Source organism: Chaetodon trifascialis, chromosome 21 (assembly GCF_039877785.1).
Source record: "Chaetodon trifascialis isolate fChaTrf1 chromosome 21, fChaTrf1.hap1, whole genome shotgun sequence".
NCBI lineage: Eukaryota > Metazoa > Chordata > Actinopteri > Chaetodontiformes > Chaetodontidae > Chaetodon > Chaetodon trifascialis.
Genome location: NC_092076.1, coordinates 17,372,900 through 17,444,988, shown reverse-complemented (window position 1 = coordinate 17,444,988; position 72,089 = coordinate 17,372,900).

The following is a 72,089-nucleotide window of genomic DNA, read 5'->3' as shown; positions in this document are numbered from 1 at the left end:
TGACAAGCCTTCAAGCTCATGAATCAATTACTCAAACATGGCTTTCTGGATTGTATTTCACTGTCTTGTTGGTGGGCTGCACGGTGGAGCAGCAGGTAGTGCGCGTGCCTCACAGCAAGAAGGTCGCTGGGTCGATTCCCGGGTCGGGCCTTTCTGTGTGAAGTTTGCATGTTCTTCCCGTGCATGTGTGGGTTCTCTTCGGGTTCTCCGGCTTCCTCCCACAGACCAAAAACATGCTCATTAGGTTAATTGGTGACTAGGTGTGAGTGTGAGCGTGAATGGTTGTCTGTTTGTGTGTTGCCCTGCGATCGGCTGGCGACCGGTCCAGGTAGTGCGCGTGCCTCACAGCAAGAAGGTCGCTGGGTCGATTCCCGGGTCGGGCCTTTCTGTGTGAAGTTTGCATGTTCTTCCCGTGCATGTGTGGGTTCTCTTCGGGTTCTCCGGCTTCCTCCCACAGACCAAAAACATGCTCATTAGGTTAATTGGTGACTAGGTGTGAGTGTGAGCGTGAATGGTTGTCTGTTTGTGTGTTGCCCTGCGATCGGCTGGCGACCGGTCCAGGGTGTACCCCGCCTCTCGCCCGTTGACAGCTGGGATAGGCCTCCCCGCAACCCCGAAAGGGGTAAGCGGTATAGAAAATGGATGGATGGATGGATGGATGTCTTGTTGGTAACCAAAAGAAAAAGCCACCACCAATGGAACCCAATGTTTTTTTAAAGCAGGGGCTGTCTTTGGTCCTAATGCCCTCATCAATCGACACTTCAACTCCTTTCAGTGCTTACACCTCACCTAGCAAGTCAGCTGCTTTCAGTGCTTACATATCAAGTGACAGCCAACATCCTTCAGTGTTCACATTTTACTGAAAATTGAATACACTTAAGCTAGGATTGATGCGCTAAACCTCCACTAACTTGCAACCCTCCTTCTGAATGGCTTTAGGTTCATCAAGAACAGTACATGCAGTTGTAATTTTTATGTCAGTGATGAACTGAAACTGTTAAGGTTAGCCATTTTTATACCACATTCCACACTCACAGAGAAATTCAGGAGACACTATAAATACGCCCTGAAAGTAGGACTCCAAATCATATTTTTTGTGCATGTATTTCACTTCACTGTGTGTCTATATCACAGTGCTCCAGGACTCCACCTGACCAAGAAACTGATGTCACCCTCTTAAAACCAGATGCGTGGTGTACCCAAGGCCACATGACAGCTTTATATGTCAGCTCTACCTACATGACATCTTCATGGGTTTGGCCAAAAGAATTATTGCTTTAGCACAGGGTGTATACAGTTCATATCAAATTCCCTCTCTGAGCTTTGAGTTATACTGTCAAAGGAAGCCAAAATAATTCAAAGAAATCTATAAAAGAAGTTTATTTTGACAAATGACGCAACACAATATCCTCAGGCCTTCCAGACAATAGTGCAGTCTGAGCATTTGATATCTGAAATATACAATTCCAGAGAGGCTTTTGGCAAATGGGCTGCATATTATTGGGTGAATGTAGTGGATAAGAGTTTTTTGGTGGCAACCAACTGGCAGGTTTACTAGGTGCGATGTAATCTGATAGTCAAAGTGTCCCGGGAACTGATGTGGCTTGTGTCAGGGTCCTGTTTGATTCATTGAGAACCCATAAAAGCCGAGAAAGAATCAACCTCCTCCTAACCTGATGCCTTCAGCCTCCTGTCACCACAAAGTCTCAGGCCAAAAACAGTGATATGAGAGAGGAACATCAACGTTTACCCTGATATCACATGTCAAATTAAAGAGGACATTAAGTAGATGTACCAGCAGAATCTATTGTAATGCCGTCATCTTCAAGACATATAACATTTGAGCACAGTTATCATTTTAAGGTTTAGTTTTTGGAACAACAGTGATGGCTTTAGTGGCTTTATTCCTCTTCCTTCACAACCATAGAGTGTTGTTTCTTGCCATCCATAGGTTTCTTAAGGATTGTGCTCAAGCTTTAATTTAAATTTCCATGCAAAGTCCTGCAACTTCATTAGAAACCTCAGGGTTCACAGATCAGCTAGCATAATTTCCTTCTTGGAAAACCAACTCTCTTTTTTTATTGTATTTTTCCCTGGAAAAATGTCAGAATATCTCTCTTTCCAAACATCGTTGGAATGTAACCAATAACAGAGGTGAAAAATACCCATTGCCTAAAATCCTGCAACTACAGGAGGATTAGTTGAACAGTAACAGTGTAAGCGAGAGCGACAGCATCTATTGACCCTGCTGCTATTGTACAGTACTTAAATCAGTCCACAAAAGCAGAAATAACAAGAATTTCAACAAAACGTTTGGCAGCAAATGAAAGTTTTCAGAGGAACAAGCCAATCTGTTTCAGAAATATTGACAAAGGAATTAAAGATTGGGAAATTTGGTAGAGTGAAACGATCAGAGATCATTTAAGTATGTACGGATGAGATTCTAGGGAAAAAGTCAAAAACATGGAGGGGGGTAGTAAAAGGTTTCTCTTTCTGTGACCCAAATCTGCCTTGCTCAGGTAAATTTCATCTCCAGGAAAGAGAATCCCACAAATCTTTGCCAACAGTCAGACAGACACGGACAGAATGGCCTCATCAATGGGCCGTGACGGCTGAATTTAAAGTATCTCTTTTACAGCAACGAGAAAGCATAAACATTGTTCTTGAAGAAGCCTGGACACTTGTCTATTTCAATCGAAGTATTTTTTAAGGTCTCTAATGTTGCGGAAATGAACTCATATGTCCAGGAGTTCTGCAGAATGATTTGTCCCAAGTCCCAAGAGAACATTTTTGTTGTATTTTGCAGCTGAAATGTCTTTTAGCTCCTAACCATCACACAATACACTATGAATTCACTTGCCGTTTCAGTTGGCAAGTATTAGTAACTCAAACTTTTATAACTTTACAAGACCTTTGGGGCAGAACAGAGTTGTTTGGGCCATAAAGTTTAATCATAATGTAGCATATGATCTTTCAGTCCTTATTTAAAAAGCTAAATAGTTAGTGTTCCGTAATAAGAAGACAATCTGTGATGAAAATTAGGTGCTTCTAATAATTCAGTTGTTGAAGAGTTGAGACTCAAATTAGGTGATTTGCATCATCCGGATAGTCTGTGCAGAGAAGCGTTCCAGTTAAATGTGTTTATTCAGAAATATGACAGGAGTATGATTGATGGATGTGTCTTGTAGGGCTAATGCTGTGTTTGTGTCAGACTCAAGGGAAAGCATTTGTCAGAAGTAGGTATTGGATGTTTGACAGGTGAGGATTGCTTGCAAGTGTGAAACTGACTGATGTTGACAATCCAAGACAATGAAACAGAGTTCAATGGTTGCGTTCTAAGTAACTCAGTCAGCTTGACTTCTATCCCCATCCTCTTCCTCAGCATAAGATGTGAGACTTAAAGTGAAATGATAGAAACAGTACATGATAAGAGTTATTGGAATGCACCGTACACTGACATGATTTAGTATAACTAAGGTGTCTACAATGCTGCTACAGTCTTGGAAAAAACAAACATTCCTAGTTTAGTATCACAAGGAGTTCTCCATGTCTGCATCCATTTCTCTCTCACACTTCTCTTGCTTTCCCTCTCCATCCGTTTCCCCAGCATCATTTGTCAGTGTGACAAATGTGACTTTTAGCTAAATGTGTCCTGTTGTCCCCAGACTGCACTAAACACCAGTCATGAAAAAGTCATTGCTAACAGCCAGACATCCTGATCCAACTCCTGTCATGGTAGATGCATTAAGTGTCTCTGGGCTGCCTCCCCCCCTGTGGAGGGAGTAGGAGGGAGATGGGGAGCATAAGCAGCAGGAGGAGGTATGGTCAAAAGGGAGACCAAGGAGGTGGATGGATGGGGGTAAAAAGAAGAGTGAGTGAAAGAGGTGGGCAGAATTCTCGAAAGGAGGGATGGATGCAGGAAAGGAAGAGAAAAACTGGCAAAAGATGACAAATACAGTGAGAAAGAGGGCTGGAAGACGAGGAAAGTAAAGCAGACCATTTGGATTGGTTATAAACTAAAGTGGGGTAGCGCACTGGGGGGTTGTATTTTAGGGCACCTGAGGGACGACCTCACAAAGCAGCCCCTCAAGCATCCACAACTCCTGATGCGTCCAGCAGCCGTTCCAGTGAAGCACTCCACATGTCTCGTTTCTGGGAAAAGCATTTTCCTTCCAATTGTGGGGTCTCTCTCCCATCGTGGGGAAAACATATCAAAGCAGTGTACCGGTAGATCAAGAACACATTGGTCCACTGGGGTCATTTTGAGAAGTGATTTTAACAATTTTTTTTCCACCTCTATCCTAATTTTCCTACATCTGTCTCACGCACTCACTTTGTCATCCAAAGCTGCTGTTAATGTTGACCAGGGGGCTTATTAAAGGAAAGTGTTAATGGACGAGCAGTTGTCACATTTCAGGAGCAAAGAATGGTGGTCTCATTGTGACTCACTGTGCGAGGAATTATCAGTATTCTTCTTGCATCGATGGGAGTTGCAGTGTTCTTCCACAATTTGTCTGGTTTCCCTTGCTCACACGGTCAGCTGAGTTCAGGTGCTACTTGATGTGTGATACAGCTTGACTGCTATGGGTTGTTAAAGACCAAAACAGATATTTTTTAGCCACCTGTTCCTTAATCCCCTAACGAAGTACTGAACTGAAACATTCAGTGTGCCCCCATACATTCCTGCGCATCTCAAGCCTTTTTAGCTTGGCACTCCTTAAAATTAAACTATGTTTACATGTTTACTCGTCATCACAGCTGATGGCCTTAGTGTGGACAAGAGTGATTTTTCCTTCTTGGATTTTTCTCATCTGAATTTTTTTTTTAGAGACTTAGAGAGGCAATATGTAGTGTCCAGTACATCACAAGAACAATCAGAAAAAGAAACTCTTATTTTCCAGTCTTGTCTCCCTTTTTGTGGTTCAGTGGTTAGCACCTCACAGCAAGAAGGTCCTGGGTTTGATTCCCAGGGCAGGGGCTCTCTGTGTGGAGCTTGCATGTTCTCCCCGTGTTTGTGTGGGTATCCTCTGGGTGCTCTAGTTTCCCCCGCCATTAAAAACATGTATTAATTCTCTTGTTAGTGTCCTTGACTGAGAATGTGGGTAAGAACTGGATTTGGTTGCCAGACACCACTCAGTAGCTGCCCACTGCTCCTAACACTTAGGATCATTTAAATGCAGCGAATGCATTCCCCTATGGATATTGATAAAGGATAATTGAGCATCATTTGACGGTTTATTCATTCAATTTATTTAGCAATTTTTTCATTATTTAGCCCTTTGGGATACCAACTCGCAGATAGGGAACCACTGATTTCGACCATAAAGGGCCACTCAAGTTTGTGAATGTGCGCAAAAGACTTAATATCAACAGTAATGATGGTAAGACTTTTTTCTTTCTTTTTTGAATATTTGAGTACAGATTCAAAGCAGAAGATTTTGTGTGAAACACAGCAGTCAAAGTTCCCACACTGTGTGTGGCACTGAAGTTACTCATTCACACACACATTAAGTTACAAGTTAGACTTTCGTCCCATCCTACTCGAGCCAAAATTTGTACTTGTAACTTATATGATGTCATAAGCCCAGAATAGTTTATTTGAACCCATACCGTTTCATTTTCAAATATAATGTGAGTGATAATGACATAGATTGTTGCAAAAAATGATAGAGGCTTATATTAAGTTAAATAAAAAACAAAACAAAGACATATTCCCAGAATACAAAAAGGAAAGAATGTGTGAAGGGTCAAGACTGTCCTGTTTAAAAAGAACAATGAATGTGAAAGCGCCTGGGATAATAGGGGAAATACTAAACTTAACCAAACAAAGCTGCAAAAACACCACTACCAGTAAGTCTTACCTCAAGAGAAAAAAAGGAAAAACATAGAAAGTCTTAAAGGCACAATCATCAGTTGGTGTTAGCAGTCTTTCCACCTCTACTGTCCACATGATCTGCAGTTATTTGGCATATTTAATGTAGTAAAGTTCACAACTGCAACATGGAAGTACAATGTAACAACTGGGGCATAAACTAGTGAAGGACTAGAGAGAAAACGGTAAATATGAAGCTCTCAGTGAGTACATAATCAGTGTTTAGTATGTCTGACATGTAGCTGCTCTCCTCAGAGTGACTTAGTTCTGGATAATAAGCCAAAATCCCTGAACACTAATATCACAGGCAGCAGCACTGAAAAAAGGGGTCTGAGCCACGTACCTGGACTACACATGAAAGAACATACTGTTTCTGTGACTCAACAAAGCTGGGAAAGAGCTAGGAAAAGGAATAATGCACAAGTGGACCAGAACACTGCTGTCTTCATGAAAAGGTCAAATGATGGCTTGCAAAAACTATGTAACATGTAAAAAAAAAAAAAAAATGTTGTAGAGCTTTAGGAAAGATTAAGTATTAAAGAATAAAGATGCCAGATATCAATTCAAGGTAGGATGCACTTCAGTTTCAACAAACCTTAAGGTGTGTGCCTTACAGTAACATCTTGATTCTACGGAGCACGGCCAAGTCCAGGTTTGTTGACTTGTTCAGATTTTGTTGTGGTCATTTGTGCTTCTACCTGGGTAAGCACAAGTTATTCTTATTATGGTGTTTATAGCAGTTATCAAACTGATTTAAGTGCATTACCACCCTACTCTGAGCTGGAGAGGAGACCACCCCAATTCAAATTCAACCTGGGAAAAGCAAGACAAATGTGACCAGATTTGTGATCATACGAACAATGATGCATTTATGCAGTGAAGTGCAAACAAAGGTGTATTAAATCACATCTATTTTTTTGAAATAACAAGTGTAAATGAGGCTACAGGTAGAATACTTACCCAAAATCACTGACTGAAAAGATGACAGTGCAACTTTTGTATGGGGAAGCAATGAATATGCAGCATGGACGAGAACAAAGTGAAAGTGTTGTGCATGAAGGCCAGGGAGGTCGTGCAGCACGGAGAGTGAATCAAACTGTTGACATGCCAAAGACAGAACACAGTAATTGGGGAGTTAGTAATTGGATGCATTCAATTTTCCTTCAAGGGTGAAATGAGTTTCGAAGAGTGGTGAGTAATAGAGGTGCACCACTGTGGGGAAAGTAGATCAATAAAATTTGAGAATGTTTCCTCCGAAGCTTTTGCCACACACTTTAATTAAGCCATGCTGGCATTGCTAACAACAACACGTCGTCAAACTGCTACCTCAGAGATTATTGTTCTTTCCAAGGTCTCCAAATATTATGGCAGAAAAAGCTAACTCTGGTAAATTACAAGCATTTTCATAACAAAACCATGGATACTGTCATACCTTTGGCTAGTCAGCACTAGATATGACTCATAACTCATCCAGAGGGCTAATAGCTAATGACCTGTCATGGCATAATGCAAAAGATACACTGAATTCATGTTTTCCCAGACTTGTAGTCTCATAGTTGAGCATTGAGACCAATTTAGGTTAGGATTATATGTCAGAAGCCGTGACTCTGCAACCCTTATGGGCAGTGGTGCTGGCAGCCAACCAGCCAACCTGACAAAAGCAGTGGTCAAGCTGTTTCATGATTTCCCTGTCAGCAAGGTGAGTCAGGCCGTGACTAACCAGCGAGACTAAACCACTATCGAGCGTCTACATCTATGGCACGAGGGCCAGCAGGCATGATGTGTAGCACAGGAGTAATTCTATCTATTCCCTTCTATTCTCTGCTGTCTCAGAAACATAAACCACCCTTTTCGGTCTGAGAGACGGAGGGCGGGGTAGTTTTGTTCCTTTGCTGGATCCTGACACGAATCTGGAAGCCTTGGAGCCACAGGGGCCAAATGTCTGGGAGCTACCCAGTCCTCGAGGCACCCAAACTGGGGAGTGAGTGCCAAGAGGCTGCCTCGTCTGTGTCAGGGTGTCTCCCCAGGGCTTGGACTCACACGATTAGAGGTGAAGGGTAGGGAGGCTAAACACAGACATTTAGCAGGAGCATGTACTATAATTTCAGGTAAACATGTGCAGACAGATATAATGTACTCATGAGGTCTACCAAAATCATCAAAACATTGTGGATACTGATCCACTGGCATAAATAAATTGACAAACCTCATGTACAGTAGAAATGTGGAAAAATCTTCCTGAAGTGTTAACAGCAGCCTGTCGTCAGTCAGACTGAGGAGTCGGCTGTTGACTAGACCTTTTTTTTCATGAGGAGACAACAGTTCAACTCCCTAATGTGACTGAGATGAGGAATTGTACTTGTAGCCATGTTAATACCATTTGCCTGGCATTCGATGTTTAAAAGGAGCATGGGGTTTGGAGCAGTCACTCGTTCTCAGTTTGGCTTTACTTTTTCTGAAAGGCTGTTTCATTCCCTCATGAGTCTCTCTGATACATAGCTGATAGGAAAAGGAGGCATTTTCACACTGACTTTAAAGGTGCAAAGAGTTATAGTTTATGACTACTTCTAATGTAAAATGTGTTATCATGACAGACTCACAGAGAATTAAAGAGGGGCAGAGTGAAGTTTTCTTATCTGCTACATGGAGTTCGTCTTTGTAGCATGCAGTTGCGTGCCTGCTTCACTGGCATTCTTCCCCTTTTGGTTTTACCACATGAACAGCTGAGTTACAATAAAGATGAACAACTTGATGCGCGTGCAGGTGCAAGGTGCACTGTAAACTGTGACATTGTCACATCACGGCATATTGAGCCTGAACACATCTGTGCCTGGGCTCTCTGGGACTTCCCACTGTTGGAAACAGCTCTTCAGCGAGAAGCCTATCATTTATTAGTCTGATCTGTTTGATGACTGTGACCATGGCATCAAGTTTTGTTCTCAAAATCCAAATGCAAGGACTTTTCTCTAGTCTCTCGTCTTACACTGACTTTCAACCAACAGACAAGGAGAAGGCACATGTGGAAGACACCATGAGGCCAATTTTTACATCCCGAGTAAACATAGCAGGTTGTGCTTTCAGTAAGGGCAACCAACACACAGCTAAAGGCCACATGTTCGCTGTTTGGGGAAGTCATTTTATCAGTGCATTGAGTATTAGAGATGTATGACATCTGGCAATGTAAAGGAACTTCCTGTAGAAACTCAGTCCCTTCATAGGAAATTGGGTACTTTTTGTTCAAAGCTAGGCAGTTTGTACTTAAAGCCTGTGTTAGTGTGTTTGTTTGTTGTTTCTAATGCCTACACTGCCCACCACATGACAGGGAGCGGCAAGCGCCGGGCTAACCACCCAGACATGATGTGGAATTTAGCAGCTTAACCGCACCAAGCCAGCCAATCAGAAAGAGACTAATGGGAGCACACGGACCTGGGTATTTAGCTGTCACAGGGCCGTCAGCAGGAGATGGAGAGGCGACCGCGATGTGGTGCCACAGTCTGTGATTACACTCCGCTGCCAGAGGAAAATCAAAGCACTGATTACACTCTGCAGCTCGCTGTAGGCCTGGCCTCACAGACTCAGTGGTCAGAGTTGACTGACACTCAAATGGCAATGGAGAGAATTTACAGTTTCTGGCTGTTTGTGTAAAGCAACCCTCCCAAACTGATATCAATCAGGGATTCCATTTCACTGTGGGAATCCCATGAAATGTTGATGCTACAGTGCGGAGAGCCACCATTGTTTTGTTTATACACTTCTCCCAAGTCTACTGTGAACCATGGAAGACTTTAGGAGATACCAGAATCCTCTTCACACTCATCTCTGCCTCTGCATTGATGGAAACACTGATTACAGTGTTGCACAGTGTGGGATTACTATAACCACATGCTGGTCAGAGGTGGCCGATGTTCATACAGTAATTGAGAGAGAAAGGGAGCAGTTTTCTTTTCCAGGGTGGTTTTGTTGTCAGGTTTACTTTTAGTTTTTGAGCTTCGTCCCCTTCAGTTGTTCTTCTGTGCCTACCAAATTTAAGCAGCTGAGGCACAACGTATGGCTGATGTTAATGTCCATGCTGCTGTTGTCTGTCATTGTACTGGTGCAGTCCAGCAAACATGGCCTCTATTCTCATAAACTGAGTTATGATCTCTTTCAGAGTGTTCTCTAATGAATCGCTTCAGGTTCGTTTCATTTCTAAAACCACAGTTTGAAGCACATTTTGCCATTACTGATGATGTATGCAGTAAACACGGAGGGCTCCGATGTTTTTGCATACATCACGTGCTGAAATAATGCCGTGTGATCTCTAAGAGGAAAATGACTGAAAACATTACAATGAATGGTCTGCGGTGGAAATTATTTAGAAATTGAAGAGTTTCATTTTACAGCATATTCATTTGGTTTTACTGTTTAGAACTCAATGAGGGGGTACCAAGGCAAAAATGAGCTGCTGGCTTCCCGTTCACCCCCATTCCTCGCCTCTCTGACTGTTTTGTATGGTGTTCCTATACTGGAAGAGTAGCTCCAGTTCAGTTGGTGATAGTTTGATTAGACCATTTAATTTAGACATATAAATAAGTGTAAAACCAAAATAAAGAAATCTTAAAACTACGATTTTACACAGGGACCCTCTTAAAAGGGGAAAAAGTGAAACTATGAACATATGTATCAGGCAGTGACGGTTCATTCACTTTCCCTCAGATAAAAGATTAATATAATAAAACCAAAGGCATAATGTTGACCAAACATTCCTGTTTTAAAAACTCCATTCAAACTCATATTGCTGTTGCTGACCATCCTTCAAACATAATCCCTCTTGACCCATCCACAGCTGGTTAGCAGCCCGTCGCCAGCAACCTTTCACCCCTCATCCAACATTGCTGCCATCTCCAACAATTATCGCCAATTGGTCAGTTATTTTCTTAGACCACTGAAATTACCATGTCGTCAAAGTAAGCAGGCGATAAAATGTAAACGCTTCCATTTGCAGATCAGAGCGCAGAGAGGTGCGCACCCTCACACATGTGGGTAAACAGGCTCATACGAGCACCCGGGGACGTTCAGGTTCTTAAAAATACCCCTGACTTATCCTCAGCGTTATGATCCCAGGGTTCTTGAATTGCTATCATATCAAAATAGTCTGAACTTGCAAATAATGTGGATATTCATGAAACTGCATTTCAGGGTGAGCATTTCACTTTACTGGTAAATTCTGAAAGCAGAAGAGGTTTTAAATATGTGAACTTGCCCTGTACTGGAGTGCTGTAGCTGACTGCAGCCCAATTAAATCCCTATACACACTTTCCATCATCAGCTCCACATTTATGACCCTTTCCAAACAATACAGATCACCCAACACAAGAGTGATTTACTGCAGCTATGAAAGTATGATTCCTGTGAATGAGGGAAAAAGTGAGATGGACAGAATGGAAGAAACTATAATAGAGACATTAATGGTGGGTATTCGATGACTTGCGTTTGACAGCGGTGATTACTGGAGTGGTGAAACAACAGCACTTACAGGAAGCTGCTGACTCTCATCCAGAGCTGGATTGCAGGATGAACTGAGATTGATGTCAGGCATCAGCAGTGAGTGAGGACTCTGCCATGACACCAGCGCTGCCAGGGTTAGCAGTTTGAGCCGGAGTGGAGCTCAGTGGGCAGAGAGAGGCGTTACAACACTCGGGGTTCCTATTAGGCTTATAAGAGCTAAATGAAAGCACTTGGAACTCCCTAAGTCACTTTGAATGTCGCCTCAATGTTGCTGTCATTGCGTTATGATGTCAGACTTCTCAGATGGAGGATTACATGGTCCACTGTGGGATTACGAAGCTCTTCTTCTTTGGAGACCTCCTCCAAGCTTCTCCTTGAATAGCTGAAACAAAACGTGTTAAACTTGTGATGTCAAAAACATCAAACATCTGGACAAACACACAAGGACAAACACCAGTTCTTTGCTACGTATGTCCACACATCAGCAACGTCTTTGATGCATCTTCTCCCGTCACTGCTGCTGGTCCACTTCCCAGAGTCCTTGACAAGAAAACCAGCAATATTCTCACATTTGTCTCTACGGCACCAGCCTCCTCTTCTGTCTGTGCGACACATCCCGTGTGTGCTGCAGGCACCAAATGATCCAACACTGTCTCATGGACTGTTTCGTGTTGCACCTACTGTCCACGAGAGCTGTCCCTGAAACAGTTCAGTTCAGAGTCAACACTTCAAACAGATGAATCAACTCATCATGCGCTCAAGTTTTCATTTAGACATCATATTTTCTAAACACTCAACATTTTAAGGGATGTGTTGTCTTCAGTGCACTTTACCTACAAATGTGAGAAGCATGTGATTCGCTCCCTGGCCCAGATCATGTCAGCTCAGCTCACTCTGTGGATGCTTTACAGGTCGGAGCTTCAGGTTTGACTTTGTGATGAGTAAGATGAGGGACGTGTCAGTGGAGGAATATAACCAGCTGAGGGGAAGGAGGGGTTTATTGCTATTATTATTATTATTATTATTATTATTATTATTATTATTATTATTATTATTATTATTATTATTACTGATAAACTTCCTGCCTAATAGCAGAACTTGATGTATTGTAGCTCGTCTGATAATTTCTTCTTTCTCAACAGTGTTGTGTGTCAATTTTTGACTCAATGATTCAGCAGGATTCTGGAAAGTCAGACTCAATGGCAGCAATGGCAGTGGTTTATTTACTTATTTGCTTGTGTGTGAGTGCGTGTGTGTTAGAGAGTGCCCTATTAGTCTGAGACTTGTCTGTGTTTATGTTGGGACTGAACTCCTCGTGGCGCCATTTTTGCTATTTACGCAACGACCTGCATTCCGTCATGTTTGTGTTTTTGCTGACAAGGCACGGCGACTGACGCACAGGAAAAACAGGTCTACGTGCCTCCGTGCGACTTATTTTCCTCAGCGTCTTCTTTCGCCACCAAACACGTTCAGCGGACTTGAAAGTAAAGCCAAAGGATTTGAACCTTTTTTCCATGAAGGGCCAGTGGAGACGAATCCCGCTGGAGTGATGTCACCGTCACAGTTCTTACCTTTTTCAGTGTCAGCCTCTGCAAATGTGTTCTGAGTGATTGACAGATCCATGATGTAAGCAGCACCTCTTACATTTGCTTGGACAGTGTTGAGGATGATCTGCCAAGGTGGTGTCATTTGTTTACCAGGCTCATTCCTCATCCATCGTCTATGCTCAAATGCTGCACAAACCCCCGCTTTTCCATCACGCTGCACTCACAGCAGAATGTTCAGGTGAGCGGAATGACATTTTCGTGATAATTTAAGCCACATTAGCGCATATTTGCCCTGATTTTCTTCCATTTCATCTGTAACTGTCCAAAACTTTCAATGTCGATTTGAGCAAGAAGTTTGGAATAATGTTAAGGAAACAAAACACATAGCCCACCATTTATTTAGCCTCCGTTGCCATGGCAATGTTGCAGTCCGGTGCATGTGCATGCATGCTTGCACCCGGTTGTCGCTGACTCACGCCGGGGCCGCGGTCTATGAGCCAGGCGCCAATCAAATTCGGCTTGTGTGCCACTGAAACCGCCGAGCCCATGCCACCCTGGCCTTTCTCTGCAGCTGTCACTGCTTGGCAGGACAAATGAAAGAAAAAAGAAATAATGTAAAGAAAGAAATCCGTAGCTCTCTCAGGCAAGTGACAGCTCTCAGACATTTGGCAAAGAAACCAGAGAGGGCAACAAGATGAATTCTCCCGAAGAAAAAACGAGAAAAGATCACGAAAGGACAGATTTTTCAGCTGTTCTTTACAATAAATCAGATCTCTGACAAGAGGTTTGGAGCAGTTTTCTTTTTTTTTTTTTTTGTTAAGCGTGCTGTCCCTCCCTCCCCTGCCTGAGAACGAATGAGAAGCAATGAAAAGAAACAAACTGGGTCTAAATAAGGTCTGAAGGCAGAGGAAATCAGAATGCAGGAATAACACAGGGCTCGGGCAGCCAGCGCTGTCCGGCCCTCACAAATCAAACCACATAAAATTGTCCCAGGGCTTACAGTAGGAGTTGTTTGACATGAGGGCTCCCCACCCAAACGCTCGCGCTCACGAATGCATACACACACGCTCGCTCATGTGCGCCCACATCTATGCACACACAGATGCAGAGATTGCGAGCATGCATGAGTAGAGTCAAACAAATTGCTATGGTCTGTGCAAACAAGAACAATGTGTGGTAGACTTTCTTCAACCACTCTCACACGCACGCACACATGCACACACACAGTCCCTCCATCTTCTTCACTCATTACTTTATACAGTTCAATCCAAAAAAAAAAAAAGGTAATCCTGCCAACATCATGTACAAGGCTTATATTAACGCTAAACATGGAATATTACATTATTATTATTATTTTTATTTCTCAATCATGTATAAATCTTGGGACCAATCACGGAGCAAAGCGTTTCATCAAGCTTTATTTAGATGTTTCACGTTCAAACCTGCAGAGAAGTGCTGGTCTGCCCTGATTACCAAAAATAAACAGTGGCAAAGAAAAAGTCTGACTCATTCATCATTGCATCATATTGACTGGCATTTGATGGTGTGAGGTTTGTGGATTTTCCCTCACCATTGCTCAGCATGTGTACTGTACATCTGTGCTTCTGATGCCTGCGTGGGTGGTATCAAACATCCATATAATACAATCGAAGACTACACAGCTTATCATTAGATTTATTGATTACTAGGTCATGCCGTGAAAGTTGTCTGCCTTTAGAGAATCTGCTTATCACAGGTATAGCAAGCTCAAAGGGGAATTTCCTGCATCTCTTCACTGCAGTTCTTCATCGGAGTGTTATTGCTCTGCCCTTGCATTCTTAATGCTTGTTCCTAAGTTTTTAGAATTTACACGACTTATTAAACTGATTAGAACATTTATTTGGAAATTCACAGCAGGCAAGCATCCCTCACACACTCACAAATCCATCCACGAGATGCCAAACACGGCATCTTGATCTGTCTGTAAATGTCCTGATGTGTGACTAAAAGCGGAAGGAACACATACATGACAAAGACCTATAACTGTCTCCAACAGCTTGATGAAGACAGCAATGTCACATAAGGGTTAAAAAGTTCATTCATTGTGTTTAAAGGAAATTCAAACCATTTACATATGAAAAATATTTAGACTAATAGCAGGTTTTGCAGTTTTGCATTCCCAGTATTTATAGCTATTAGATGTTGGCAGATTGCAGCTCTAATGACTGTTTGACTGTCAACATGTGCACGGTTTCTTATCAAAGAACGTCCACAGACAGATATGGATCAGGTACACTGAACTCCATGGGTCACCAGTGGACCATGTGAACATTTGGGTAGGAACAGTGCAATACACCAATTGCAGGTTGGGCCTTAAATGCACTGCGATTGAAAAAATGTCAGCTTTCACCCCCCTGATTTTGACTTTTGTCAAAAGTGCCTCACTCCTTTCATAGAAAGACCATTGCATTGCATATTTAACAACCCAGGTTTGGATTAAGTGTCGTTAAAAAAAAAGCAAGTGCAATTCAGTCACTCTTGATCATTTGGTTAGCCTCAGACCCTACAAACATTTGTTAAAGTTTACAGTTCGACTCTCAGCTCAGAATCAAAGCTGGGCTCCGTGAAACGCTTTAATGTAAATGTACAACACAAAGCCTGCAACCACATGCAACACAGGCTCTGAAAGTATCTAAAACACTTCTGTTAAACCATATGATTTATTTTCTCTACCGTAACAGATACTGTATATGTTATCTTTAAGGCAGGCTCTGGATGACAGACTTTTCTTTACCACGGGTGGGCGGATTAATTAATTAGCATCATTAGACTCCTGACAGTGAAATGAGGCTCATTAAAGAGAATTAGATGAAACGCACACCGGCCGTTGCAGGCGAGGAGAGGGGGTGTAGCTGGTATGTGAGTGAGTATAGGGTATAATGTGAGGGAGGGGTTGAGGGATAACAGGAGGAAAGAGAACTAGAGAGAGTGAATGATACAAACATCCAACTGTGAAGCATCATTGGCCTGTGATCCAGTGCGACCTGCAGTGGATCAGTGTTCTGATGCAAACAATAGCAGCCACTGGACTGATTTAATAAGCCTGTCTCATTACAGCGGCTGGCCCGGTAATGAGACTCCCCATGGGGGTTTTGCCCCCTCTTGTGGAGCTCAGTTAAACTGTTTCACTCAACAAGTTGGAGTTCATCCAAGAGTGTTTCCACTGTCAGGATGCAGTCTGGTTTGAGCAGAGTTTAGATTTCTTTTTATTCTGTGTCTTCAAAGAGTCACACTTTTGATGCATGACATTCAGCGTTTCAGTTCTGAGCCAATATATAGAGAGCAGTGAATGAATCATTAGCATCACTACTCACCAAAGAACACCGCTTCTGTATTTCTGTATTTTTCTTTCCACCCTCTGCAGAGAGGACAAGAATAAATATCTTTAATCAAAGTGCTAATTGAGAAAGCGTGATGCATCTGTTTGCTTCATCTCTGTATTTACCTTTGGTCCTTATCCAAACTGGGGGCTTCCAGTGCCAGCGTAGCACCAGAGGCTGCCAATCCCTGTACCAAGGTCACACCACACTAGAGAGTAAAGGCTTTGCAATAGGTCAGAAAGGGGAAAAGAGATGAAGGGAGAGGAAAGAGATGAATTAGAGAGAGAGAAGGGAGCACTGGTTCATCCCCAGAAATCAACAAGCAGAGGAAATGTAGATATTTGTGGGAAAATGCATTGTGCAGTGACACAGGGTTTGCTCTTTGATGACTTTAAGATTGAACTCTCTCTACATGCTAACACCTGTCCCTTGATCAGTGACCGGTCGATGATGGGCAGTCAACAAGCTTGAATGGAAGCGTAGCAATGTGCTAACAAAGACAGTGAGGAAGACTGCAAGCAAGTAAACATGGCTGTAAACAATGCGTGGTTTAACAATAAAACAATACAATACAAAACAATAAAATATTCAGTTGTTCAGCTTTGTACATGTGTTATGAGGAAGGATATGCACTCAGCACGTTTGTTAGACTAGTAGACACATACTGCATTTTGCCCAGGAAAACTGAATGCAAACATAGCTTGTGTTTGTTTCGCAAGAAAACTCCACAAGGTGCCTTTAATATTAAATTAATGCAGCCTAACAAGTACCTGCCAGCAAACAATGTTCAACTATTAAAAATATTTCACGTGACAGAAAAGGAGCCCAGCATTAGAGTCCACATTAGAGCTCCATCCACTACATAGATGAAATAGTGTTGCGATGTTTGCCAGATTTCCTAAAAACAGAGCACCATCACCCAAGTTCTTTGCAGAATGAATGTAAGATGTGAGTGAAGTAAATTTTCTCCCAAGTGAAATGTAACATCTGTTTTTTTTTTGTTTGTTTTTTTGGACTCATATTCCAGCCAAAAAACACATTTTTTGTATTAATATTCAACTCAAGGTTGCTCAACTGTTTCAAAGCCTAATCCTGAATTAGAGCCCACTTTGCCTTACTTCATGATGAACATAGTCAACATGAAGGCTCACCATCATCCTTCATCATTCCTCAGTCCTACAGGTCATTTGGCTGTGGGAGTGGTGGAACACACTCCATCACACACAACACACTTGGAGGGGCGTTGTAATTGTGCACAGGGCCTTAATTGCATCTGATAATTGGTGGCTGTTTTAAGAAAATCTGCCCAGCTATCAGTCACCTAAATGGGGCGATGGAGAGGCCTGGTCTCACGCTCTCACGTCGGAGCGGAGGTAAGGAGGAACAGGGCCGTGTGTTTTTAAGGTTCACAGGAGTGCTGCTGGGGTCTTGCAGCTTTAACCTAGCCAGCTTCCCTGGTGGTCGGCCAAGAGAAATGGCACAGCCAGATGACTCAGTACGAGAGTGTGTTTCTGTGCACTGACTACATTCATTTTGCTATAAACACACTCGAACTTCAATTCAGTTAGAGCTGCACTTGAGGAAGCACTTCATTTCTGAGTGCTGTTGTGGAAGTGGAAAGTAATGGATGCCACTACTACTGGTACTCCAAACAGGGACTCACTGATAATAGTTTTTAGAGGTTGACACCGGAGTAAGTATTCAGTTAATAAATAGACTGTGCCAAAAAGCTCACAGATATATAATGTCACGCGACATATGACATATCGGAATGTTAATAAAAGGTTCATCTGAGCCACAGCAACAAACACACTGGACTAACTCCTATTACTCTTCTTAGCATGTGAAGGTTATTTTGTACACCATGGCTATATGTCACATTTTGACACTTTTTTAAAGCAAGCCAGTGTAACCTTCGTTGAGCAGTCGCCACTACAGCCACAAGTGATAATTACAGGAAGAGGGCACAGTGAATTTCCCCACATATCCCAAATTCTCTTGAGTCAGTAGTTTTATGCCATCACCATTAGGTGACCAGACAGACCAAGTACACTCAGACCAAACCAAACTTGTCTTTTAACCCAGTGCTGCATGTTTACTTGTTGTTTTTATCCTTGTGATAAATTAATTGAAATGTTTAAAATGATTTAACTCAGTTATACGGTAAAATATAGCATAAATCAAGTAGAGAAGCGTCTTAAGGTCAGTGGAGTGACTCAATAACCCCAGTCACACAGTAGCATACAGCTAAAATTAGCCATATGTAGTCACTGTTTGCCACTGGTACCCAAAACAAGTCATTTGACGACCATAGCGCAGATGACAGATGTAGTTTAACGGCTGGGAGGTTGCCATCTCCAGAGCAGCGTGATAACATTTACACTGGAGTGCTGAAGCTTCAACACTGGTAAACAAGAAAGGAAAAGACTGTAGCCCAGTGCGGAGTGTAGTGAATCAAAGGTAACAAGAGTTTTACCGCCAAGATATTCAGCACTTCTATTAGAGGAGAAGCACTATGGAGTGTGGTGTTCATTAGCCATTTAATTCATGCATCACAGCTACTTCTCAAGTCTTTCGTGACAGAGTAGCTAGATATTTTCAGTGTTGTGCCAACTTACCAGCAGAAAGACAGTTGTGTAACAGCATAACGTAATCTTCTCGGAGCTACTTAGGACAAACTGCTGTCAAGTAGTGGATCTTAGTCAAAGCTGTTCTGTGGCTCAAAGACATGAGTTTGGAAATATTTAGTCTAACCTTATTCCCTGCCAATAAAGTGCAATCTCACCTACAATAGTAATGCCCAAATGGAAACTATCATTTTGCTTGTCAACACCTCGGCGGTTGCTTCTCTTGGCTGTGACTGTGTCCCTGTGTGTCTACCTTGTAAGTGTGGCTCTCGCTGACCGACAGCGGCAGTGGCGGCTGGAAGACAAGCTCTGCCGCCACATGTGGAACATCACAGTCACCGTACGGTAGTCAGCCGTGGAGCCGGAGAGTCGCTCTCTTCTGCTCCCACGGGAATCAAACCTGGAGCGGAGAACTGGGATCTCACTGTGAGGGCCATGACTTCATGTTTTGCTCACCTCCTCCTCCTCATTCTGGTTCTCATTGACTCCATGTCCTATGACAACATTGCTGTTTCTCTCTAGCTTACGTGCACAGAGAAGGCCAGCTTCTGGCCACACTCCAGTTTAACTTGGGTTTAGTTATTTGCATGCGCTGTTGATACCCTAGGCATTAAATTTAACCCTTTTGCCATGAATAAATATACCTCACAGATGAAGCAAAAGTTTGAACAGAAAGTTTGAAAATGCAGCAGCTATCACCTCCCATCTCTAACTGGGCAGCGCGTTCCCACAGGGCAGGAACACAATGATCCTGGAAGTAAGCAGTGCTTGTTCGCCATGCTGATTGTTAACACAAAGCTGGTGCTCATTTGACCAATACTGAAGCAAAAAGTAGGACATTGTGATGGCAGAGTAACACAGTAATCCAGGCATTCCCAGGTTAAACCCAAAACCAGGTTCATTGGAAATGCCTCCTTTCTCTATCTTCTTCTTTTCTGTCTACCTCCTCTTCTCACTTGTCCATTTCATTCCTCCTCTCTGTCTCTGTCCTTATTATCCCAAACCTCCTACCCCCTCCTCTTCTTCAGTATGTCTCACTTTTCCCCATCTCCCCCCTCTCTCCCTCTGTGGAGCAGGTGACACAGTGTAAAGCAGGTTATCCAAGGAGCTCAGGTCCAAAGTGACGGCATTAGTCATCTGAAGGCAAACAAACTGCAACTAATCTGGGGACTGTTTACCAGTAAATGTCACCACAGCGGAAACGTAAATGTGTGTGTGTGTGTGTGTGTGTGTGTGTGTGTGTGTGTGTGTGTGTGTGTGTGTGTGTGTGTGTGTGTGTGTGTCATAGCCGTGGTGAGAACACCTCGACCCTCCTTCCCTCCCTCCTCTGCAGTTCCACTCCTTTGACTAATTTCAAAATGAATCGCAGCACGTTGGGAGTTATTAATGACCTAAACAAATAATCGACGTGGCGACTGAAATTGCATCTAATTTCCTCACAGGCACCCCCACCCCTACCCCCACCCCCTCCACCCTTCAGCCTAACTCCATCCTTATACCCCATCTGGAAACTCTAGCCAGGAATATGTAAATGGAAATTAATTGGAGAGCCCCATTTCTGCTTTTTTTTTTCAAAATATTTTGAGTGAAAACACAGGCCCAGTCGTGAGGCTAGCAAAGGTTGAGCGTCTCCCAGGCACGGAGCCACATCCCCAACGCTGACGGACTAAATGATGCCGTCGTCAGTCAGGTCGGAGAATAATTTCACCTCATTACACGGCCGGCGAGGCAGGTAGACACAGGAATTCTTTCCAGGGAGAAACTTAGGAAAATAAAGCATAGAAAAATAACGTGCAGACCCAATAGCCACTCCTTCTGGAATTCATCGTCTGATGCAGGCTTTGGTCAGGTACCAGCACAACCGCTTTGCTGAAAAAGCTTCCACCTGTTTGTTGCAGGATAATTCAAGAATATGATACACCTCTGCATAAAACCAGCGCAACACATAATAACGCACACACACCATCACTCCATCTCCAGGCCGCCATATTTTACCTTTCTTATTTACCTTCCCGGCCTCTCTCCCCAAAGATTTATAACGTGGCAGGTACAGTTTAGTATGTGAGCAGTGAGCTGTGCAAACCACGTCATGACAACTCACGCACTGCCACAGGCTAAAGCACACACACACACACACACACACACACACACACACACACACACACACACACACACACACACACACACACACACACGTGTTGCTGACCAATCGGAGTTCAGAGGGGGGTGTCGAGGTGGCTCCCCAAGTAAAGTGGAGAGGCCCTCGGTGCCACACAGGGCTGGGGGAAGTGCTCAGGTGTGTGTGTGTGTGTGTGTGTGTGTGTGTGTGTGTGTGGATTTTGTATACAGTGGCTTGTGACAGTGGCATGTTTTCACTCCTCTTCTTCTTCTCCTCTCCTCTCCTCTTCAGTTCTCTTCTGTTCAGTGTCATACCGCCCTGACCAGATTGGTTTTCCGTCACTTGTTTCAAACAGTAAATCAAACCTCACCTAAAGAAAATTTTAAGAAATACAAAAAGAAACTGAGGATGAATCTGCATCTATTTTAATAATCAGTGGTGTAAGTTGATTTTTAAGCAAAATTTCCAAACATTTTCCAGTTTCCACTTCGTGAGTTGTGTTGATTTCCTGTTTTACTGTGTCTTACATGATAGCAAAATGAATATCAGACAAAACAAACAGCACATGAAGTTGGATATTTAGATACTACTTTAAACTAACCCCTGAGATCACTGATGACCGGCTGATATCACTTAACATAAATACTGTGTGTTGTCACAACTATAGGTAAATATGTGACTGAGGTGGGCAGAAGGTACAGAATGTGGAAACCTCCTCTATTTTTCAATGATTTAATAGTCCATACACATTTTGAATTTCTAAATGCATCAGCCACTGCAGCAAATCTCTGTCCTGTCTGACGGGATATGATATACATTTTCAATCTCCTCTGACATGATCAGAGAAAAAGTGTGAGACGTTCTGATATGATATAAGTTGAGGTTGCCTGAAACTGTAAAGCATATCTGTCTCTCATATATCCCTCCCATCACGCCTGCACCACAAAACTACTGTAAAATCCATATGGAAGCACTATACTCCAGCAAAACACCCCATAAACTGTCCTATTTTTCCTATTTTCCATCATCTTACACCCACACACATAACCCATACTGAATCCTGAGTATCCCCTCTGAGACGAAATCAATAGCTGTCTGGATTGATAGAAGACACCTAATTCAATTTCTAAATTCGATCAGGCAATGTAATAAAATAGTAGCTCTTGCTTGTAGCACACTGAAACCTAATCGTGTTTCATGCTCTTGTGCCTTCTCTCAAATCATCTGTGTTTGGGTTTCAACCTCCGAGCGCTCTGCTGAACTCGAAAAAACGGAGAGCCGGTTCTTGCTTGAAGAAACTCGACCTGGTCCACTAGTGGTCTACAGCACACACACACACACACACACACACACACACACACACACACACACACACACACACACACACACACACACACACACACACACACACACGTGTTCAATTTAGCAAGCCGGGCTGCTCTTATAGCTTTGACAGGGCTTTTAATAGCCTGATTAAAAGGTAATTAATCACTGATTTCTGGAGAAAATGCACACAGTTGATATGAATCACCTCAGGTTTGACATGTTTGGTGCAACAGCCACGGTCACACTGGGGTAAGCGATAAATATGTGGCTTAGTCAGTCAAGCAGGCAGAGCGGGATCACGCTGTGCCCCGGTGGACTTATGTTCTGCAGGGTGTGTGTTACATAGACCCCTCGGTGTCTGTATAGGCTACTGACCCGTTACTGGACCTCTCTTCTACTGCCTGCTAGCACATAGCACCAGGGTGCTGGTGGGTTGACACACACACACCCTCCAGGTCACTAAGGCATATGCACGGCCCCTCACTCATACAGAACATCTTGTTAAGGTTTATGGTCAATTTTAGATGGAAAGAGATATCAGCATGGGTTTTATTTGGTCTGCTCTTGATAGGGAGCTCCCAGCCCCGACAAGCCTGCACATATCACATCCTGTGGCACTGTAGGAAATACATTTATTCATCTTACAGAAATCATTAGCCATTTCGAAAAAGGCTTTTGGGATTTTCTTGAGGTTGAAAGATTAATATCTGTACTGTAAATATAAAGCCACAGATAGCGGCCGGTTAGTTTAGCTCAAAAAAAAAAAGAAAGAAATGAATAAATCTTTAAAGGTACTAAACAGAAATACTCCAAAAATACTTTTTTTTTTTTCATGAGGGAGCTTTAAAGGTGCTGGTTAGCAGTTTTCCTGTACTGAGCAATTAAGCTATTGCCTCTAACTTCATATTTACCATAGCTACAAACATTCGCTAATTTTCAGCAAGAAAGCAAATAATCTATTTTCCAAAACTGTGTATCTGAAGCTGGGCAGGAAAGCTCTCCTGAAGCTCTTCCCTTCACTTTGCCAGTAAGAAGACAGATCCTTGATTCCCAGTTAGTTAGCCAATAGCTGCTCAGACATTCAGTACTGAACAATTAAGGGCGGTCAAACAAGATATTGCTGTCATGTAATGTTGATATATGTTGTAAGAAACTTTAATTCAAAAACACTTACAGGTAAAATAAAATTAGAATGGATGCTTTTTGGCTAATCCAGCATCCACATTGAAAAAAGAAACACAATGTGAATCCAGTATTACCATAGAGTAGACCAGTTTATTAGGCGGGAGCGTTTCCCATAATGGCTTAACACCACAGAGATATTTAAGGATTAGCCATCTTCATACAAACATTATTGTGAACCTCTGCCATTCGACAAACCTTTATAATGTCTCATGGTGTCATCAAACTGGCCAGTCTACCAACAGTTGAAGTTAGGGATGATGGATCTGTAATGTATTCTGAAATTATATTGAAAACAATATAGCTATCTGGCTCTTCATTACTTTCATTTTTATTGTGACAAAAATGACAATTGTGACATTTTTGAGATTTTTGTGATGCGGAAAAGTTACGTTTGTTTTGATTGTTGTTATGAAATTGCTGATAAATCTGATAAAAGTTTGAGAGCAAGATTTTTCTCAATTAATAATACCATATTTAAATGCAGCCACGTGATGCATATCAAGGCCTCTATGATGTTACAGAAAAGAAAAAACAAAAAACGGGGAAACTGTCTGCCATGCTCTGGTGTATATAATTTGAGTCCCGTCTAAGTTTGGCTTAAATTACCTGAGAGACCTCTAACCATGAATCCACATTTCCGTCTCGTCGTACACACACGCTACATGTGGGTGCCGCGTGGTGATGTTGGAGGAGAGGAGATGTGACGGGGGGGGGGAATAACAGGCGCAGAAAGAGAGAGATGGGTGGCGTCGGAAAGAAGCGAGGCCTCAGCAGTCCAGTGGAAGATTTCAATTAGTCATGGAAACGGGAGTGGCCCACCCTGCTGCCGTAGTGACAGACCTCACTTGTCCTCCTGACATACATTTGCAATCCTCCTCCTCCTCTGTGTTATAGCTACAAGCTCCCTACCTCTGTCCTTCCTCTCCATCCATTTAACTCTCCATTCCTTAATACTGACCAGTTTTTATTGCCTTTGTTCTTCTCTTTTTCTCTAGTTCAGTCCTCTTTTCTGCCTTTTGTATGTGCTCTTCATCAGCTCTTACCCTCTTTCGTTTCTCCTACTATTTTCTCTCAGTGACAGCTGAGCTTTGACAGCTTTTTCATTTCATTTTTCTTCGCCACAGCGAGAGAACGGCCGGGCATCGGGGCCCTTGTTCAAACAAACAGGAGGCCGTGTGGTTCGCCGAGGGTGGCGACACGCCATAACAAACCACCGGCTCCTGGCTGTCGCAGGCACATGGTGCGCAGGGCCCCGCTACGGCAGCGAGCGGGGGCCAAACGGGACCTGCCGTTCTGGATTCCATGACAACCAGACAGCAACATTAGCCGCAGTGAGGTGCGGAGTGATGGCAGATGGGAGCCGATGTGTTGAACCACCTGGTCAGACAGTTTGACGTGTACAAGATGGAATCACAAGGGCAAAAACAGGAAGGGGGATGTCTACTTTGGTCTGAAAAATAACATGGAAGGCAAATATTGAACGAATAAGGAACAAAATCAGAAATGAGACAAAAGATGAAGAAGTAGTGTTATGATAGGCTGCGGGGAGAGGTGTGCGCAGCCTCTGGTAATGGTGTGAGTCAGGATGTGTCAAGGCTGAGCTGAGTCAAATACATCAGCTGTATGAGCATAAAGACGCAGATTCAGGGTCCGCTGATGATTCAGAGGAATTATCCAATGGGACCAGAGCACCATGGATTATTGTTTCAAAGCTGATTCTGAGCTGTTTTTAGGGCACCCAAACTTACAAACAGCCACTGTTATTGAATCCTTCTGAAGAGTTTTACAGACAGGGAAATGTAGGAAATGTGAGATTCTTTGGTGAATGTCAGGTCATATTAGGGAATTTTACTATATTTTAATATATCCGAATGTATTTCACAATTTGCATTGCATGTAAAGTTGTTTGTAACTGCAGTTGGAACTGGAAACATAGGAACAGATTTATGTTTCATGGAAAAGTCTTTGAATTTGATGCGAAGGCTACAAGAACCATGATCGAGAGAGAAAGGGAAAGACTCTACAGATCGAGGGTGAAATGTAGCAAGATTTCTAAACAGTCTCAACAGTTTATGCCATGCATCTTGATAAGATCTCCCTGCTACAAATAAAAAACACATTAGCAGTTTGTTTCCACAAACCTCCCTCAAAACTGCTACTCCCAGCTTGCACTTAGCATAGACTTTCTAAGTAAGTGGGCAGATCTGCACAGAGATTATCCAAATGACCGAAGCCTTTCTCTCCACCTCTTCGACCACCTCTACCCCCATCCAACGTTAATCCACCACTGGACTCACGCCGCTGACTGAACAGCACCTAATGACCTCCCAAGTGATATTTTTGTTCTCTTTCTTTCTTTCATTCTTCTCTCATCCATCAAAATTGTAATGGACTGGAGTTTTTTGCTGTCAGCTACAGCTACAGTTTTGTCTCTCTCATTTCAGTTTTTCCTCAATGTCTTTCTCCTCCCCTTGTTCTCTCGTTGTTTGAGTCATCGGGATTTAGTCTACAATTTGGCCAAGCAAAGGCAATAAGTGAATGCATGTTGTACATTTGTGGGACTTCTTCACCCGTTTTGCTCTTAGCCTGTTAATAGTCGTCTCTCTCTCTTGCTTTCTTTGCTGATTACCTTCACTTGCTTGTTGCATTTAGTCTTCATTTGGCCTCAGTCACAATTGCAGACACTTCGGTAAACCTTACCACAAAACTCAAACTCTTAAGCCACATCCACTCTATCTTATAACCTAGTTTTACCTTTACGGTGGAGCAGAAATCCATAGTGAATCAGGCCAGTCAGAGATGGAGAGGTGAGATTAAGCACATTTCTAAACTGATTACTCAAATCAAATTAAAGGGTCACTTGAGACCACAAACCTCAGGCCTTTAAAATGGAACGGGCTGTTCTTGTTAGTTCTTTGTCAATGAAGAATTCATGTTTATTTACATTTGGCCGGAAGCTTTTGGAGATTGCTTCTAATTAAATATCTCGTAAGCATCCAATTCTGGGGTAAATATTCACAGGTAAACACAGAGACGTTTTTCCATGGAAGCCAACCAGTGTAAACTCAGTGCTCGACTGCAGCTTCACAAGGACAACCAACCGTTCACAAACCTGCTCCCCGAAAGAGCAATTGTACAATCACAGCTTAGCAAGTGGAAGAGCCACAGCAGGCCTTTGAAGCGTTGGATTTCTTGGAGTACAAGTATGAGGAATTAATTAAACAGCATGTTTATCCGCTCTAACTTAAGCTACAAATGTTAGCATATCCGGCGAGCAAGACTTCTACCTGCAATCATAACCAAGCAATAATTCCAAAGCCAAGAGTTAGCGCATCATTAACTAACAATTTAATCTTTACCCTCTGGTAACTTTTTGAACAGCAACTCCCAATGCTCAATGCAATGCAAACAAACCATCGTACAACAGCCTCGGCATTAACGTATAGGGTGTAACATGCATTGAGTGGGCCCGCACGTATGGATGGCCGCAGCAGGAATAGACAGCATTGTATGTGTTACACACAAAGGAGTTAACTGGTACGTTGACTGGTGCTTTACTGTTATCCTATTATTTATTTCAGGAACCTAAGTGTACAGGAAAGATATGAACTTATACAGAAAAAAAAGATGGAATTAAAAGTGAGGATGTTTAAGAACTCACTGCCTCACATGAGGTTTTCTGGGGAGCTCATGTCTTTTTCAGAACCAAGCTCCCCATAGCAGCCAAATTCCCAGTAGCTTCAAACCCTGGTTTCTGGCTCTGTCCTGCTAAAGATTTGGTTTTGGGGAAATTTACTCTGCAGCAACCCATGACCAACCTCAAACAACCTTGGTTAGTCCTCATCTTAAAAGGATTTCTCCTTGTAATGTGAAAACATACTGTTTAAAGATATGAACAAGTATGTGAGAGCAGCCAAACAGGTTAATGTTTAATTAGCTAAGTAGCTACAGTGGATAAAATGACAGCTGTCATTTCTAGGGTTACAGACCCATTGTTACAAAAATTAGTATAAATCTTTGTGGTATCCCTGTCACCGTTTTTATTGTAAAGTGCATTACGTGCTAAAGCGAAAAAGGAAACATTTACAGGTGTAGCAACAGTAACTTAGGGGGTTGTAACCTTTAATCCAGATCAAGGTGTCTCGCTAAAGGACAGCCTGCAGCTGTTGTTTAGGAACAGCAAAGTGTTACTTGCCCACTTACCCAACAGTTTTTTCTGGTTGTCACGAGACTGCCCTGCTGAACTTTTTAAGCTCGACTTTTCCCAGCTGCTTCCATCACAGTTTGACCTCTAACCTCCCACCCCTGAGGACTTGTCCTCCTTCTTGTCATCCTTCCCTGAGCACATCGATGCCCTCTGCCTCAGCTGGGTGTTTTGAGTCCGCTTGTTTAGGTGAAAAAATCAGCAAGAGATTATACGGTGCGTGTGTGTTTTTTATTCCCACCCTTACAGTGAGCACTACTTGGTTCGACACCACTGATTGCACCCCAAGGCCCTGGGAACATTGGCGGCGTTGTATGGCGAGGGAGACTCCAAGTCTGATAGATTAACATTAATATGGACTGGGGGAGAAGGCTGGGCATATTAAAGGTCATTTCCCCCCTTCACGGCTATCGAGGGAAAATTCAACGGGCCATTGACTGCAGGGCCACACACACATGAGCGAATGCACCCGCTCACATAGACACAAGACAAAAGACGCAAAAAGACACAGAGATATAAAGACGCACAGAGGAGAGCGCAGGCAGAGATGTAACGGCGAGTGCGCATGCATAAAAAAGACACATCGAGACGGAGACATAAAGACAAACACTCACTGTCATACACAAAATGTGGGCCTCCACGTTACATTTTATACATGTCGTGCACTGGTAAACTCTGCTGTGTCGACAGCCTATTAAAAACCCAGTGAATTTATAACTCCCAATCTGGTGATTAAGAATTGTGAATTTGCTTGCTCTTAGCTTCAGGTGCCTGTCACACAGGGCCTGCTTTCTGTCTATAAATCTAACGGCCAAGACGACCCCCCCACCCCACACCCCTTTTTATGGAGGTGATTGCTCCAGCCAATATAGGATTAAGACCGTTTCATGTACGTTTTTCTCTACCTGTGGCTAAATATGTGGAATCTGTGTCTCCCTGGTACCAAGAGTACATTTCCATTTGTCTTTGGTCCACTTGTAGAAACATCTGTCAGGTTTGCTCTTCTTCTTCTTCTTCTTCTTCTTCTTCTTCTTCTTCTTCTTCTTCTTCTTCTTCATTTGCTTTAAAATTGAATGACAACAGAGTTACACAAAGCTATTTTCCCTAAACACATAGCAATGCTAATATCATTTGTGTGGCTGTGAGAACAGGACCATAGTGAAAGATGCTTCCTCTCCTGTACCAGCTAATAAGCTAACAACAACAGCTAACAACTAATGTTTTCTGTGTCTGTTGGGGTCCCTCAACATCCTCAGGCCCTGCAGCCCTTCTATCATAGCTGAGGGGTTTGAAACCGTATCATGTTTCACTAAAAAACATTTTGGACAAATCCACTCCAGCAACATTATCCTTCATCATCTGATTCAGTATTTTACTTTTTGTTGTATTTTAGACAGATTCCATTTTAAGGCTTTGATCGTATCTCTGAGGTCTGCTAAGCTTGATTTCATTTATTGCTAATAGCCTGAACGTTCAAGCTTAAATCCTCCATCTTGAATTCTGCCATCTGAATTGAACTAATCCAATTCCAGAAACCAGATTTTATCACTATTTAGATTCAGAGTTTGACTAACTGGAACGATTTAGGGGAATATTTAAATTTTCTGAGTTTGCGAAGCCAAGAACAAAACACAACAATGTTATCCAAATCCTGCCAAAATTATGGATCCGACAGATTTCTTGAGTCCGAAGTTGGAAGCTCTTCCTTATCTGATGTCATGTCAACAATGAAAATAAATGTGGCAACAGTGATAGAAAGTAACTGAATTTATGAAATTTCTCTACTTAAGTACAATTTTGAAGTACCTGGACTTTACTTGGTAATTTCCATTTAGTGCTTCAGGTTCTGTTTTTCTATTGTGTATGTATTGCGCTGCATGTGTCCAACAGTCAGTTGCAAGTTACTTTCATTCAGATTCATGTTTTATAGACCAGCTTGTAATATATGATGCATTATTAGAGACGGAATCACCCACAGTATCAAAAAGCACTCTCATACTCTCTTACTCTAATTGTAATGGAGTATTTTTACAATGTGTTCCAAACACAGTGTTACTTTTAGCATGCTTCACTCCTCAAATACTGTCTTCTATTCTCCGTATCTCCCTCTAAACACTGAAGACACCTTAATAGTGATCACATCAACACTGAATATGAATTTTCACTTACAGCTCTGATCAGCTGATCAGGCAATCAGTCAGAGTCAATGAAAATGATTTATCAGGTCTATATTTCCCGACCAGCATGTGCTGTGGTGAAGCACAGAATTGCGCTTCCTCTATCTTATTGTTAGATGTTAAAGATCCATGCCTGTCAAAATAAATCACCCATTTCTTCCATTTCCCCCCTTTTCTCTTTCTCCTTCTTTTGTAATTCTGTTGAATTTGTGGTTCTTGTGAAACTGGACGCCGGCACCAAGACAGCTTTTCTATTTCCACACAGGCTGCTTACTTCTTATCTGTCTCTCAAACTCAGGCTGGAAAGTAAACAGGCAGCTCATTCACCTCTGTTTAGTTTTCCACTCACCCCTCGCTTCAAGAGCAGAAGCAATAAATACATGTACATATAAAATGCAGAACTTTAGAATAATGTAAATACATACATCAACTGTAAATGCTGCATAACACACATACACACACACGCGCTCGCTCCTGGTGTGTTTATCTGGACTTTTGCTTCCTGTGTGGTTTTTGTCATGTTATGTCTCGGTGAGCAAAACATGTCACATAAAGCACAGTTGAGAAATATTGAGATTGAGAAACTGTGGAAGCCTCAGAGGTAGTGGTGGACAACATGTAAAACTTAGTTTATTCTCCTTTTTATGAGCAGAAATAGAGCGCCCACTTTTTCAGCAAACACAAATATTTTTGAGGTATCATATATAGTATTAAACTAATGGACACTGAGTGGTGTTGCCCAGTGGAAGCAGAGGTCAGAGCATTTTCAGTCAGTTAAAACCATTTTAATCACACATAAATAATATAGATATATAGTAACTATGGTGCTAAAATAAGGGACCGTTAACCATGAATCCACACATAATCTACCTATTTATTCTTTTTTCCTTATTATTTCATCATTTTCATTTATATCTGTGAAGCGTTATGAGTGTCCTGAAAAGTGCTATTTAACAATAATGTATTATTATAATCATCAACGCGCTCACACAGTTTCCCGAACCTTATGGGATGTTTCAGCATCTTTCAGCTCATTGTTTTGGTTTTACAGCCTGCAACTTTACTGGTTTGGTTTACTCTCATCAGCGTCGTTTCAAACCAAAAAATCTTCCAGCTACAGTAACCGTTTTTGAGTTAAATGTTTGAATAAAGCAACTCCACGCTACCTGCCGACAGACATACGGTTAACATAGAAGACCCTATACATGTACATATAAACTCTAGACTCTTAGAATTGCTGCCCCCAGCTGGAGGGTCTTTAACTGCCAGTCAGCTAGGATGCAGTTCCCAGCCATTATCAGCCACTGGGTGCCCCCCCCCACCACCACCACCTCCTTGGCCGTGTCTAGATTCCAGCGTAAACACACCTATTCAATCGGTTGCAGGATGTTACCATGGGATGGCACTTTTTTCACAGAAAAACATTCACACATAAATCAATGTGGGACGCCCACATTTCACTGCATCATCATTCAGGCCATGGTTTGGACAGCATGCTTTCCAGATTTACAGTAGTTGCTGGAATTTTGCCACCTGCCCTCAATAGTAATAATTTATATATTTCAATCAATCAATCAATCAAACTCTATTTCTATAGCACCTTTCATACATAAAAATGCAGCACAAGGTGCTTGACAAAAGATAAAAACATAACATAGCAACATAAAAGCAACTACCCCTCCCAACACACCCGCAGATATACGTCATGCACACACCCACCCGCACACAACCACACACAACCACACACATACACATACCTGCACACACCCACCCCAACGAAAATGGCAGGGCACTGAGGCCCTTTAACAGCACAAACCCTGAAATTACCCTCACTTTTTGAAGTTCAGTGTATCATTTTAGACACAATTTCCTGACATTCAGCCATATTATTATTAATATATTTCCAACTATGCATACTTATGTATTGAGCAATTACATTGATTTGTCTTTTGTCTTTCAAACTTTATTAACAGTGATAATGAAACAGGTTTGGCTGCCCCATTCACAAAACACCAATTATGCTGAAGTGGGTTTGTGTTTGTATCTGTTTGGGCTAAGAGTTGTGGGGCCTGTTAGAACGACACAACGGTCCCATTAAGTGCGAGCAAAAACCGACACTGTGGGAAATAATGGGCAAATTAGGTCAGCTTGTTTTTTTTGTTGTCTTTTATTCAGTGGGTTTACACCAAAGATTCACGGCAACAGTAGTTGAAGGTTGCATAGCAACCAAGTGATGATCTAACCCAAAATGTCCCCTGATGCACGGTCCTGCAACTTCTTTTATGCTCGTGTTCTCAAAATATTGTTTGTCCACGACTCCCTCAGAGATGATCATAGGACCTGCACTGAGGTGTGAGATCATTTCCCAGACATAGAGCTTTAAGGGGGGCTTTTAGGACAGCCTAAGAGACGGATATTTGTACATATATTATTTATTCAGTCCACCAGTTCAATCAATGGTTCCACCACTGGATGATAAAATGTTAATGGAATATATTATCAAACTGTGCTCCAAACTTTTCAGCAACCCTTGTGTTGGAGTTCGTGGAAAGCTGGTGGTTAAATGTTAGCATTAGCGAGACCAGCATGCAACAGGTGCCTGGAGAGAGAGGAATGGCACAAGTCATTAGCTGTCCTGTCAGGAGTTGCTCCTCTTTTACAATTAAGATTAAGATTTCCCTTTATTCGTCACAATTTACACACGAAATGCGGAGTTAGAGGGAAACTGCATATGCCATGCATTTGTGAAATTCTTCCTCCACTTTTGACCCATCCATGGTCAGTCCTTCCTCTGCGGCAGACCAGGAGCGGTGGGCTGCCAGTCGACCAGCGCCCGGGGACCCAGTTCCTTTCATCACCATTGGTCAGGTGGTGATCTTCTTGCATGTTTTTAGTGGGGGTATTTTTATGGAGGATACCCAGAGGCCCTTTTTTTTGTCCTCAAGCAGCAGGCACCAAAGGCATGGTGGAGGACACGCCCCTAGCGCCCACAGCAGGATTCGAACCGGGACCTTCTAGCTGTGAGGCGACAGTGTTGCCACCATACCACCATACCACCATGCCACAATGATAGAATAGAAAGTGTGATTAAAATGTATGAATGGTTAGTCCCCGAAAAGCTCAGCTGAGAGGGAGTAAGCTTCATTATTTTTATGATTAAATGAAGAAATTGCAAACACACAGAAACCACTGGCATCACATTTTGTTTGTGATTACACTGGCATAAGAGGAAGTAACCAGGTTCTAATATGTAATCACTCTCTCACACACACACATACACATACACACAGTGTCCAAAGTTTGCAAGCAATCCAAGGCAGCCAGCTTTCATTGCAGGATACTGAGCGCGCCAGTAGGACGCAGGTTTAGGTTTCATGCCTCTGTGTGCTGTGGCCTGTTTGTGTACATTGGATAAGACTTGCACTCCCTTAGAGAGAGGAAACAAAATCAACAAAACAAATGAGGAAAGGCTTAAGAGTTCTTATTGATTGGAATTAATTGCTAATGGCGTCACTGGCAGAAATAACAAACAGGTGAGTAAAGACTTTATTATATGATTCAGCTGGTATTACACTAATCAGCACTGAGTACAGGTTGTAATTATTAGGCTGGAGGAGGGTAACTCTGCTTCTAAGTCATAGTGTGTGCAGGATTTGTGGTTTTGTGGAAAGAAAGAATGACAACTTAGTTAATTTCACTAACAATTTATCCTGGGCTGTGCTGTTTGTTTCCCATCTGTTTCATAGCTCTAACCTCCACAGCATGTTGACTGTTTGCAAATTCTTGTTTCATAAAGGTCTCCTGGCGGTCTTAATGTTCATCTCTCTTTTGCCAGTGATACACAAATTAGTACCTCTATGCAGTCCCCTTCTCTCTTTCTCCACAGGCACATTAACAAATTTATAGTCCAGGCTTTTAGATATATAGTGTTTTCCTTGGTTCTGTTCCCATGTAAGTCTTGCTTATTTAAAAGCTGCCCAGCCTCATACATTACCTGTGGAGCTTGGGTCTTAACATTATGTCACCATGGGATTGGGGGTTCTGCTCCTGCACTTAAAAGCCCCCTGATGATGGACAAAGACATAATCAAACGAGCTCAGAGGAAAACACGCCGTCCTCGCTATGCACATGTACTACACAGTGCAAACACGCAGTATAGAAGAAGAAGTATAGAAGACACAGGATTTGGTCTAGATGAATGTGTTTAAAGTTGAAGCTGAGCAATTTTGCACTTTGGCAGCCCCAAGTGGAAATAACAAGAAACTGATTGAAGGCTTCACAACACTTTCAAGTACTAGAAACTTCAAATTCAGGCCAGAAATAAAACTAATACTACTGATTTACTTCTTCTGAGCACAATGATTTTAACCTTTTTGGCTTGTAGCCATTTTAAAGGGACACAACGTCTCCATCAAGTCCCTTTTCACAGGTTCCTGTGTTGTGAACAGTTCAACCAAAAAGTGTTTCAATTTTCTCAAATTCTATTATTGCCCCAGGAGGTACATCTATTTAGTGTTTCATGATAGCAAAAAGCAAAGATTAGAGAAAGTGCATAAAAAAATTACCTGTAATTTGTTACATCCATTGGGAACCAATGTCTTAGTGTCTGATGAGCTTCTGAAAAGGCAGTGGAATACAGTCCTTGATGACTGTTGGTTCTCTTATTTCATGTCTATACTGGTATGGATTACCAACATTTGTTAGTAATTTCTATTGTTCACTGCACTCATGCTCATAGACAATGCTCTGCAAGTGTCACCAGTCCATCGTCCTTCTTGACGATCCATTTTCTTCCTTATAGCACTAATCCTGTTGGGGGTAAAGTGGCAGCCCATTAAAAGGAAGAGACTCCTGAGCTTATGCTAGAGGCCTCATCAGTGTTTTAGCAAAATCATAACTCACAAAATGCTGACTGAAGAAGGAATGTGGTGGAGAAGATATGCCAAAGGCTGAATCAGCCATCATGTCCAGGCCAACGGTCTGACCAGAGTCAGTTGTCACATGAGTTGCACGGTATATTTTCTCCTCCAAAACCACTGCAGTGCCAATTAAATACGGTATAGTTAGTTCAGAAATAATAACCTCACTCATTTGTTTTGCACTGCTTTTATAGACCATGACAAAATGACTGATTTTATCACAAGTACATACTGTAACCGCTGGACACAGAAATGCTTTGGCTTCGTGGTTTGTAGCTCCTTAAGGAGAGAAGTGATGCTGTTTGCCCAGTGCTAAGGCCGTCTGGGTGGTCCTGAATGAGGTTTTCTGGGAAAACTTGTTGTCTCCTCTGTCACTGGCGCATGGCTTAAATTGAAGGAGCTGCAGCAAGCGTACGATGAGATCGTGTTAGACAGCTAAGACAGACACAATATGGAAAGCAAGAGAAAGTCCACATAAAGTCTGCCCTTAACAGCAGTCTGTCTGTGTCTGATTGATTCAGAGACGTACTCTGTCTTGGCCCTTGCCTATGTGTGCTTGCCTTTAGAGGCCAAGAGCTGAGGTGGATCAGATGTTGCGCTTACTCTCTTGATCTGTAATGTTCAGAGTGGGATGCTGCCTGTTCTCCCTGAGGTCCCAGTTTATACAGACAGACTTGCTGTTACAGCTTCAACACAGGACGCCACAGTGACTCAAAGGAAGTCAGTGCAGAAACTGGAAACCCACACATCATCTAGGTGCACTGACTCAAAGTCACGCATTCAATGGACACTGCAGTTCATGCAACACAGTGTGGCTTAATGTTACATAGTGGCACAGATTTGATATTGATAAGAGGCTTAAAAATTCAGTTTGATGCATCACAGTTTGACGAAGTCCCTAACCCTAACCTCATCCTGAAGAGGTAATTTTTTTTATTTTTTTTTTGTGCTCACAGCTGTTATGTGATATCCACGCCAACTTGAATGCATCAGAGTGCTGATACCAGCTCAGCTTTTTCCTCTGTCACACACATACTGTATGCACACACACACACACACACACACACACACACACACACACACACACACACACACGTACATTCATGTACAACACACATGGCTCTCCTTGAGCCCCTGTGCTGTAACAGGAACCTCTGGCTGTCAGCACAGTGCTGTGAAAACAAATTAGACCAGTGATTAATGGAAGTGAATTAGAGCCAGTAGATCATCCTGCTGTGAGGATGGGACACCCACCATAGAACAGCATGTGGCATATAAGTCTCACACACACATTTTCATTTCTAAACTTAAGAGGATCTGTGCTTTTCTGCAACACTGAACCATGATGTTGACCTTCACCAATACGACTCTTATGCTAATCTTCTTCTTATGAAACAAACATGAGAGAAAGAAAATTTATTTTCCGTATTCCAGGAACATATATATTACAAAGGATCCTAATGTAGCAAAGTACCCACCATCGTCCTGCATTCATACTTGTGGAGTTACACGATGCAAACATAAAAATTGTACATAAATCTCACTGTCAGTATCCAAATTCAAAATACTGGCAAATGGTAAAATAAAATACAACAGTAGCACAAGAGGAGAATGTATTATGTCACCTACTGTGTAATTCCATTACGTCAACTTCAGAATAAATCCTTGCAGACCATGTACTCCTGATGGTAGGTACGTAGGTGATTAGAACCAAAACTCTAGAGTGACGGACAAAACAGTTTCTAAACAAAATGTGATAATTACATACACTAGCGTTCATAACAGGGGTTCTAGCTAAAAGGGTAATAGCCTTCTGATAGCCAAAGGTTTGATATCTGCCAAGGGCGGTGGAGCCTTTAGAGGAGTGCATGAGTCAAAACATAAAAACTACCCTGATTAGATTTCACAGCACAGCACATTACAAAAATACATAAATCCTAAAGTGATTAAACAGCTGATTATCAGTCCCACGCCCTGTCCTCCTTTTTGCCTCTTTTAAGAGTTTTCAGCTGTGCGCTAACTCCCACACAGTGATATGTTTCTTTGTACCTATGGCAACACATCACGTTCTTTGATAAATGCGAGCTTTGGATGGTGACCGGACAGGCTTTTCTAATGCTAATCATGCAACAGTGGGTTTTATTCTGGAATCATCAAATGAAGCAAAGAGGAAACCTTGATTAGCACATATATCTTTACCCACCACAATGAAAAGAGGCATTCATGTCAGTGCAGACTGTTCAGCCTGAAGAGTCAGGAGTGAAGATCTTGTGGTGATGACTGTGTTGATGGATAAGTGACATGTTAGAAAGTGATAGTTTGAGCCAATGAATAAAGCTAGATGACAGATTATTTGACAGCACTCAGGGCTCTTTTAAAGGATGAATATCAGGCGGTGCATGAAGTGACTGACTAAACATGAGGTCATTACTGCTCTTTTATTAAATCAATGAAAACTCCTATCAGCTAGTTACATCATCCTCTTTTTGATTAGAGGCTGAATTGTATGGCAGAGCTTCTCTAGCATTTAATAGGTGTGGTTGGTTGTGCTGTCTCACAGAAATACCATTGCTAAAGCAATTTCTTGGTTTTCATGTTTCATGTGGTCCATGATGATCTGAATGCTATTTCAGAAGCATTAAGATATTGACAAGTGGGAAATTCTGGGATATCCATGAAGCATTGTTCATTGGCTTTTGGGGCAAAACGGACAAGCTTGACATTAGTGAATATCAGTGGAACAAACATTCAAGTCTTCATAAAAAAATCCATATCCACAAACCATACTGTCTGTTTTCAGCCTTAAATTCTTACCTCGACAATGCTGCTACAAAATGGGCAGCAGTGTTTTTGGAGAGAATCAAATACCTTTTACGCCAATACCACAGATTAGCCAAAGCTAAGAGGGAAATGAGACTGATTGGAGAGAAGAGCTAATTAGATTAGAATTATTTTTCATTAACGTCATTAGTGTATTGGATTAAGAGGGGAAACTATACAGTGGTAAGAATAATGCTTTCAACGTGCGCTCTGCTATGAGCTGGCAGCATTCGACACCAAAGTAAAGAGATATCCTTTTCAGAAAATTAGCCACTGGAAGCGATCGTCACCAGAGCAAATATTGACCACCAATTTGGATAAGTGATAGAGGGGAAAAAATAAATACATTGTGAACTTTTACACCATGTGCCGATACTCTCCATCCTCTTTATATGTTGAACTAAGACGGAATGACCAGCCGCGGTTTCCCCCTCAACATTTATTCTGGAGCAACTCACCAATTATTTTTAATGGAAGTGAAATAAGAATGGCGCGAGGATCTTGAGAGCAGCGGAAGGCATAAATTGCCTGCGGGTGGGACGCAGCAGCGCAGTGATGACCTCATACAGGAAGCTGTGGCCTTCTTCTTCCCCTTCAGTGTCTGAGAGTGATGGGCGATGGGATATAAGACAGGCTGATGGGGGTTTGGGTCTGCATGAGCTGCAGCTGCACGAGCACTTTGACTGACCCCCATGCACCGCAGATCGACAGGCGAGGGAGCTGCAGATGTCTCACCTGTCAAGAGATGGATTGCTAACACAGTGGATGGTGACAGATGGAAGAAGGGATGGATGAGTCGAAGGGAGAAAGAAAGCTACTGTGAGGGAAAAGTAAAAAAAAAAAAAGGTTGAGGAAAAGAGATTTGAAGAGGAACAGAAGAGGAAAAAAGGGGAAATATGAGGAGATTCTTGCTAGAAAATGATAGAAGGAAATGGAGGCAGGGGGGCAGAGGAGAGAGGGATGTAGGGTGAGAGGCCTCAGTCCCTCCGGTAGCTAGAGTGGATGTAACCTAACCAGCAAGAGCAGTTAATGACATTTTATATAACTATTAAGCAATTATTGAATACACAAAGCCTTTTTATAGCATCCGAGCACCGTATATGTTGGGGACTTAAACAGCAGCGGGGAGCAGAGGGATTAAAAAAATAGTAATAATAAAATCATTCGAACGTCCGGGCCAAAACCTACATTTTCATGGCAAAAGCAGTCACGCTTGTGCATAATCCACAGCGCACCTCGGGTTTCATATGTGACTGGGGTTCGTCCACAGTGGCCTCAGCCACTCTTTTTAACAGGTACATAGCTCTCTGTGGGCTCAGTGAGTCCATATAGAAGACCACCACTTCCAGGCTCCCAGTGGAGCTCCCACAGTGGAGAGGAGTGCTTTTGTACTCAGATGATGGGGTCGAGCTACCAAAAGGGCTTTCAAAAGTTACGTGACTTGCTGGGCAACTTTTGAACCATTGGGGTGCAGTCCAGTGTTTGCATACATGTTGAACTGGAGGTGTTAAATGTCCTTGAGCTGACCAATTAAGCTGCTTTTATAGAGGTTGGGAAGAGCTGATATGATTGGTCAGCATTGAAGCTCCAGCACCGCCTGTTGATACTGCGATCCTCTTACTAGTAATTTAGTCTGCTTCAGTCTCCTTTTGATCACTAAAGTTGCAACTCACCTGTGCAAGACTTCTAGTGGTATGTCCTGAAACTCCCTTAGTTTCAAGGTTATTGTTGGAGGCCTTGGCTTCTAATATTTAGAGGAAGGAAATGGGTCAAGTGTAAGGTTGAAGTTGAGATATTGGGGAAAAGAATCAGACGGAGGTGACTAGAATCAAAAAGCACTTTCTCATCTTGGAAGCAGTGTATATGCAAAACAACGTCATAATGCCAAAATGGCTTTGGGGATGTTCTTTGCTTTGATTATGGTTACATTCTTCAGTGCTGTCAGTGTTTCACAACCACACCAGAGCTGTTCACACAATCACAGCTTCTTGGCTATTATCACCACGTTAAACAGCATCTTCACAACTCTGTGTCTACTTCTAACTAAACCTAACTGCAACTGTGAATGATTTTATTTGGAGAAATATGGACTATTTGCTCTTGGACCATTTCCGAATGTTTATATGTTCCTGAATTAGTAAGCGAGTATTGCAAAGGTATTAATCACCAAGTTTTCTTGCCAGCGGAACAAAGTTGGAAGTAAAACTCTTGAGAGTCAAGCCGGGCAGATCGCAGTTATGTTTGCTCTCTCTACAGTAGCACCATGGGACCTGCTGTGAAAGCAACCTCTGTCTAATCAGGAGAGAATATTCTGGATCACTTAGCTTTAATATTTCATCTGCCAGCAGTCCGGTGAAAGGGATGTCTTGGTCAGAGGAATCCCATCATGACGATGCTCCTACATCAACACTCATTAATGAGGAAACTTAATTGCAATAATTGTTGCCATTTGCTTATGAGCAAAGCATGAAAGTTCAGATTCAAGTTTATGACAATGTTCTTTTAATGATAATCATAATCATGGAGGAATATTCTTCCTTAGGTTAAACACTGTGGCATGTTACCTTTAACCTGAGGAAGAAAATTTCTTCATAATACTGTATACTGGACTAGTTAAGCCTGTTGATACCCATGTGAAACACAGTGGGATGTAAGTGGGTGTAAAACACCAGAGGATCATCATTCCTCTAAGCTAAATTTTATGTATTTTCAGTGTCAGCCACGTTTATTGTTTCTAAATGACAGCATATTTCATGCTTTTCTGAGCAACTTATACAGCTTATTATTGATTGTTGGCTTTTTAAACACTCCCCAAATGCGAATGTGTTCTTGCCGTGTCATGTATATTATCCTGAGTAGCTTGCGTGTTCCATTAAAAAAAAATGAGAAAAAGGGCCACATTCATCCGAAAAAAATAACATATAATTCAAGCCACTTTTTCATTATTTACACAAAAGAATGCAGAGTTATTCTGTGGAACAAGGTGCACCATACATGTCAAAAACACAAACCAGGAAAAGGCAACTAAAAATAACTGCAAAACCAAATCATAATATTTTCTCAGGGCACTGTACTTGCACACGTGTGTGACTGGCTGACACAAGGAAAACAGACAAAGATGATTTTTAGAAGTATTTTCTTAAGACCTCACTCTATTTCCTGTGAAAATATCATATAGAGTACACTGAGGTGACTACATAAAGTGGGAGTGAGGAGTAGGGGGTCAGACTGTGGGGTGTAAGGTACCTTGGGGAAGTAGAAAATTCTGTTGTTGCCATGTCTTCATATTTTATATGTATATTAATTAAATTAATACTAATATTCATTAATTCTTTAATTCTATAATCCTCTTGTGGTTACCATGGTAAAAGCGTCTTCCTGTGTCATTATTATAAAACTAGCCTACCTACGTATCCATGGCATTCCCAAAGTCAACTGAAAGCTGTTCTTGAACCATTTATATGTATAGTATATGCATGGTTGTGGTCTCTTTTGAAATGTAACACTCTAAGTGAATCACTGTAAGTGCTACTGGCATTGAGTAATAGAAGTCTGAAAACACTGCAGTAGAAGGTTTTTATTTCCGCTTGAATATTTTTTGTGCAGATGACTGTATCTGGGACTTATTAGCTGGAAAACACAATGGGTCCACAGCATGAAGACTCAGCCACGTCCAAGTTCAATAAAAATGATAACAAAACCACAAAAAATTAATATTTTACATCTTTTTTCTCAAAGTATGTCTAGGTTTTCTCCAAGAGTAGGCCTTTTCCAGAACAGTTCAGAAATGAATGAAAAGGCAAGATGATGTAGGGCCTTGTAGTATGTGATGAGCAGTGTATTGAAATTAATTCTATACTTAATGCATGCTAGTGAAGAGGATGTGAGGATAGATGTCATATGGGATCTACCTTTGGTACTGGTTAGTAGCCTGGCTGCGGCATGTCGCATAAGTTGCAGGCAGACCAGGGCTGATGGGCTGAGACAGGAAAAAGAGTTTTGCATTTGTCAAGGCATGAAAGAATTCGAACATGGATTCGTAAATTTAGCAGGTTTGTACAAGACTGTTTATGTGTGGGTCAAAGATTACGCCCAGGTTTCATGAGGAGGGTTTAACATTGGTGGCCGACGGAGGATACAGGGGTTCACTTAAGAGACGAAGGACCAATAATGAGAAGCTTAGTTTTGTTGGATCAGCATGGCACAGACCTGGCCTTGTGGGTCAGAGACAAAGTCAAGAACAGAAAGAGTTCAAAGTAAGGGTAAAAACAAGGTCTAGACTGCATGGCCATGCATAGAACCTGACACATGTTGAACAAGGTTGAAAGAGATATTTTAAAAGTAGAGTTTATTTCAAAAAGCATTGATAGGTTTGGTCAGTAGGCGACCAAGCAACACAGTCTGAGTCTTCACAGTCAAATTTAAAAGACAGTTATTCAAAGATGGTGAGGGTGCCCGTGTAATCTGATTCAAGTAGGATTATTCTTAAAAACAACTGCAATACCCACACAGGGAGATTGAGGGTCTAGTAACTGGGAGGACAGAGCTCTATTAGAGGACAGCAGTCCCTGGGTTTAAGCCAGGTCTCAGTTACTAGTAGACACCCAGATCATGAGATGAAATGAGATTGTTAAGAATAAAGTCTTGTTTAACAGATATCTTGTGTTACACAACATAAACACTGCTGGAGTGAGAGGTTTGGCTGAGCGTGAACTCTTGCTGGAGATCTGAATCAAAATGTTTGTATTAAGAGCAAACTGACAGTATTTGACACGTTTTAGTGGTCTGCTGTTAATTCTAACAGGGATATGATGGACAGGAGGAGGGCCAGGCTCAGCCAGAGAAAGAGTGGGCTGAGAGGGAGAGCCAGAAAGACACATGATAGATACATGGTCAAGGCATGGTCTCTCCATGCACCTAAACATCAGGCTCAAAAAACCACACGATGATGGATGAGGGTAGATGTCAGTAGTTTAACTTGCTCACTGTTTGAGTTAATGCCGGCTTCTTTGTAAAGATCCCTCCCCTGCTGCAAAGAGTCAGAGTTATTAATGAACTATGGCCTGAAGCAGCAAAGAAATCCATTTTGTCAGGACAGCGGCAAACCCTCTCCTCTTGGTAATACATGTGGGTTCTTTGCTGACCACAGTGAGTCAGGACCTAGGTTTAACGTCTCACCTGAAGGGCGGCATCTCTTACAGCACAGTATCCCCATCGATGGACTGGGGCATTGGCATTTTGTTTTTGCTTGGACCAGAAGGAAGATTCTGGCCCACCACCACCAGCTCCAGCAGCATCTTATTTATTCCCTGGAAGCCTCCCATCCAAGTGCTAGCCAAGCTCACACCTGTTTAGCTTCAGTCATTCAACAGAAACATCTTTTGTGTATATATGCTTCATAGAGGAGTTATAACTGTTGTAAGCAGATATGAGGAAATTCTTTATACTGTTTACAGGATATGCTAAATAGGGTCAGTTAAAGTACGAGAGTACATTATCTGGAACAGAGATCCAGATGACATCTAATGAGTATGTATCGCTACATAAGTATTGTTTTTTGAGAATGTCTTCCTTATGTACTAGGCATTTGCATATTTTAGTTGTCATTTATCAATGAGGAGCAAATGCCAGCGCCTCATAGGATAATTGTTGAGTCAGTGGTGCCAACTCCCTACAGCTATATTACAGTCATTTCATGCTGAGGGGCATTAAAAACTTTCTTTCTACTTATTTTAACCATTACAAGGGCCACACAGCAGACCCAAGCTATCAGCAGTGTTTATAAAATGGCGCATACCTGGCCGGCAGTGCTGCCATTCATCCTGACAACTCAGCTAGACAAGACTGATGGAGTGCTGACAGTATAGATGAATGGGTGTGGAGGGACGGAAGGAAAGAGAGACGGAAGGTGCGGAGGCTGGCACTGCCAGATGGGTGGAGAGGAGAAGGAGAAAGGTGTGTAAACTGGCAGCAGACAGACAGATGGAAAGTGCGAGGTGGGGTTTGTGCAAGGTGTGTAGGGTCAGTAGAGGAGAGTATAATGGGGTGTATGCTGATGATGATGGTCGTCCTGCGCGCCACAGGCCTCCCCTGCTCCAATGATAACTTGCGGTTTTCGAAGTGTTCCTCAGAGCCACAAAGAGGCCTAAGAAATGGCCGGCACTTGGCAAGTGGTTGACTGTTCCATCACAAACAGGGACCAGGGACCCTCACTCTTGAAGAAGGAAATGTCTCAAAACCATATACCACCCAGTTTACTCTGGCAGTGTGCTGGAAACCAAGACTTTTATATGCATAGCTTTAACATTGGCTTTTGGAAACGGGGCAGATGATGGACGAGGGCAGAAAGCTACCTGCTGGTTAAAGGAACACCAGGCTTGTAAAGGGCATGCGTTACCCTTAGTTTGTGACTTGTTATATCAATTAAAGGATTTGGGAATCAAAAACGGGCAGTTTAGTTCGGCCACTTTTTCGTTCTGATTTGATCCCCATAAGGCCATAACTCGCATCCCCTGGTTTATGCTTGAAACGGTCCAGAACACGACATGAAAACCACAGATCACAAATACCACTGTAAGAAGACAGAATGAGCCCTGTTAAGGTCCGGTGTAAGCCGGTCACCACTGAGGAAGGAAATACCGCCTATGTTCTTCTTCTGGGACCTGCTTATAGGGGCATATAGATGACTTTTTTGGAATCTAAAATAAATGGATCTGGGACTTAACTGCCACGTCCATAATGCTAAAGGACACAGATTTGAATCTGCTCGGTTTATTCTCATACTTGTACCCTTCAAAAAATGTTTTCCCTTTCATAGCACCCTGTGATTTCTCTTAATCTTGCTTATTTTTTATTCACCACTATACCGTTAAAAAAGAAAAGTGTATGCAAATGTTGGGGTGTTTATTCATGGTGCCCCTTCTGTGTTATGTTTGGGAAATTATGCAAGATAACTCTTTGTCTGCCGTGTCTTTTATTGATCTACTAATACTTCTTTCATTAAATAGCGATTCTGTATACCGTAACTGTAAAATCACTCAACTTAAGACAAAACCCTCAAACTAGACCTACTTGGTCTAGGAAAAAGGTTCTGGAAAGGTCAGAGGCAGGTCCTCCCTTTGTCAAAGACAATCTATAACAATGATCCTCATCTAACACCTTCAAATTCCTGTCTCCACCATCATTTTCCTTAACCCCTCCGTCCCTCAGTATCACCACCATCTCCTCCTTCCCTCCCCCACCTTCATCTGCTAGATTCTCTGATCTAATCCTTCTTAAGTGTTTACAGACCACTTGATTTCTTAAAGGGGGTCAGCTGGTCTTTGTCAAACAAATCTAAAACATGAGTGACAGTGGTAGCACTAGAGCTTAGAGATATGTGCATGTTCAGTGTCTGGTTGTTAGATTAAACCCTGTGCTGGTGAAACCAGAATTGAGACAATCAGTTGTAAATGTTTTTCATCCTTATCCATATTGTCTTGAAGTGGTGAAATTGTCTCTGTGACTCTGTCTCAGTCAGTGAAAAAGGAAGGTAATAAAAGAAGTAGCTACTGTTATTAAGCCTAGCAGCCTTCTTGCTACTAATCAGTTGGCCTTCCAAATTCAAATGAACCCTTTTAGGCTATAGTATTCTGGGCAAAGTTGTTAGCTTGCTGCTAATTTTTAGCTTCATTCTAAAATCAGCAGGCAAAGTTTAGTGAGTTAGCATGCTAACTAAAAATAAAATACAGCTGAGGCCAATGAAAGGAAATGTCATTAGCTTGCAGTTATGTAGACATAAACCAAAATATTGGACACATTTTAATATTGGCCCGATGATTGTGCTTTGTTGGGAGATCACCAAAGATATTAAAATAAAATTGTGGATGTCTGTACCAGATTTGATATAATTGATCAAAACTCATTTTTGTGACAAAGGAAAGGTCACTGGGGTTCATCCTATGATGAACATGAATGTTTGTACAAACTTTACAACAGCCATGTTTCCATCAATGTATTTTTATGTGCATTTTGAAAAAGCTGAAGGAAACAGACAAACAGAAATTTCTTATTTCCATCATGTTCTCCACATTTTTTCGTCACTGTTTGAGGTCAGACTGGGATTCCTAATTATGCCGTCTTTTTGTGAACTCTTCTCCTGCAGTCATGTTTTTCTGACTGGAGAACTGGCACCAGCTACCAGCCATTGGCACCATCCATGCAGCTAGCGTAGCAAACAAGCATTGTGTGCTGGCACTTGTGTTCTTTAGGATGAAAGGCAGCAATCATCTGACCAGGGGCAGGGCTTGTGGACAGGCAAGCCAGGCGGTTGCTTGGAGCCCCCGGCCACTGGGGGTCCCAGCCACTTATTTACAACAATGATTATTGATAGGCCTGAGCTTTCAGGGACCTCTGTTGGCCTTGAGCCAGCACTCAAGGATGGAAGAAGTAAGTATGTGCAAAAATGTAGAACCCTAGAATTTGAAAATAAAAAGACTGCATCAAAGTTATGATAGTGTAACTTTCACTTTAATGTCTACCTGTGAGTCAGCACCTTCCCAAAATATTCATTATTCTTTAGCTATTCAAACAAAAGAACTGAAGCATGACACCAGGGGTCTAAGGTCAAACAGCAGGTTGAGGAGTGGGTTAATAGCAGGGAGGAGTGAGAAGTCAGGGGATCATACAAGCAAACAAGGAACAAAAGGTGAGGAAGGTCAGGCGAGGGAGAGTGAGAAAGAGAAGAGGGAGTCCAAAGCGAAGGCCAGGGGTAGCAAGAAAGTGGGATGTGTGTGTGTTCAACTTGTGGAAGCAATGTATGTTTTTCTGTCTGAGCCATGGATAAATGCCGGGACAGTGAGAGGGGAGGAAAGAGGGTTGTCAGTGGGATGGGACGGGATTAAAGGGACAAGCCTGGAATCTGGGGGTCAAGGCTGAGATTTCAGGCCTTTACTCTTGAACGTAGATCATTGGAATGGCCTTCAGTCTGGGGGGGCTCTTTCCCTGTTTGTGTGTGTGTGACAGAGAGGAAGGGAGAGACACAGATATGGACATGTATTGTGGGAAGCAAAGTCAAGTCTGACCCGGATTTTTCATGCCTTGCCTAGGTACACAAACTCTGCTTGATTGCCTCTCATTTGAACCGAATCCTCCGACACACACATGCACAAACAGACATGCAGAGATACATATGAGCTTGTGTGAAACACACACACACACATTTTCTTTTCAGCTCTACACGGCCACAAGCTCCCACACAGCAACACAGTCAGTCAGTCCACTGTCAAACAGAACAACTTGAAATTCTTCACATTTGGACAAAGTTGACATACATAAACATATAAAACAAAGGCCAGAGCCCCATCTCTGTCAGTGTTTGTTTTTAAAGGACAAGACCTACTCAGACATGAGAGCATGTTTGAAAAGCTCTATGTTCAATCATCCTTCCACCTAAGCTGCTGCATCTGTCCTTATCTGCAATATCTCTTTATTCTTTCATCTTGCTGTTGAGACATTAATCAGCTGGTGTCCTCCCAGACATCACGCACACACATCTATGCACTATAGAGCCTCCAAATTCTCTTTCCAGGTTAACTCTTGCCTGCCAGGCGCAGAAGTCTAATTTACGAGTTGTAATTATAGAGGTGTCAAAGACACAGAAACAGTCCTGCTGCATAAACGAGTGACGTGCTGCGTTGGGTGACTTCCTGTTTTCTGCCCCTGTGACCTTGTTGCTTGACCTATTTCTCTTAATTAAAGGGTAACACCATGACACCAACAAGCATAGGAAATAAGGTCCATCAATAAGACCTTCCAAAGTGCTTGATAACATAGAAAGTAAAATAAATAATGTGCTTTATTTTGAAATTTGGTGGGTAATATTTAGTTGACAGAAAAACAGTTTCACACACCAGATTGTTTTCTTTGTGTGCACATGATTTGAATCTATCCAAGATTAGATGGATCACTAAAACACTCCAGGCATGTAAATAATATCAAGGGTCATCTGCATCTGTGGGCCATGATGTGAAACAAGCATTCTACAAAATCATCTTATGAGGATGTTGTCATTGCAACCTGACTCCAAAATCCTTTCCTCTCTCTTGTTCTAACTCTAGCTCTCTCTTTCTCCGTCCTCCAGTGAACTCAGTCCAGTGAGCCAGAGAGAGAGAGATCAGGATCATAAGACTGGAGGTCTCCCATTGGAGGACTGGTCACTGATGCAACCAATTACAATCCAGGTCTTGGAGAAGGATAGCGCCGCAGAGGTAAATCAAACAGCGGCAGGCCAGTCAGGTTGGTCAATAGCAGAGACAACATTTGAGTTCTGAATGATGAAATTATCCAAAACCTTTAAAGTTCACAGCAGCAAATCATTTTGTTTCTGACAAAGGCATCTACTAGCTCACTGAGACATTAATACTCATTACATTTCATGAATAACTCATATACTTTAGATGCATTCAGTTTCTATTAACAGTATTAATTGTAACAGTGGACTTGTGGCTAAATAAAGTGTCTCTCTTGGGACTTGCACAGCGTTGCACTGGCTACCTGTCACGATCCACAGCAACAGTTGTCTGGTCCAAAACTTCACATGCATCATCACTTCGGCTTCATTGTTTTTCTTTCTGTCTGTGGTGAGACGACACACTGCGTGGGGGAGGCAAGAGCTTCATCACTGTTTACCTTCTCCATGCTTGGACTACACTAAAGCTGTGTGTGGGCCAGACCCCCGCTGAGACTGGTCGTGGAACTACTGTCAGCAGTGTGAACAACACCAATATCACCTCCCGCAGTACGCACAGGTTCCGCACCATTATCTGGGTGACTTGCTAACCAGAATTCCTCATTCATGAGCCGTTAGAAGCTTGCTGGTTGGTAGATACTTTTATCCTCAGCACCCTGAGTGCGTACAGATGTAACCGATGCAGTTGTCACACTCTGTGAAATATTGCTGCACTCTGACTGCATCTGCAAGTGAAAAGAAGCTTCTTCAGATCCGTCTTGGGATACATCCTTCATTTTGCTTTGTTTTGCACAGCTTTGATGTTGCTTTCTGTTGTTGAAAACCATTTTTATTCATGGTTTTCCGTCTCAGCTGAAGTGGATTTAACATTTTTCCTGTTCAGACACGGTATGTCATTTACAAGCCTCGAGAGGTTTTCCAGACTAAGCAACTACCCCGATCACTCACAGTGAATACAAACGCTGACCAGTCATTATGAGTGGGCTTTGGGGTTGTCACCTCCTGTTGACACTGTGAAAAGAACACAGAGACAATATTAGAACAGAAATATGTGAAGCATCAGAGATAGATAATCACTTTTTGTTACAATCACACATACAGTATGCTCATAAAACATGTGACGCTAATGGCCTGTACATCCACACTCAAACTTGTAGATGCAGATGCAAATTTTGTAGATATGCAGCACAACATTGGGAGCATTTCCTGGATGGATGGATGAATGGAACTATATTTTCCCAATAAAATCCCATATCCCATACCAGATTAATGTAAATAAAAAGCATTTGTGGATGTTGTTCAAGCAGACCATTCATTTGCTTTTGTGTTAACACTGATATCTTGCAGAAAACTCATAATCAGTGTTAAATACATACATACTTACTACTTAAAACAACGTGAAAGTAAAGTAAACTTTTATTTTTCTCACGCAACACTAATTTTTATTCTCATACTTGACACTTCAGATGGATTTTTCCTGCTTGCACAGCTTGACACTAAATGAGTAGACTCCTGCAGCCTTCATGATTAAAGCACATCAACATTTAAGTTTTTAACATCCAGTTTCAAAAATCAGTCATCCTGACCTTCTGACACAGAACACATACAGGTTACCAAGAACAACTCCTTACAAGTTCCTTCAATAAACCATCCTCGTTTCAACAAATTTAACGTGGCAACAGAACCTCCAGACGTGGTAACCCAGGCCAGTTTCAGGCCTCAGATGGTGGTCTCCCTCATTGACTCGGTGTTCGCTAATGACCTTGGATCTGGATTGCCATTATGAAACACAGATAAATGTTTACTGTCAAGAGATGACATCACAAGACTTAAGGTCTGTACAAATATACAGGTGCTCCACCGCCCCTCTGCTCTCCCCACTTCCTCAAGTCCACATTGCTTCGATAAAAACAGCTCCAAATGCCAGCGTCCTGTGTTCACATTTGCTCTGTTTCATTTATTTTGTTGGCCGCTGAAAACATAAACTTTTACTTAGCTGTGTGTTATTAGAATGTAAGCTTTTTTCCATGGAGGAGGTTGGGGATGGAGGTCGTGCGTGTGTGCGTGTGTGCGTGTGTGCGTGTGTGTGTGTGTGTGTGTGTGTGTGTGTGTGTGTGTGTGTGTGTGTGTGTGTGTGTGTGTGTGTGTGTGTGTGTGTGTGGGCATGGGCATGTCTGTATTTCTTGACCTGAGTTTTCCTTCTCTGTCCTGTCACTGATTAAGACCTTGTATCCAGACACTTGTTTTTGAAGGCCTTATGTAAAGCATTCTGTTCGTCTGGATACAAATGTGTCATGGCTGGAATCTGTATTCCCTGTGATCCAAGACTTCCCCCTCCTGCCTTCAAATGAAATGCCACAGGGGGTCAATGAATAGAACAGGGTTTATGAAAGATGTGACCTTCATCTGAAGAAGCACCAACTTTTTCTTAGACGTGACAGTTAACTGTTAGCATACTGACCGGTTCTGTCAGAAAGAGCTGAAACTGTCATAGCCTGTCACTCATAGGCTGGCAACAGTCTTGGCAACATCACATTGATTGATTGACACACAAACAGAAAAATCAGTGTTGACTTCAGATGCATTTTTTATATATAATAGAGAGTGGAACAAATGTCTATGTAAGCACTGAAAACAAGGATAATATTGGAATTATTATTTCAATTGTGGTGAATACTGGGACATTTTAGTATTTTATAGGTATTTGTGGGGACAGCTTGAAACTGGGACAATCCCAGACAAACCAGCATGTCTGGTCATTGTAGAGTTTCGGCTGTAAAACAAATGACACAAACAACACACATGTTAATTTGTGAGCTTTCAAAGTGACTGTATGTTACTGGAACTTGGCTTGAGCCAGGCTAGCCTCTAATTATGTTAACCTAGACTAAATACATCTTGACTCTCGCTGAGCTGAACGCACAGTGTGTTATCGATCTTCGACAAAATGCTAAATTAGATATTTTTAAAAGAAGTGCTGCAGCTGTGAAAAAAAGCACTTTTCCATCCTTTGTAAAAGCTTTATTAAAAAATGGCCCAGCGATCCAGTTTTACCTCATTCCCAATCTACAGCGTGCCTTTTTGAACAAACTTCGTCTTCTTTCCACATCAATATTTAAAGGTAAATCCTTACAATATATTAATTAGCTAATCCAACATTAAAAAAGCCAAGAGCAGGACGAACTCACGGCTTCTAAAATGCCTACTACTGTGAACATAATCTTTTCTGCTGCAGTTTCATTTTCCTCTGAATCTCATTGCTGTCACACCCGCTTCTCAAACAAGACTGACATCCTCCCTCGTTAGACATTCAGCAGCCACACAGTAACCTGAACCCTGTGCATACACACACACACACATGCTTATATTCAGTCAGGGTGACCTGCTGCCACCACACTCCTATCACAACCTGTCTACATCTCGGACCATATTTTGTGTGTATGTCTATGTGCAGACAAAGCGCTGTGCACACATGCACCTCAGCTGTAGCCGACGCTCAGTACCAGCCCGGAATCTAATATCCCCCCCATTGGAAACACATGTGGAAGTCTGACAAAAGCCGGCATGTTCCCTGTGCCATGTATGTCAGCAGTCAGTCAGTCTCCATGCTGTCTGTTTTGTAGGCCAGCCAGTCCCCTGCAAGGCTGCACGGAGCAGCAGGTTTTACAATGTGTGCAGGAGGAGTTTGAAAAAGGGCACACTGGTGGTGCTTTCAATGACATTCAACATTGCTGAATCACTCTGCCATTTGTATGTATTTGGATGACTGTATTTACCACGATGACCAATAGTCTGTATGATTTTATATAAGACATAAAAACAGATACAAGAGGCACCTTTGACTGCATCTCTATACTCCGTAAACTCAGCACTGTCCTTTAAGACCTGGTCAGACCGCAAAGTAGCACAGCAAAATTCATCCAGGCATTAATATGTGGCTCGAGAAGCTTGGTGACATAGTCATCAGTCACAGGGTTTGCTGGTGAACTACTGTAGCTGGAGAGCTAACCACCAACACACGAGCCAGCTGGGTACATGCTTGTGCTAGTCAGTCACATCTGCTCACCAAACTTCTTTTTACTGTGCTGTTTCCTCTCCCCTTGGCATTTTGTTCTCAATAATGAGCTTTCTAACAGCCTAAGTAATTTGTAAGTTGTAAACTTATTAGCTCGTAGTTGCTGACGGGTCAAAAACTTCATACGGTTTATTCAAAAGGTGTGTCTCATAACTGTCTTCAAACCGTTGGAAAGCAGTTGATAGGCCTACTCCAACCAAAGGAGGAATAAATGAAAGTTGAAGATGCAAATGTATCTTCCTTCATTTTGGACTCTCTGTTCCCTCAAAAGTAAAGAGCAGCTGTCAAGACAGGTTGTTAAATGGTGCAAACTCACAGGTCGAAGTTCACCAAAATTGAACTTCACATTAAGAATTCACCCAGATTTACTTCTGCCTTCATGAGCATGTACACCGACTGCAAACCATTTCAAATGCTGGTGTGACAGGGACTCGATGAACTGGCTGGAAAAATCACCCTTTGCTGTATTTTCTGTTACCTGAGTGCAGCAGAAGCGACTCAATGTTCTGATCATCAGACATTCTGTTATTTTAATGAAAGCTGCTGTCTACGCAAGATCCGCCAAAAATAAATGGCTGTTCTCTTAGTTCCACTTTTTATATTTTGTGCAGCTACAACAACATAACTCTATTTATTCAGACAATAATTGCTATTCATGCAAAATGTTGCTGGGCAACACATGGAAATGAAGTATTTTCTGTAATTGAAGTGTGACCCATTTAAATGTTGGCCCAACTTGCACCACAGTATGCTGGTTACAGGTACCAGGCAGGTTTGGTATATTTGAATAAAATTGACATAATTTGTTAGTTTTAGACCGAATAATCCAAAATCGTTTTGCTGAGTACACAGTGATGACAAAGTTCCTGCAGGGAAAGCAGAGGTAAGCGGCTGCTAAGACCTTTCATTTCTACCTTGAAACCTTGCACCTTCCCGAAGTGCCAAATTTCCACCCTGGTTGGAGCCGGCTGGCACTCCTGTTGTTGGCCTTTGACAGATTGTGGCTGAGCTGTACTCAGATGCACAGACGGCTTGTCTGCAGCCACAGAGGCTCAAGCACACCGAACCTAAGCTGTCTCCATTCTCTGGTACCGACTGTCTACTGATTTGAATGACTGAATCATTCGTAAACCGCGGTTGACATTCAGTTTTCTCAAGCGACTACTAATCAGCCGTCCTTCAGTCAGAGGAAGTAATCGAGTTTTTGGAAACCGGCGTGTTGTGATGATCTGTTTTGGCGCTTTGTCAAAACCCTTCTTTTGTCACCACCACAAGTTTGAGAGCTAATAAGTGGTGAAAAGCCTGGTTGGAGGCCCAGATGAAGCAGATTATTTTATGAGGACTGAAGGAGAGGCTGGAGAGGCATCCAAGTATTAGCATGTGTGCTAGCCAGAGTCAGTCCCAGGAGGGAAACCTAAGTCTGGCCACGGCGTCCCGGCGGACATCCTCCGCCGAGGTTAGCGTATCTCTGTTTCGGCTGAGTTGCTGAAAGTTGTGCGTCTGTGTATTTGTGTGTTGGGGTTATATGGCCTGTGTGAGTGTGTGCTCGCGGGTGTGTGGCTGCTGAAAGGTTTGTTATTTGGAGCGGTGAATTTTAATGACGTTTGTCAACTCTAATACGCAGAGCTGTCCAGCTGTGGACAAGACTGAAGTTTTCTCAGCTTGCTTTGAGTTTATTTAAAGGAAGTGCTGGTTTTCAAGATGACTACTGCAACTTATTTCTGGCATAAATGCGTGTTATTTATAGATGGAGACAGAGATAGAAGCATATATACAGACACGTTAACATCCTCATATTCAGCCTGAGGATTATGCGTTTTTCAGGCATTGCAGGAGAAGACCAGTAAGCTGCCAACACTTGTCATCAGATGGTGGCAAACTGCTTTCATTGTTACTCTGTTTAACAGAGTATGGGGACATTTGTCATATGCTTTTTCATTTAAGCCTCTTTTGCTCCTGTTTTAAAATCAAGAAGCAATAGACTGTTGTTACTGTTGTTGAATTGCTTCCATTGCAGTGGACTACTTTATATTAACTAATAAATAACTATGGCGCTCTAAGCATATGAACTTAACAACGAAGCATGTTCAAATATTGATAAAAAGTCTGCATTTTGTTCGCGTCTGGTGTTTGTCACTGTGATGAAAGACGAGACGAGAGGTTCCCTGTGTTTTGAAGTTTGGTGCTTGGTCTTTTGTTTACATCTAGATCACAGACTGTACCTTGAAAAGTCCAGTTTCCTGCATTTTTAGCAGCTTTCAGCTTCCTTTATTTAGAGTTACAGTCCTGTAACAGTTTGATAGACGATCACAAAGATATTGTGTTTTTTATTCCACACGTGTCTTTCGTGTGAAAACATGGCGCCTACATTACCCACAGTGCATCTTGATTGCTGTCTGGAGAATCAGGTGTGTGTCCGCAGAACGGGCTACCGGCACCTCCAGATTTTTTTCAAGTATTCAAACCTAAGCTGACTCGAGTGATGTCACTTGATAAAATGTCATCCTTTGAAGTGATGTGCTGTATTTCAAAGTGGAACAGGTAGGTATACTGTAAGGATGAAATCTGATCCACTCATTCAGGTACTTGAGCCGACCAATAGAAAGTAGGCGTGGCTAAACGAGCTCGAGTCTCCAGAAATACAGAGTGAGGTGGAGCTGTGGAGGACTGCAGCAGTCTCACCTCCCCATTCACCTGCTTTGTCAGATCAGGACATGAAGAAATTAGTAGATTATACCAAAACCACAGCCTTGGAAATGAAAACAGCATTTGCAGACGCACACACTTTCCATCCATGATATAGCTCTTCTGAGTCAAGTGTGGTTTTAAAAGACGGAAAGGTTGGCTGGTGGGATTTTCATATATAAATACACGTAAATTATTTTTGGACATATATTTGACAGGACAATTAATTCAAGGACACAGGATAAAAAGTTGGGAAATGTATTTTTTAATTATTTTCACACTGTGAGGCTCTCGCGTTTGCTGGTCAAAACACACACGAGGAATTCCGAAGAAAAGATCTGCTGGACAGGAAATGTGTTCTATGTCCAGACAAGGAAGAAGAGTTTTTGAATGGAGAGAACATGACACAAAGACAACAAGGCTAGACACTTTATGCCATGTAAACGGACGCAGGTTTTCCAGGAACTCTGTGGGTGTGTGAGTGTGCTTCGTGAATGTTTTCCTGACTCCTTTGTTAGCTTTGTTGCAATTCATGCTGCATTTCATTGTAAGTCGGAAGTCGATGGTTCAGAGTCCGTATCCAAACTTAAATGTGCACCTGCTCTGGAAAACATGGACGCCTGCAGCAAACTGATATTTGTATGGCAAGTCTTTGAACTTGAAAAGCATATTAGCACACTTTATATGAGACTACTGCATGATCACACACTCTTCTCTCAAGCACAAATCAACTGAAGCAACATGGAAATGGCAGCTACAGAGCTGCTACAGCACGTTTCACTACACACATATACACACTGATGAGAAGGTGGTTCTGTTGACTGTTCACTGTGTGTTCCACCACAATGCTCTTGCTGGTTTCTCCATTAAAATATTCCAGTCATTCCAGAGATTAATAAGGCTGTCTAAAAATATGTACAGTGAAAGCATGAAGTATGATTTGTTTTGTCTAAAAAAGAAAAAAAAAAAAAAAAAAAAAAATCTGCATTGGCAGCAGCCACCAATGAACCCGCAGCCTCTCATTCCAGTGTCAGTGGGAACCTGGACGCACATGTGCCACAGTTTACCCTCTGCTGCGTAAGGCCCGCTGCATTCCTCTGAAACCCAACAGGCTGTGAAACGCTGCTCTGTCAAACTCCAAATCCCATCATTCAGCAGGACGGGCTGACAGCACCACCTTCTTCTCTTCCTTCTCACCATCCAGACTCGTCAGCTGCTTCCATCCATCCTCAACAGAGACAGGCGCAGCGCGTTCACAGCTCATCATCATCATCCCGTAAAGACACGGACAAGTGGCGTTTTTGCTGTCTGCGTGCGTGCATGGCAGCGTGTGTGCGCTCGCGCACGTGCGTGCTGACTGTATTTCTTTCTCTGCGATCAGATATAATGTGTTTATAAAGAGCTCCAGTGTGCCAGCTCTGAGCAGCCAGTGTTTCTTTGTGCCAGCGAGGCCTGTCAGCTGTTTAACACACATAATTGCTCCCTAATTCTCCCGTCAGTGGCTGGGCGATATCTGATTAACAGGTAATGAGCCACATCCCATTCACCAGAGTCCTATAACTCTGTCTCGCTGTATTATTCCCGATCTTTTCTTTATTTTCTTTATTTCTTTTTTAACTTTAATCACCGCATCTCGGTTTCTTTCCAACAGAGAAAAAGACAAAAATGCAATTAATACAAAACAGTCAAAAAAAATCTGCTCTTTCGTCATACAAGGGTCAAAAGCGTTAATAATTACTCGAAAGAATGCAAATTTAAGGCAACCAATATAAGGAAAATACACTAGAAAGTCATGCGGCAAGGTGTTGGTCCAACACAAGTCTCCTGAGCAGCTCCAGTGCTCTTTGGTATAGATCACACAAGTCTGTGAACTCCACTGGAGGATGAGCACCATTCTTTAAATTGGAGCGTTGATGATGAAGAGTGACATCCAACACGTTATAGGTGCTCAGAAAAAGGTGCACATGTACTGAAACTGAATTATGAACATCAGTACATGTGATTAACAGACTTGTTTTTCAATATACGTATGTATGCAGGACCTGGAAAGCAGCACCAATGATACCTCGATGATACTTTCAATAAGATACTGACTGAATTTTTAGATTTCTCCTGCAGATACATACCAGCATCGCAGTAATTGAACATGCACTTTAGACCACAGTTATTGAACCTATTGACTGATGTTTTCACCATAGATCTAAATGCAGATGTTACTTAGTCATGATTTAAAATGAGACACTAACTAGCTGAGCTTCAATATGTAGTTTAACATTTTTAACATCACACCTTTAGAGAGCAGCATCCAGTATCATGCAGTGCTTTTATGATGAAGCATCTGTGTTGCACTCATCGCTCCTCTGTTTGTATCAGCACTTCATTTGTGTCTGTTGCAGCTCTGTATAGGTTCACTATTGCTTTTGTGAAAATTGGCCAGGCTACAATATTCAATGGGGAGAACAGGTGAAGAGCAGTGCTACTCCTCCAAAATGACCTTTTTATACTGTGTGGAACTGACAGCATAACTTTCGGCTTCAGGCTCATCTGAGCTGTGTCAGAAGGATTCTCACATGCTTTTTGCTGTAAATGTTGGGGAAAATGAGAGGCAAACAGGGCATAACGTGGCGACTCTCAGATTGTTTAATACCCCGTCTGATAGGTTTATAAGCTTCAGTGGCAGACCAAACAGCAATTTTTGCCGCCATAATTGCTCAATTTATGAGCCAGCACTTAGATATGAGAAGCATTGTGCTCAATATTTATGCCAAAACAAGTAAACTAATCAGATTAGAGGGGCGGTGCAATTGCAAATGCAGTAGTGTTCATTTGAAATGATTTATTTAAAATGAGATCTGGTGATATTGTGTGATGGTTGAAAAAATTACATCTGTTGAGGGTCTTGCAGTGACGGAAATCCCCTTCCACAGAAAAGAATGCAGCTTACTCACTCACTAGTCTTTATTTTTCAGTGTAGACGTATTCAATACATCTCTGTGTGCAGGGTGCAGAGTGTGTTTGCATGCACGTACTGTCGCTACGCCTGAATGCATGCTTGCACCTACATACTGTACATTATGCATTTAAAAATACACAGCTGGATCTGAGCTCTGTCCCAGTGCCAGGCTAACAGCACCTCCCCTTGCTGCATGAGGCCGTGAGACAATGGTATCATGGAAGAAGCTTGGGGTTCAGGACCTCTAGGATTACTCTTGGAAGAGTCCTCCAAACTTATTAAAGTCACTGGCACAATAAAACAGGGCACTGGCACAACTGTAAATGACTGTCTCTGAGCGTTGAGTTGATCTTGGCTGTTTTCTGCTGTTGTGGGCAAACAGGGAGGATGTTTAATGAGGAGGAGCTCTACGGAGGTCACGCAACTGAGCGATGCTCTCAAAACCTTACAGAGAAAGCCTGTGTGAGGAGATTTCACTTGAATTTACAACATGGATGTAAAAGCAGCCAGTCATGAGACGTTTTAGTGAGGTCACCATGCAGAGGCTGGTTAACTAAAACAGTACATTAAAGGTTACCAAGGGCAAGATTTTCATATAATATGCACCACGCTATAGGGGTCTCATGCTCATTGGGTCAAACTCACCTGTTTTACTACATGCAGTTTGCAGCGAGGAGGACAACATTAAATCTCCTGTACTGTTTGTTAATTGTGTGATATTTGCATTCCAGACATTTGAAGCCAAGTAACGATATTAGGCCATCAAGAGCAGCCTAGTTTCCACTTGTAGGCCAAGTGGCTTTGAAGAGTCACTGATGAGTTGAGGTCAGCTGTAGGATGTAAGTTCTGACTGTTTGACGACAGTCGTTTATGAAGCTCATGAAGTCCTTAAACACATTGAAAAACCTATAACCAATGCACTGACTGAAAACATACAACAAAGTATTTGACAGGTGACAGCAACTATTTTAAAAGTGCACTTTCAAAATTCAACTTAAATTTCATTAAAAATAGATTTTACTACATATATATTTACTATATACTATGTATATTTATTAAAAGTAATCTATTTAACGTAAGTACGTGTTGAGTACTTGTACTAACCACATGATAAATTTTCCTTTACGATCTCTATCTTTTTGACGGTGCATCCTTGTTTAGCTATTTAACTGTTACCAGCTTTTACTTGCTTCAATCTTTTCTTCTGTCTATACTCACCATTAAAAGAATCATTGCCTAATGTGCTTTCACTGTAAATGATGGCAGACAAAATCCAGTCATTGTCATGTGCAAACATGTTTCTTGCAGTTTGTTTGAGGCTCCAGCCGTCCATACCAAAGTTACTGTTTGTCACAAGAAAACTCTACAGGACATCTTTAATAGACTGCAGATGGACGAGTCTTCCTTTGCTCAGATCCACAGAGAGGACTAATTTTTTTTCAACCTAAAATGGCTTGAAAAGGTACTTACAGTTATTATTTTTCTGGAGAAACGTTCATCTGAATCATCGGACGCATGTTTGTAAAACAAATACCAACTGACTTCCCCCGGCCCTCTTTTAGCTTCTTCACCTTCTGGCTGTCTTGTTTTCCCTTTGGTCACATTACAGGATTTTTGGATTGATTTTTTTATTATAATTTTTTTAACATCAACCGCCATACCTGCTAGCATCCAATTTCATCTTAAAACTCAAATCAACAGAAGCTCTTCCATCAAGACATTAAAAAGTTCTCCTTTGTCTGAGCCAGGCTTGGAGAATGCTGCAAAGCGCAACAGGATGTCTGGCTCTTGTCATGCGTGTGGCGACGGAGCTATTTCAGAAGCCTCCAACCTGCTGCAGCCAGCAGTGAGCAGTGCAGAGAGTGAGCAGCCCCTCTTACAGGAAGAGCGAAAGATAATATATTTTATTTTATGTGTTTTGGGAAGAGAGAATGTTAGTGTGACTCCATATATTAAACATAAACCCATTTAAAGCTAATTGAATACAAATACAGGGTCAGGGTATAAAATAAGAGAAGTGGGCAAAGGGACATATCAGGTATTAATGTTAACTGTTATATTTTTCCTACCAGTAGGTGAGATATTCTATGTCCAGACTATTATAAGAAGTGAGGCCCCCTAACATATTTTTCTTGGATAGGGCCCACACACTACATACACACCACATACGCACACAGACACACATCCTCCGTGGAAGCTCAGCGTGCTTGGAGAGGGAAGGCGGACGTTTCGGGGCACGGGGCTACATTATACTATAGTAGCAGCTTTTATGAGACAGACAACACGCCTGGCTCCAGCGGGAAAACCTCATGATGGACAGGCACTTTACCTGAGCCAAGAGCAGGCAGGCGAGGAGGAGGGAAAATGAAATAAAATCAATACTCGAACATAACTTTTTAAATAAACATTTGCACTCTACGGACATTGTTGGCAGTGGGAACCGGTAACCTGTCCCTATTGGTGGAACTCAACACCAGACCGTTCGTGGAGCACTGGCTCCCATCGAGGTGATGGCTACTGGCAAGATGTGACGTGAATAGCAGGCTGTGTTCTGTTTATCCAAGGTAGAAGAAGAGAGAGAGTGTTGGGGAGGGGGGGTTCACAGGTTGTTGATGGCGCGAAAACCCGCCTCAACCTCTGCAGGAGTGACGCCTGCTCGCTTTAAGCAACCATTCTCCACCAAGAGGGAAGAAACCAGATTAAACTGTTAAAATGCAGCAGGCCTGTACCGACTCTGAACTGAAGGTGTGATTCAAGCACAGCTTTTCGTTTCTGTGGCGAGGATATAGAGATGCATTTAACAGAGGAGACACCGGTGGAATTTGGGTGTTAGGCCAACATGTCAGCAACTTGAAGGTTGCAAACATTTCCCGGCATGGTTTGAAGCTTCAAGTCACACAGAGAGATGTTTGGTTCTTTGATTTCTAAAATTCAAACAGGAGTCATTTGCTGGCGATACTGTATTTTCTAAAAATCTACAAAAGCTTGTTGTTATTCATCATCTGGTTAGGACACAATATAAAACAGCTGCCATTCTGCACAAACTAAAGGAAATCCATCACAGTTTCTCCTCTGACAGCTGCAGCCTCATTAAACCACTGCAAAAAAGCCTGTTTTTTTTACATTTAACAAAAAATGTCACTGCAAATACAAACATAAGCAACTCTGTACGAACCTTTAAAATACTGTATAAAACAGTGATTTAGAGGACCAAAGCCACCCACACTTGATCCTGTAAGACTTAGGCTTAGACTTTACTTTATTGATCCAAATTTGGGAAATTTTTTTGTTGCAGCAGCAGGTTAAACATATACATAAACATAAAATATAAATAACTAAGTATATGAACATAGAATAATAATTTAAGACTATTTCCAGGGCACATGACATGTTCTTTAATTACCATCTGCATCCTAAACAATACTGAAAATTTTGTTTGCAATAAATTGCATTCAGTGCTATTTTAGGACCAGAGAAGCACTTAAATTTGACATGTTATTTTGAGTAAGACAAGCCTCACTATTAGCAAAATCATCTCTTATTAAAAGACGCTCCCATCACCGGCTTCGATGAACCACCACGGAATGCAACCCTCTCCACGTGAACAGCATTCTGGGAAATGTAGGCTATCAGAGGAGCAGGTTGAAGGAAGGTGAGGGAGCGAGCTACAAGACTTCATCTCCTAGAACTCGTGGAATGCAGGGAACATTGCAGACTAATGAGAAACGTAAGAGTATCTGAGGGGGATTTTTCCTTAAAACAACAATAGACAGTCTGGGACTAATAGGCCGCAGGATAAGCTGGGTGGCCTGGCCTGGCTGCTGGTGCTGCACTGAGCTGGCCCAGGTGCTGCTGACTATGGTGGAAAAGACCTCTCAGTCTCCTCACAGCTGGCTGGCTGGATGGATGGACACACACACACACACACACACACACACACACACACACACACACACACACACACACACACACACACACACACACACACACACACACACACACACACAGCTGGTTCCTGCAGTGGCCCAGCTGCAGCAGCTGCCACACTGAGTGCTGGATGGACTGGGTCACAGTCAAACACCTGGAGGCAGGCACAGAGTTGAGTTGGGGTGAGGATCAGACTGACCCGGGAATGAAGTCATTGATCTGGATCACATTTCACACGCGTGTGTGTAGCTTATGCACCTTGATTGCATTTGGTATGCTGAGAAGAAACATCACTGCTTTCATTTTATTTGCATGAGGGCGAATAGATGATCAAATTTTGATTTTATGCATGTTATGGCAACAGTATTACAACTGCATCACATCACAATATTATGAAGGTACTGTGATACAACAGCTGTCAGAAGCATATCATTGCATTCCTCTTTGCAGTGCATGTATAACAATGGGCAAATTGCAGCACAGAGTTCTAAAGTTGTAAAGCAAAATTATATATTTTTCAAGTGTTAAGCATCTCTGCTGCTACTCATGACAGTAAACTACACATCTTGTAGTTTTGTTACCACACACGCACAAACTTGCCTCTTCATATTTGCTCTCATTCCTACTCGGTGCTGCAACTGCTGCACAGTAATTTCCCTCCGGATAAATACAATTCAATCAGGAGAGCCAAGTGAATTAACTCAAGATAACTGTTTATTATAACAGATGATATGTGATAATTAAGCCTTGTAGAAAGTCTGTGGAGCTTCGACTCCGCGGGGAGGTTTTGTAATGAATGGGCATCACCCAGAGCAGCAGCAACATAAAATCCCCCTGTGGAGTCCAGACACTGGTGGTGGCTGATGACTCTGGGGTGATGAAATGATGCCGTTGATGAATCTGTGATTACTGGGTGGTGAGGGGAGGTGGAGGGGTGTGTATAACAACAGTATGAATGAGCTAAAGCACAGAGAGAATGATATGTAAAGAGACAGCAGTGAGATGATAGGCTATCAGTGAAGGTGTGTTGCTCCGCTCTTGGGTAGATGTGACCAGCTGATGAGAACAGCTGATATCTTAATTGACAGTGTCAGCGAGGAATTCATGAATTGAGCATGTGTGAGAGGAGTGACTGCAGGATGGATTGAGAAATAAGCCACAGGCTTCATTACTGAACTTTTGCTGGAGCTTAATTTATGTGTTATTTTTTGATAAAAGGTGTTTCATAAACAGACTGAACGAGTTTGACACACCTTCTCACACAAGTGAACTCAAATTGAATCAGGTGTTGAAAATGACCTGTTCTGAAACACATGTTTTAATCCTTGTGAGTTATACTCACTTTTGGTATCATCAACTCCAAAAGCTGTAAGGCTAGGGAGGTGCCGGATACATCTGACTAGCCAGTGATAAAGCTAGGATTGGACAGTTCTGACCAATGACAAAGCAGAAGCTGTGCATTGAAGCAGTGCTGGCAGGCTTGAAATGTCATATATTAGAATGAGAAAGACGATGTGTATTTATTTTTTTCTTAATTTTCCTTGAAGTAGTCAGGTCCCTAGCTGCCATCATGGACATCCTGGTCATGTCTTTTTAAGCTTTTTAACATTGGACAAACAGGTTGCCAAATAGTCGCAGTTTGGTTCCATCATTGTAACAGTAATAAACATGTGAATGTTGTACATTGATCGCAGTTTAGTTGGGCACCAAAATGACTTGCGAGGTTCAGGAAAAGATGATGGTTTGTATAATTTTAGGTAACTGACCAACACCTCGTAGGGCAGAGCTCGCTCTCTCTGTAAAATCCAGAGAATTCCAGAATATTACCTGTGGCTGTGTAAAGAAGCTCAAATGAGCAAATAAAGAAAAAAGCCTTTTTATTTTCAGATCAGAAGTATTTGTGGAGCCTGTGGGCATGTGCAGAGACTCATGACCTCAGTGTGTTTACAGTCCTGGCCCTGGACACAGTGTTGTGGGGATAGATGACTCCGCCATGCATGCTCCATCTGTGGTCAGTACACACACACACACACACACACACACACACACACACACACACACACACACACACACACACACACACACACACACACTCACTCATTTACTGGTCTGCACAAGTGCCCTCAAACACACTTGAGAAGACATGGAATAAACACTGAACATGGGAAAATACACACCAGGGACATCTCTATATTTATTTCCCTGTGCGTTCCCTTCTCTATTGATTTGTGAGCAGAATCTCTTTCCTCCATGCCCACACACACACACACACACACACACACACACACAATCCACCTGCTTTACTCACACCCTCAGACAGGTCTGACTCTGACCACTGCATGTGTGTGTATGTGTCAGATTAAAAGGAAAACATCCATAAATCTCATAACATCATGTTCCAGTGAGTCTTCTCATTAGCTGGCTCGAACCTCCATGTAAACACACCTGTCTCACGGGATGATTCCTACGGAGAACATGACAGTGGACACACAACTGGAAAACTACAGCGAGCAGAAAAAAAGGAGATTGAGCGAGGATGTGAAGGTGATTAATAGAAATGTCAGACTTGAGATGCTGAGGCTGTGATGCAGAGAGCAGCTGCGAAAACCAGGCTGGTGAAGGCTGCGTGTGTGTGTGTGTGTGTGTGTGTGTGTGTGTGTGTGTGTGCGTGCGTGCGTGCGTGTGTGCGTGCGTGTGTGTGTGTGTTCAAAGGGAGTTTGTCGCCCTTAAGCAAGGCACTCGACTGTTGCTATTGCTGCTGCGTGTCCGACAGCAGAGGATTGTGGTTACTGGGCAGCTCCCATCACATGCGTAAGTGTGTGAGTGTGAGGCAAAGTTAAATGAAGCGTATTGTTTTCAAAGGGAGAATTAGAGGTCCACTTGTCCTGAGAGCAGAGCAGCACAGTGGCTGAGACACACACCTGACTGGCCTCAATATGTCACTGTTACTCATTTTGTATTTACTTGCCCTCATTTCACTCTTTTTCAAAATTGCAAAGATCCCAACAGAGCTTAATTTTATTCGCAAATATTACATTTCTACCAAAGACATCCATTTCATAACTCAATATCGCTTACATTAAAATCGATGCAACATTAAGTAACATGTGCAGAAGGATATAATAAATCAAATTCAAGTAAATTCATGACAATTCATGATGAAGTGATTAAAAAAAAACACAAAACATAGTAGAATCCACATAAGGATCGAGGTACAGTTAGAAAAACCAGCATGGCTCAATGTTCACTTTAAAAAATTCAATTTTCATCCATCCCATCAAAAAGGGATTGAACTGATATCGTATGATCTGTCCAGTGGTGCAATGTTAGTGTGTCATCTGATTTTAATTTCAGTCTGAGAGCTTTGACAGAATATACATGAGATTTATTCACATTTTAGCCGTTTTGGTCCGTTGTATTCTCATGACTGTCACACATTTTTATTTGTGCCTTTGAGTGTTTTCCAGCTACAGCTGTCTGCAGTTATGATGTGTACAGTTACCGTGGTTACAGGTGTCGTGCTTGCCCGTCACAAAGTCAGCAGAAAAGCTGGCTCACTGTGTTGTTGATACGCACAGCGAGTGTGTCCCTCTGCTCTGCACACATACAACAGACTGACTCTCTGCTTTAAATCTGCTTTCTCTTCACGAACAGTTGTTCTCCTTTGGGTTAGTTGTAGCTTCCTGTGTTCTCTGCTGCGGACCACTGTGATCATCAGGATGCTGGAGTGACTTGCTTCTTCACAAAAAAATGCCAATTCACAGTTTAGCTTCTGACAAGCAACTGAAACATCTGGTAACACACTGATATCCAGGCAAACAAGTAAGGGAACATTTGGATGGTTGACAACAAACATTACTCATTCAGACTTCAAATTCATGTCACACACATCAAAAAAGCTTGAGCAGACGTTAAAACCCAACTAAAGATTTGTAGTTGCGAACTGCTTTCAGATTGATAGAATTGAACCAAAATTAATATAAATGTCCACTTCACTAGTTGAATATATTCTACATAATGTGAGGAAGGTGTTATTTCTCATGTTTTAATGTGTGAAGCAGCATTTATTTCCATTTTAAATCATCAGACATGAACTTGACTGGGACCACGGTGGATCACTTCATGTAACAGCTGAGTAACTCACTCCACTATTTTCTCCATTTACCCACAAAGTCAGACATTTGGTCAACCTGCAGATTACACTAGCCTGACTGAAGTCATTCTGCAGTCATCTGCAGTTTGAGACACGCTGAAGCCGCGGCTCTGCAGAGTCCTACCTCCAAGCAGGCCAATCAGCATGAGGGCTGTGGGAGAGGACGCGTGGCTGGCAGCGTGGCAGCGGAGACCACAGCCACCTCGCAGCTTATGAAGGCCGCCATTCACCTCCATTCACACAATATTCATGCAAGAGAGAGACTTCCCCAGCGAAAACAAGCCCCGTTTAAAGAGAAAACAATCGGCCCTCCCCAGAAAATTCCTGTTAATTTGCCAGGGCCGGAGAGGCAAGAGAGGAGCGTCGCGAGTGATGGACGCCTGCCCGTCTAGCTGCTGAACGTGTGTTTCGGTGTGTATTTGCGGTGTGTGCACCCCTGTGCTACAACATGGCTAAAGCGTGCCAGCTCTTCCATCAGGCTCAGCTTTGACACATCCCTGATGCATCCTGTTCTGGAGTTTCACTCGTCAAACGTCCAACATCCCTTTCCTCCAAACACACAGCTCTCTCATCTACCTTCTAGTCGAAAAGAAATGTTTCTCTTTTCTGTTTCTAGTTTAATTTTTTTATTTAATTTTTTTATTGTGTGTCAGTCTGAAAGCTGATCCGGGAAGCCTGCATTGAACGAGTGTTTTCATCCCGCTTCATTCATCGTAACGTTGGTAGCCCATGTGAATGACTCGTTATTGTGTGACAGTTTAGCACGCGATGCAATATGAGTCAGAGTATAATTTGACTTTCCGTATTTATTTTTCTGGCTTATTAGAAATAGTGCTGCTTGTTCAGCAAAGGGCTGTGAGGTGGCACTGTGCTATAGGAACATATTCCAGCACATGGGGGAGGAAACATGGGGGGAAACCTCGCCTCACTTTGTGTGTGGAAGGCGCTTGTGGCAAGTGTGTGCGCTGTTAATATGTGTGTTCATTAATTATGTGTGTGTGTGTGTGTGTGTGTGTGTGTGTGTGTGTGTGTGTGTGTGTGTGTGTGTGTGTGTGTGTGTGTGTGTGTGTGTGTGTGTGTGTGTGTGTGTGTGTGTGTTATTCATGTGCATGTGCTGGTTACAGTAGCCAGACTGTCTGAGCAATTAGCAGGTGGGTCTCGTCTTTTACACTTTGGACGGGTGTGTTTGTTTGTGTGTGAGGCTCAGGCGTTATGTGATGTGAGACAGGGAAATGGAGGATCCGTTTCGTGTGTGTGTGTGTGTGTGTGTGTGTGTGTGTGTGTGTGTGTGTGTTGCGGAGTCTGCGGTGGACCCATTTACGGAACAGTATTTGACAGAATAAATCACTTTCTTATTTTACTAGAAATAATGCAGACTGCAGGTGATGCCTTCACCTTCACACAGGGCGCAGGTGCAGTTTACAGTGTAATGTGGCAGATTTACCTCTCAAAAGTCTTCTCATTTTTAAGTGGGTCCCCGATAAGAAATAGACGATATACACGATATTATGCCAAGTGCATCATGAACCAGGCAAAAAGTTAGCATCCTCCATTGATGATATTTGGAGAAGATCGTGGAATTAGTATTCTTCTAGTATTGCAGGGTAAAGCTATTTAGTCCAGTGTCATAAGCATTATGAGAAATCAATCAAAGATTATTATCATATGTCATTCTCACATTCTGGCATGGTTTGGTTGCTTATTTTGTGGCAGATTCTTTACTTAAGAAAAGTATAAACACCACACTTTAAAAGTACTGTGAATGCAAGTAAAAGTCTTGCATTGAAAATGTAACTTAAGTAAAACTTTGTGAATACTACAGTTAGGAAAATGTACATCTTTCAAGTACTTTGCAGAAAAATGCACCCCTCACTCAGATTATTATCCTCATGCATTCATTTAAAAGCAGGATTTTCAGCAGTTTTGTCCATCCAACAGTACAAACCTCGAAATCGTCTAAACTAAAATTATTGAAATAATTAAAAGGAAAAGCAGTGATGCCTCACATTCATGAAGCTGCAGTTTTCTAACTGCTTGAAAAATAATTTGCACGTTTTCTGTTTACCTGCCTTTGGCAGATAAAATAATAAATAATAATAATAAATAAATAATAATAATAAATAATAAAATAAATCTCAGAGCCTGCACACATCTATGGAATTGACCTCTTCTTGGTTGCAAAGCTGTGATTTGACAATGGCTGAGGGGATTAGCGAACGCTTAATTAGAGCACAGCACATCTGGTGAGATCTGAGGCTAGATGCTAAAAAAGCTCAGTGTTTGTAAGCACTCTCCCCTCTATCACTTCCTCTTATCCACCTCTATGCTACTCTGCCCCAGCTTCACTTCCAACCACCCAGCCCTCTGCACTCCCACCCCCCCACCCCCCCCACCCCTTTCCTCTCTTTCCTCCTGCAGTCAGCTGGCATGGAGAAGAAGGGCTCTTTGACTCATGTGGAGGGGGGAAATGATGAGGGTTGGGGGTCCCGGTGCTCTTGGAGTCTGATAGTCTGGCTGGTCTGTGCAGGCTTTTCCTCCAGGGTTTTGAGCAGTCTGAGAGATTTCTGACGGCACATCTCCACCATGTGGACTGCTGACAAGGCAGCTGCTGAAGCTGGCTGGAGAACCACTGCTAAGACATGTATGTATCTGACTCAAACAACACATGACACTTATATTCTTCTGCTGTTACTACTCAGATAAAGATAGAGGATATGACTGTATCCCATGAGGCAACAGAAATTTGTCAAGCATGACAGATTTTGCCGTGCAGTTTCTGCTGTGATGGGTATCCCTTTCAATCAGTGTGCAGGACATCATTTTGACTTTCATATTGAAAACGTATTGAATCACCATGTCTATATTGATATTAACATAATTAAGCATTATAAATAATAATAATAAAGCTACATTTTGTGACACAGTAAGTTCAAATAGCAGTGATAACAACAGCAATCACATAAGAAGTGCTTGTAAAAGTCCACTCCCTCTGCTTTTGTTCTAATTCCTGTTAACGGTCCCTAAACCCCAGAATTAAAACTCAGCTTTGAACGATGTGGAGTTTAGAAACATCGACTCTAGTTTAGGAGGAAATGGGAGGATTTGAGTACGCTGTTACGGTCAGTGCTAAGACAAAATCTATCGACGGTCCCTTTCAGATAGAGTTCCTCTCATGGCCGGAGGTTGAAGAGAATAAGTTACAGAGAGACCCCCTAACCCCTGAGGACATCTGATATTCAGTGTTTCCATAAGACATTATGTTAATCTTAATTCTTTTAATGTGTCAGTCAGCCAATCACACCCAGTTTTGACTGCTGATGCTTTCCCCGACCACACTTTGCCCCTTTGAGCACAGTTTCTGAGTCCAGTTCCTGATAAAGACGATGAGTGGGAGTGAAATATCTGCCTTCAAATGTCCCATCAGTGGCCTGAAAGTGAAGGAGCACAGTGAGGCACAGAACCGAGGCAGCGATCTGCAGCACCATCTTGTGCTGTCGAAGTCAAGTCCATGTTTTGCTAAAGTACACTGGCAGTGTCACTGCAGCCCAAGCAACAGCAGTTATGTAGCCGTGACATCATGTATTTTAATGGATGTCAGTATGCAAAAAGAAGCTCTAGTAGCTTTTGACTTGATGAAACTGCACTCACCTGTTCTCCTGTGGAAGAATCTGAGGCACATCATCTTAGCATAAATACTGTGAATCTGAACTTGGCCTCACAATCTCACATATCACACAAAAAGCAAGTATCTGTATCACATCAGGCAATACTTGACACATTAAGCATTGCAGTGCATCACAATACTGAAGTACTATACGGCTGGACAGAATAGCTCACTATGACAGATAGAGGACATCACTCCAGACACTCACAGTTCATTCAGGACATTTACCAGCAGCGCTTCCACCCCTCCTGCCCTCGAGTAGCTGAAAACCCCCACGCTGACACCTAATCCAGAGCTCGCTACCATAACATTTTCACAAGGGTCGCGAGCCGCCCAATAACAGCGCCACATGAATTGGTGAACTGCTTCTTTATAAGAGGTATGACACACACAATTAGTGTTCATTGGTGGTAGCTTGCTGCCACTTTTTTTCTGTGTATTTTTACAAGAGTTGAATATAATCCTTAGATAGCGTGTATCTTTAAGAGGAGACTGTGTGTGTGTGTGTGTGTGTGTGTGTGTGTGTGTGTGTGTGTGTGTGTGTGTGTGTGTGTGTGTGTGTGTTTTTATGTTCTCCCATCCTGAGGAGGTGAGTGTGTGTTTGCAGACTGCAGCTCTGTAACTTTACGTTATGGATTTAATTGCAACTAAGTGTAAATGTGTAAGTGTTTGAGCGTAATTGCTCTTGTGTAGTTCCCCATAGTTTGATGCTATTAATTATTTTGTTAGTTTCTCTATTTATCTGTACTTATTTCTGCATTTGTGCTGCAGTAATACCCAATTTTTTTCTGTCTTGGAATCAAAAAAGGATTATCATAAATATTGGAGGATATCAAAATAGAATGATGTTTCATTATTCAGGTAACATTTATTTCTCAGTATATAACTTTTAGGATTAAAATAAATATTTCTGACACGTCAACTCAGACGTCCTCTCTCTGTCTAGCAGTAAAACTAATGACAAAATTGGAACAATCTGCTTTTTGAATGGCCACTTTTATTCCTCAAATGTAGCGATCTGCAGCCTAATTTGTCCTGTGGGACGCCACACGCTCCCCATAAAGCCACATTAGCGCTGCAGTAGCAGGGATAATGAATGCGATTCAGACAAGGTGCCCGGCAGCAGCTCCGCCCCCTCAGGACACAAGGCTGAGGCAGCTCGCCAAGGAACTGGGGGACGGCACGCACACACATTTTACTGCTTTGAACATCAAGGTCACGATAATTAATCACCCTAGAATAATCATTTTCATCTATTTTATTGCACTTAAATGTAAATTCTGTCTGTCATTACTTTAATTGATTATGACATCATTTATTGCTTTTCTGTCCATTTAAACACAAAATTGATTTCAATGATGTTAGAAGCTTTAATTGGCTCTTAAATGAATGTTGTAATTGCAGACAAAGATTAAAGCTGCACAAATTCTGGTTATATGCAACAGTCAATCTATTTCATCGTCCTAAATCAATAGTTAAAGTTGCTCTGTGGAGTTTTCTTGTAAGCAACTGCACTGCAACAACCAGCATACTGTATGCAGCGCTGCAACGATTTTCTTGACCTTGAACTTCTCTTTGGCTGTCAGTGTGGTGCAGAGCGCCAGGTGCACAGGTGAGAGGTGCAAACGGCAGGAAAGTTCACTCAAATGAGGCGACCCGAAGTGAGTTGTTCGTTTTTTGGTGGGATGATGTGTCTTTTTAGCTGAGAGTAGAGGTCTCAGAACTACAACCCCAATCTGCTGCCACTTTGGTGAGTTTGTCCACAGAAGTAAACCAGATCTCAGAGTAAAATGTGCAGCAGTAACAAAATGATTCTGGACAGGTATGTTGATAGATCGGCAGCCTCTGACTGGAGAGGTTCTGCGTCAGACTGCAGCACCATCATGCCTGATTGTCCACTGTGTTTACTGAATCACGTGCAAATGACACACACACGCACACACGCACACACACGCACCTCTCACCTCTACACATATCTCATGTGATGTGTTGAGCTGCTGTTGTCAAGCACCACTGTGATTTGTTCAGCTTTTTCAGCGCAATGGGACAGTGATGTGATTGGCTGATAGAATATTTATTAGTTACCGCACCCTCCCATCTATATTCACCTTCACGGAGCCCGTTTACTCTGCTTGGAGCACAACCTACCGCTTAGCAGAGCAGTTGTGTTAATTATTATTAAAGCAGAATCCTCTGTGTTTATCACTAAAGCACAATGTGTTAACAGCTGAAGCCTTACAAAAGCATTTTCTTTCTCGTAAATCATTTGCAAGTACATTTCTTTTCAATATTTTAAGACTTTTTTACACCAATGTTTACATCAGCTAGCAGTTCTCTTCTTCTCTGCCTTCTTCTGGTGTATTGCTATCTTTTTTGGTGATTACTGCCACCAGTGTTCAATGGGTGAAATTGGAGTCCACCAGCAGGAGTGTGTGTGGTGCAAACTAGGTGCTTGTGCACATTTCACATGGGAAGCTTTGGTGGGCTGTATGTAGCCCGCAGGCCACCAGTTGACAATGGCTTCTTTAAAGCATTCCATCTTTATTTATTGATATTTTAATCAAATTTGTGAGCTGGATATGGAGAATTTTACAAATTCAATACTCTTAAAGCCAATTTCTTGTTGCAGTGCAGTGGACTATAAGAGATGAAGAGGTCAGAAGTTCATATGATCTGAAACACCGACAGTAGCACTCTGGTTTGGATGTTAGGGAGTGTGTTCATTAACATGCTGCTTCATGAGAGCAGAAAAGACCTTTCAC